We start from the raw sequence: 57,153 nt of genomic DNA, 5'->3' as shown, positions 1-57,153 counted from the left end.
CCTCTCCACACTGTGAAGCAGTGTATCAGAAGCCAAATCTTAGCTATTGTACAATGTTATTTTTCTTTTCTTTTTTTTAAGAGTAAATGGTATTTTTAAAAATATTTTTTATTTACTTATTTTTAGAGAGAGGGGAAGGGAAGGAGAAAGAGTGGGAAAGAAACATCAATGTGTGGTTGCCTCTCGTGTGTCCCCCACTAGGGACCTGGCCCGAAACCCAGGCATGTGCCCCGACTGGGAATCGAACTGATGACCCTTTGTTTCACAGGCCTGTGCTCAATCCACTGAGCTATACCAGCTAGGGCCAATGTTACTTTTCATAGGCTTTGAAACTTAACTTTCCCCCCTTGCCAGCAGGCTAACAAAATGTGTAATTCCTTTTACCTAGTAGCACCAGCCGTTTGGGCAAAGAGGCCAAATTTGTCCATAGCTTCTAGGTCATCTTGGGAAAGTTATTGATCAGAAGATTCAGCAGTTTAATAAGTGACCTTAGTTTCCCCTGGAGGTCAACCTGGGTGCTCCCATTTTTGAGACGAGAAAGAAATGAACGACCTGCTCCAATGCGTGGGCACCCAAAGACCTGGGTGCAGGAGTACGTCAAGGTCGCCCGGGGGAGCCTTAGAACCTGCCCAAATGGCTTGGTGGAATTTGAAAACAATTCCTGTAGCGTCCTTTATTGCAGTTTTGATTATTGCAGTCTGATGAAATCAGCTTATTGTGACAGGGAAGACACACAATGCCCCCAAAAAAGTCTTTATCTTTGCCTAAAGTAGAATAACTGTGACTTTTGTTAAAAGCCTGTGTGTGAATAAACATGGGGGGTTGTGTGAGTCATTACCTCCATGACTCCCCCTTTGTCCCCTATGACACTGCTCCTGCCCTAGCCCGCACAATTAGCCCCTCTGGTTTCCTTATGGTGCCTCTACCCAGCCTGTCACACAGGACAAAGGTCTTGGAACCACCAGGTGGCTTCTGTAGACCCTGTATCGGAGCACACGGGTCACAGGGGCCCCCGTCTTTATGAGGCCCTCGTGCAGGGTTCCCTCCTCTGCTCTCCCTCCCGCAGATGAGGTTTAACCCTCCAACTGTGCCCAGCAGGCAAGTCGGCGCCCTGGGCAAGTAGCCTCCTTCCTGAGACACTGTAAAGAGGGCGCGCGCTTGTAAGGGGAGAACGCAGAGCTGGAGAGCATGTTCAAACTTTGATAGTCGGGGGTGAGGGAGGAATGAAAATGTACGAACGTCTAGCATTTCCCCTGCTTCCCCTTGTTTATGCTCCTCTTAAACTACAAATATGATGTGACTTTGTGACCCCAGACTTGGGAGAATAAGAATCCACATTGAGCCCTGGCTGGTGTGGCTCAGTGGTTCAGTGCTGGCTTGAGAACCAAAAGGTCGCTGGTTCAATTCCCAGTTTGGGCACATGCCTGGATTGCGGGCCAGGTCCCCAGTGTGGGGCACATGAGAGGCAACCACACATTGATGTTTCTCACCCTCTCTTTCTCCCTCTCTCCCCCTCTCTAAAAATAAATAAAAATAAAATCTTAAAAAAAGAATCCACAGTGAAAGGGTATTCAACCCTGGGAAGAGAAATTGCTTCCTGTGTGTGTGTGTGTGTGTGTGTGTGTGTGTGCAGCTGTTTGTAGCATAAAACTAATTCCATTGCACACGAAAAAGAATACTGAGTGAATTAAAGTCCTGTGTTCAATTGTGTGTTTCCCTGCACCCCCTCCTTCCCTGAGTAAAACAGATGCCTGGGGCAGCACTGCCCGTCACTCACCTCACAGGACACAATTCAACACTTAGAACTTCCAAAATTTGTTTACCTGCGCCTCCAACAAAGGGGCCTGGGGAACGTGATAGGGAGCAAGCTTACTTAGAAAACCAGGAACATTTTAAGACAAAAGTAAAGTCATTTGCACTTTTCTCTGGCCTAGTCCCAGGAAATCACAACCAATAGAAAAACACTTTGTGCAGATAAATTTTTAAACTCTTTTAGGACCTAATATGCAATTTAACATCAAAAGTTGATCATAGACACAAAAACATTCGATAAAAGGAACTTAGATATGCAAAGGGAAAGTTTTTTGTCCATTTTAAACCACGAATGGCTGAATGGCCAACACCGCCTCCCGGAGGTAAGTGCTGGAGGCTCTTTTCCCCTGAGGGTCCTGTCAGTTGGAAGTGACAGTGAGGAGGAGCCCTGGGTTCACCTGCAGCCTCCGGTCTTTCAGCTTCAGCCTGGCCAGGCCAACAGAGGGTGTCGCTGACTGTGCGCTGCGTTTTTTAGATCCGATGCTCTTCGTGGTCAAGGCCAGGCGCAATTTGCATAATGCTATTTCCACCAAAAGGCTTACCCTCTTCACTTTTTCCAAAAGTGGTCCGTTTTAATTATTTCTGTAAGCCTATAAGGAATGGGCTCAAGAAATCTTTAAGATGCTGATGTTTATGAGCTCGTTTTATTGTTTGCTATCATACCCAAATATTCACCCTATTAGTGCAAAAGGACTGTTCCTAACTGGGCCACTGAACGAAGTACAAACTTGATTCCCAAGGAAAGCAGAGGGCTGTCCAAACTGCTGAGTCACCAACATGTCCTTTCACCTGTGTCTGCGCGCCCTCCGAAGCCTGGCACGGGACGGACACATAGTATTTCCCCGGAAACGCACACGCACACTGAGCCATACCGCAGACCAATGCTGTTGACTCCCTGGGTTTCTGTTTGCACACTGCCTGCACTGCGGGTGTTGCGACTTCACATTACTGTTTGCTCTTCTAACTGAGAAGGGTAAACGATTCAAAAACAGTTAAAACCAGTAGCAAAAGAAAGTGACACCTGATATACTCTTTAACTTAATTCCTTTTATTGAGACTCACACTTTTTTGATGACGGGTAGTAGAAAGAAGTGGTACACTTTTAGGTTGTATTTTAAAGCAGTTTTCCTCCTAAAAACTTGAGTAACAGACAGACGGTACATTTACATTTAACGCCAATCGGTTTCCCAGGCACTATACTAATTGCAAATTGAAGAAAGGCCTGGCTGGCCAGGGTTTCTCCGTGACGAGTCAGCAGTCTATAAGCACTGTGGGTCTGAACTGCGCGGCTTCACTTACATGCAGATTTCCCCCCCAGTAAGTACTATAAATGTATTTTCTCTTCTTTATGATTTCTGTAATATTTTCTTTCTCTAGCTTACTTTGCTATAAAAATACAGTATATAATATGTATACAAGATACACGCTCATTGACTGTTTTATCAGTGTGGCTTTCGGCCAGCAGGAGACTATTAGTCAAGTTTTGAGGGAGTCAAAAGTTATATGTGGATTTTCACCTGTGTGGGGGATTGGCGCCCCTCACCCCTGTGTTGTTCAGAGACCAGCTGTGTTTCTCTTTCCTTGGTCTCCTCTTCCATCCCTGCCTTCAACACACATACACCCCTTAGAAGGGAGAAAGTGGGTAATTTGCTCTATGGAAAGGTAGACAGGCAGGGACAGGGTCATCAGGTGTCTATGTACCTCACTCCTGCACTTCGGGTAAGGGTTGTCTGTAATCCCCCCCTGCCCTCACACAAATCAGGAGCTGTTACAGGCAAAGTACCTGTACTTACTTCTGGCAAGGGACCTGCCGTTGATGTTGCAGGGACAGTAGCATGACGTGTGACAGCATTTCCTGTGTGGAACTTTCAGAAACCACTACATAGCACCCAGGAAGAGTGTCTCCTCCTAATGACCAGAGCCTAGTCTTATTATAATTTTTTTTTACCATATTTAAAGGCAACCTGCTGTTTAAATGTCTTAGCCTGCATAAATAAGACATCATTTTGTTGGTTCAAAGTTGTTTAGAAAATTATAGTAATACAGTGTCTGCATTTTGCCCATGAGATATTGGATGCAAATTTGCATTCATAGTGATGGCAATGATTCTACTTATTTTGTTTATTCTACAGCTTCCACCCTTTGACCGAAACAAGGTCTAGCAAGTTCTCTTAGAAATGATTATTGCTGGAAGGGTTGGCGAGTCAAATCTGTTTAGCTATAAAGTTGGTAGTTTGTTTCTTCTGTGGTTTCCAATTTTAAGAGCCAAGACACAGCCTATAATCTAAATCTGAACAACTGGTCTCATCAAGTAAATTTTAAGAAGAATAAGGATTAAGTAAATCTCAATCCATATGAGTGGGGTGTCAAAAATCAGTTTGATGCTACACTCCTACTCCGGAGGGATCGTACCAGTGTGTCCACTGTGGATCCAAGAGGGCCACCAGAGCCAGCTCATATCCTAGACTTGTTCCTTAAGCAAATAAGCCTATTTTAGAACTGTAAGCCTGTTACCCTTTAGAGTGGATCCTGAAATTTGATTCATCTTTGTTTGAGTCTCTGCTCAGTGGTTCCTGATGACAAAATACTTGATGCAGGCAACTGAAAGCTCCTCGAGGCTGAAGAGGTGAAGCCCGAAGGAAGAAAATGAATTGGGCAAAGGAAAGGGAACGACGGTCTGGAAAAGACAGCTGGGAGAGGGAAAGGCAAGCTGCAAGTAGTGAATTCTTCTGCAGGCTTGGGGCTGGCACCTGCGGGGCCTGTTGCCTGGGCCACACGCAGCTGCTAACACAGTCCCTAAGAGGTTTGGCTGGTTTGCAAAAGTGTAAACCAGCCACACTGACCGCGGCTCAAGAGCCCCACAGTAGCAGCAGCAGCCACCTCCAAGCCACAGATTCCAGGGGCCGGGCTGAATTTGGGCACATGTGGCCTCAGACGTCTGTCTAGCCTTCCTCCCAGACAGAGCTAGCACGTTGCTGCAAACGGCTGATCTGAACTCCCAAGCACAAACTTGGGTGAATTGAGGGTGTGGTTAACAATCATCATACTAAGAGATAAAGAATAAATTGTCCTCGAGATTTGCAGCCTTAGATCAATTCATTGAGACACTAAGTCTATTTGAGAGGCGTGTTCTGCTCTACTCCAGCACTTCTTGGCCACCGAATAGGCACGACGTAGAAGATAAGGGGCAAAATATACACGACCTGCTGGTTGGGTGGGATGGGATGCTCCAGACTGTGGGAGATGCAGGGAGGGAGCTGCCTGAGAGACTGAGGAATGCCACTTTGTCCTGTGGGCACATGGATGAACCTACAGAAGGTTTTGAACAGGTAAGTAATGGGATGAAATCACATTTTTAAAGTTACTGAACCGACGACAACAGAATCAGAACGGAAGAAGAAAGGATGTTGAAGAGGTGAATGCAGGAGCTCAGTTTAGCTGCTCTAAGCTAGGATACAGAATGTAGGGTGTCTAGGCCTGTTGTGATGCCCTGACTCATGGCCAATAGCACGTAAATATCAGTTTCCCTTTCTTTTAATCGGGGCTAGTGTGGTGGTAGTGAATATAAAGCGCAGATGTGAGAGATAGTACTTGATCGAGGAAGGGCTCAACTTTAGCAAATACTTGGATACAAGGCATTTACAAGAGAGGACCAGAGGAAGGCTGGGTTTTCAAATTTTAAAAATCAGGTCTACGTAAGGGGTGCAGACAGGAAGAGTACTCATTTTGAGAGAAAAGACGAGTTGATTTTCGACACAGCCTTTGGATTTGAGATATTACAGGGACAATAGATTCAAGAGTCCCTGGCATAGTGGACTTGTCTCAGAGCTCAAATTTTCATGCTCCTGATTTTCCCTGGACACATACCTGCTGTTGTATTTGCAAGGTTTTTTAAAAAATTGTTTTTCTTTAAAAATCTCCCTCAAGAGGTTTACAAGCTTCAGGCCCCCCCAAACCTGGACCTGTTCAGGTTGAAGTCAGAAGGCACTCCCATAGGATAATGGGAGATGAAGAGTTGAAAGACTCCAGTGACTGTCCCCCTAGGACAAGATGGGTCAGCAGAGGAGGCCAGAGAGGCAGAGAGGAGGCCTGCAGACCAGGATGCTGCAGGGAGATCAAAGGAATGTGGGCTGAGGACGGGTCACTGGACTTGACCTCTCAAAAAAGTGACCGATTTTAGAGCACATATTCAGTATTCGGGGGAAGGGTTGAGTCCAGGTTGGAGGGGGACTTAAGGAGTGGGCAGTGTGCAGTGGACATAGATGCCTCATCTAGGAGGCTGACATGATGGAAAAGGAGAGGATGTCATTCCACTCCTTATGTTTGATATTCTGTCTCTTAACTGTTGCCCCCACAGTCACACTGACCACTTTCTGGGACTGCTATTAACTCCCTGAGCGTGGCGCTTTCTCTTCTATTACATTTCCCACCACTGGAGATTTTCTGAGGTCTGAGGAGGATGGATTTCTCTTCATGGTTAGTGTAAGCCTAGTTAACCGCTAGGAAATGGGCTATCGGTTGGGATGGATTTTGTTGTGGAGATTTGTTTTTTCTGTTTTTTACTCCACTAGCTTCTCTTTTTCTACCCACACAGAGGTCGGAATTCTGCCCTGGAAGTCCAGGGGCTGAGGATTAGGGTGGAGAGGGTGAAGTCACCAGGCTGGAGTAAAAGCCCCAGTCTGTTATCTGGGCTCTGGAGTCAAAGGTAGCAATGACTTCATCCCTGGGGAGGGCGTCTCCCCGCCCTGCAGCTGATTTCCGACCAGCTGGTTTGCCAGAGAGAGGTTTCCTTGGACTACTCCTTTCCCACTGGTTGGCGTCAGGAGTCACTTTGGAAAAAGATGCGATTAATCTGTTCTCCCCCTTCCTCCTGTGAAGAGCCTTTCCCAGACGTCGTCTGTTCGCGCGATCAGACTTGAATATAACCAAAAGGTTCCTGTTACAGTCGCCATTGAGAATAAAAGAAGCTCCGCCCGGCTGGGATTAGGCTACGTGGGCTGGGACAGTTCACCCAAGTGCTGCCTGGCGCTTCGGGGAGAAACAAGCCGGAGGCAGAGTATGGTCCGGCGCACTTTTGGGTGTGCGCGTGGAGTGTGTGCGTGCAGGGGTGTGCGCGCGCGTGTACACAGGGGAGAGTGCCTCGGAGGCCACCGCAGAGGCTCTTTTGTGGGAAAGCTCCAGCTGGTTCAGAAGCCAGCTTGGAGTTTCCCCTCTGCTGGTTCCACGAGGACACCTGGCTCTTCGGCAACTGTCCGTACATCTCTGTCCCCCACCGCCCCCACTTCCTTGGGTGGCCGACCACCGGGCCCTACGCGGAGCAGCGTGCTGGGCGTCTACTTCCAGGCCCCCAGGGCCCCGCGCAGGTGGAGGTGAGCGCAGCTACGCGCCCGCGCGGACGTCTGCGTTTGGAGGGTGGGAGGGGGATGGGGCCAAGCAGGAAGGGGCGTGCTGGCCTGGCGGGCTGGCAGCTCGCAGCATTGTTACCTGAGGCAGCGCGGAGCCCCGCCCCGCGCCGTCCTGCTCCCTCGCAGTCCTGGGCAGCCCAGGCTGAAGTGACAGGGGAAGAGGCCGCAGCGCCGGGAACTCGGAGCGGCGCGCGGGGAGCGCGGAGAGCGGGTGAGTGTCAGCCGCGCGGCCAAGGCAGAGGCGATTGCTGCTCCGGAGCCACAGGGACCCGGTGGGTCCGGAGGGCCGAGGGCGGAGATCACCCAGGACCCCGGGCTGGGGTGCTGAGTCTCGGCTGCCTCTGAGCCTCAGACGGAAGGCTCCGGACATTAGAGCTCCCTACACACCCAGCCAGGCGACTTTGGCTACCGCACTTCCCGGGCCGCTGAGTACAGCGATCGGTCCCATGAGGCTAAAAAGCGCGTCTCTGGACTCGAGTCCCGAGAAATACCTAGGTCGCGGGCCGCCTCCGGGTTGGACCTGGGAGGGCAGATTTTCCTTGAGTTGCTAAGTCTTTTGGATAAACTGCGCCCCCACTGGATTCCCACCTGCTCAAGAGAGCGCAATTGGGGGGCGCCGCGCCGGGTCCCTGGACTTGCCCCGCTGACAGTGGGTGCGGGGTTGGCGAAGACCGAGAACTTGACGGCTCTCGCTCTTGCACACTCGCTCTGGCCGTGCCAAGTTCAGGTTAGAAGGTGCGCCCTGCACTTGTAGAAGTTTGGCGGGGGGAAAGCGGGTGGGCTGGCGGGTCACCTCCAGCCGCTGCCGTGCCCCAGCCTGAGGACAGCGGGCTCCGGGGTTAATTCTCCGACCAAACACCAGGAGTCTCCCTCTACGGTTTTTCTAGCTGGTTGTTCCCGCTGCCTTTAGCTGAGCCGCAGTGCGGCGTTGAGGCTTTCTTCCTTGCAACCGGGACCCCAACCTCGGAGGTGAGGGGTATCGCCTCCGAGGTGTAAGGAGAGGACAAAGCCTATGTCTAGGAACATAATGACCTCCCCTTTAGATTCAAGCACAGACACCCTCCCCAGTTAGCCCCTTCCTCCCGGTTCTGGGAGCTTTTATGCGGTTGGGGGGGATGGGCAGGGGAAGGTGGCGGAGAGGACACTGAAGCCCAGGCACTCGGGGTGAAAGGGCGGGGTCTGGCGACCCCCGGTCCCTCCTCGACCCTCCAGTAGTACAGGCACCCGGAGGGGCTAAGTGGTGCGCTGGCTGCTCCAGTTGTTTCTGCCGGAGGTGAGGCGCATGCACTCGGCAGGCAGAGGATCAAGCCCTTCCTGGGCACCCGCCCTGTAGTCCGCGCTGGTCCCCACACAGCAGGCGGCGGCCCCTCCCCGGCGCGCGCCCTCCTGGGGCCGCCGCAGACGCTGCGCGGCGCGTGTGGGCGTCTGCCTGCGCCTCTCACCGGCCACCCCGCCCTCCTGCCGCGGGTCCAGATAAGGACACCGCCGAGGGCTCGCGTGCTGTCCGCGGGGACCTCCCACTCGCTTCGGTCCTGCTGCCGCCGGGGCTTTTTGGGGATTCCGGCGGACGCTGCTGTTTGAACGCCGCGGGCCAGGGGCTCGCCGCGCTATCGGAGGCTTTTGTGCGGCCGAGCGGGTGGCTCTTCGGTGAGTGGTCCGGGCGGGGTTGGGGGTCGTGGTGGACTGCTGGCCAACGCAGAGACTTAGGGAACTGCTACATGTCCAGACTTGAAAGAAATCTCGGCTCCGAAGTCCTCCACGTCGAATTTCTTCGGGAACTGTTCGGCGATCTGTGATCCCCCCTACTGACCCACAGTTGTCTGCCTGGAATGAGTGGCCTGCCTGCGCTTCCTTCCTTCTCTCTAGAGCATCCTTTGGTGCCGATTGTGTGTGTGAATGTGTGTGTGTGTGTCCTTGGTTTTGGGACACTGAGAGAAACTGAAAATGCACATTCAAAAACAGACCTTCTTTCTCAGCTCGCAGGGTGTTGCGCTCCCGGGCATCTGTGAAATGTTTATGTTCTGCTGCAGATTAAACACGCTGGCTGGAAACAGTCTTTGTTGCCAGCTCTGGTTCGACTGTATGGTTGACACTCTGTGTTTAATAAAGGAATTGAAAGATAGACGTTGGGGAGGAGCCTTTTCCCAGTGAATTAGTGGAGCGATAGCAAAAATTCCATATTTTAGAATTACCTGTACTCTCCTCAGCCTTTCCTTTCCCTCAAATAAAATAGGGCTGCAAGTTCCTCTGCCCCTTCTCTCCAAATCTGACATGTGCTGCCTCCGTTTGTCATCAGAAGGGTGTGGGGCAGCCTGTCCTGCCCCCACCTCATCTGTGACACATGTCAGGAATCAGGTAGAAGGGTTTTCTAGTGTGGCCTTTCCTTGGCCTTTGCTTTTGATGATTTTTGACCTAGGGGCAAGCAACCAGCTAGCAGCAAGGACCCACTAAACTGTCCTTCAGGAAAACTCTGAGCTCTCAGCTGACTTTCAGGAACATGTTTTCCTCCTGAATACTTGGAAATAAAGCACACACACTCTCTTTCTTCCCTCCCACCCTCTCTGTTCAAGAGAAGGGCACTTTGGCTATGTTTCTGACACCAAGAGCAAAGTAATGCGGTTGTCTAGGCAGGAGAGTTTAGGAAGGGGGCAGAGGGCTCCTTTGGAGACCCCAGGAACATTCTTATTTTAAGACCTTTTGCTTGCTGATGGGCCAGAGGCCAAGAACATGGTCCTACTGTCCCCTTATTAAAAATTCACAGTTAGAAGGTGCTCAGCTGAGCTCCAGCTTCCCCAGGAGTGTCCGTCAGTCAGACACACCTGGGCTGGGTCATGATTAGCACTCAGGGGACCTAAAGTTCTCATCTTCAGAGCCTTACCATGACCGAGTTCCATTTTACTCAGAGAGGGGCATTTGTCAGCCTGAGCAGCCACCCTTGCTGCCGCCAAGGCCCCCAGCCCGGAGGTGAGATGTTAAATACAAGCCTGTCTCTGTCCGTCTGCCCAGGGGAGATTGATGGATGCTTGACATTTTCCAGACAGAGCTGAGGCTAGTTCTGTTGTCCCTGCTGGCAGTCGCCGGCCACGAGAAACAGCCAGTGTCTTTAGATCACCTGTGTTCTCCTCTCATACGTGGGGCGTACATGTTTGCGTCTCCACCGGAGATAGTACCGAAGTAAATTAAATGTTCTTTGTGTGGCCTCTGTTTTCATGCCTGCGGAGACCGTGGAAAGGGTTAGAATGTCCATCCGCACTCTTTTTCCTACCTCTGTCTGATGTGAGAAATCCTGGCCAAGGAGGAAGCCCCGTTGAAGCCCTGTGGAGGCCAGAGATAAAAGAATTACGATCTCAGCTAATCACCACTGGACAACTCACTCATTGGAAACTGCCGGGGGCCTAGGAGTCTTGTATGTTACCCTGGTATGAAAATCAGCCAGACAACATACCAGAAATGATGTGGTACATTTTCTTTTGTTCCTTTAACTTTTTCAAACAACATTTTTGTAATCCTCACCAAAGGATATGTTTATTGACTTTGTTATTTATTTTTTAGAGAGAAAGTGGGGGGGCAGGGGGAAAGAAGGAAACATGGATGTGAGAAACATCAGTCAATTGCCTCCCATACGTGCCCCAACCTGGGAGTGAGCCCAAGGCCTAGGTATGTGCCCTGACCAGGAATCAAACCTGCAGTCCTTTGGTGTATAGGACCATGCTCCAACCAACTGAGCTACTTGGCCAGGGCTCAAATAATATTTTTTCTCAAGCTGGGGTGGGGTGAGAGGTAGAATCATGCCGGTGCACAGCTAATGCGTGTTACTTATTACTTCGACAAGCTTTTATTTGCTACTTACCCTGTGTAATGTGTAATTCTGAAAAGAAACTTGCATCTGTTCGAGGTTCGGTGTTGGAAGGCAGCGCTGCTACCTGCGTGGCTTGGGGGTGTGCGGTCTTTCCCACTCTTTATTAGGGTCTCTGCATTTGCTGGGAGAGGTTTAATGGCACATCTGTGCCTGTATTTACTCAGCACGGAGTGAGTTATTGCTTTCTAGGATGGAGACTTTTTTTTTTAGCTTATCACCATTCTTAACAGGGATAATCTATACACAAGACAACTTATTTGAAATTGAAGGATTAGCAACTCTTCTCTACATAATTAGTAAATTAGAGGACCAGAACTCCTGTGTACAAGAGATATTTCATGTACAGAAGTATTTTAGAATATGTAAGGATAAACTGCCAAGATTACCTGTGCTGTCTTGAAAAAAGAAGAGTTCAAATGTGACTATAAACTGTAATTGACAATGAGTCATTTGCCTTAGCGGTGCCAACTGTGAAAACAGCCTAGTCGTCCCCCTAATAATAATTATGAAAACTCCTTTTAAAAGCCAGGTAAGCTACAAGCTGGCTTGGACAAATATTTTCCGGTTTACCTTTAAAAATATTATCCAGTGGTGATGGCTACACCGCACTGTGTGTGAATGTATTTAATGTTGCTGATGTAACTGAAACATGATAAAAATGGTTAAAAAAATGTTTTTCAGTTAATAATTGGAAATGCGATTTTCTTACCATATATAATCTTCAGGACTTAAATATCCAAACATTTAATAAAAACATCTCTTCTTGATAGAGATAACTCAATATATAATCACTGAGTATTAAAAAAGGACAAGTCTCCAAAACCTAGTAGCTTAGAGAGCAGGGAGTAGAACTATTAAAGGTTTCTAGCTCTCTGAGCACTTTATCTATAAACCCAACACATATTCTGAAGCAAATGTAATGCCTGAGAGGAGAAAAAGAAATCGTATGTACCTATGACACCAGTTGTTAATAATAGCTAATTATCCAGGTAAGCCTGTACGTGTATTAGTTCATATATTCTTCTACAAGCCCGTGAAACGGAATGCCCTTCCGTGATAGAAGAGGGGGTTGAAACGTAGGGTTAATAACCTGCCTCACCTCAGGTTGCACATCCGAGGCAAAGCAGTCTGTTTCTGGAATCTCCACTCTCATTTCCAGGGCATTCTGGCCTTTTGTGTGTGGTTCTGTGTAAATCATTTCATAATATTTGAGTTGGTGAGAGCAGACGGTTTACTCCTGTGTAACCCAGTCTTGTCCGGCCACCGTGACTCTGTGTGTGTGTGTGTGTGTGTGTGAGTGAGCGAGCTCTGGCAGCAATGCTGTAAAAGGACAACCACATTCCACAGTCCCATCTAAAAAGCCCTTCCGTGTGACCCTTCACGACCTGGAGGAAACAGCCCCCCTTTCTCTTCACCCACGTGTTCCGGTGCTCACTCCGCGGCCTGCCCCGCGGCCTGCCCCGGGTCCCTTCTTCCACATTCCCACTTACCTGGGCTCACACCTGAAGAAATGGAGTTGTTTTAACCCTTCTCCCCACATCAGGTCCATGCCCACCCAACACCAGAAACAAACATTTAAAGGTCAGGAAAAATGCAGGCCACTGAAGTCCATCAGTGACTGTGCGTGTGGATCGGGGGGGAACGTGTGGCAGGTTCTACTAGTGTCACGGAAGAGGCAGATGGCTTCCCGAGAGCGGCTTAACTAGCATCCAGGGTGATAGCATCGAAGCGATGGTAGAGGTCAGGTAATGTATCCCAACCTCCTAATTTTACAAACGAGAAACTGAAGTCTAGTGAGGCGAAGAGACTGGTCTGAAACGGTAAGCGGTAAAGCTTGATTTAGAGTTGGAACCTTTAATCTTCGCGTCTAGTGTTCTTTCTTCTGTTTTCGGGGAAGCCGTGTCACGAAGTAGAGCAGGAGCGCAGTGACTCTGTCTCCAGGGAGATGAGTTCGCCCTTTATTTTATTATCTCCAAATCCCTGCCTATTATATGCAGGGTGGAAGATGCCAACTGATTGGGAGGGGACATGTCCACCCTGGAGGAAGGCAGGGTCACGGACAGACACCTAACACTTCAGTCATTTGTATAATTTCCCTAGGGCTTGTGTATCCATTGTCCAGGGACACCGAGCCAGGTCTCGAACAAGTAGTTTATTCACAAAGTGAGCAGTTCTTGCTGAACCTATGGTGGGTTCTCAGCAAGTATGTGTTTTATTGATTAACGGAAGGTTTCCACGTTGGATTTATTGCCGCTGCGTTGGCAACGTTTCCAGGCAGTACCTCTTGGTTCATGTTTAGAAAAGCATTAGTTCCTTTGAATGCTCTCTTGGATGTGTTGCCCTGCATTGATTTTAACAGCCAGTTACTGTGGGAAGACTGCACTCGCTTCTGACGGGAAGAGCTCGTACGAAGCCATTTTCCTAGGCTGGTGGTAAAGTTGTTTTTTATCTTTGCAGGCGTGGAAGATGGCACACGGCACAGGGGTCTTTTTCTCCGCCTGCAGACCAGCGGGTGAGCGCGTATGACACAAGTTTGAGGTTTGTGTCTGCTACCCCAACGTCAAGAAGTTACCTCCTTGGAAGGCAACAATACTATGCATGTTATGAATTGTGTCTCCTTGGTCAGTGATAAAGAAAATGGGACTACCGCCACAGCAGCTGGATTCATGATTGAGCAGACGCCACCTCCCCCTCCTCCTCCTCCTCCACCCCCTCCACCTCCACCATGCCCATCATATTCGGCAGAAGGGTTTTCTCCCTCTCCTCCTCCCCCTCCCCCACATCCACTCCCCGAGGGGCCTCTGGTCCCTCCTCCTCCTCCAGGACTGCCCCCGACCTCTCACGTGAATGGCTACAGCCACATGGGCAAGAAAAAGCGGATGAGAAGCTTTTTTTGGAAAACCATTCCAGAGGAGCAAGTGCGGGGCAAAACCAACATCTGGACCTTGGCCACCAAGCAGCAGCATCAGTACCAGATCGATGCGAAGACCGTGGAGGAGCTCTTTGGACAGCAGGAAGATGCCACCAAGCCTTCCGTTTTCCGGAGAGGAGGACCTGTGAATTCGTCCTTCCGGGAAGCGAGAGAGGAGGTAAGAATGGGACGTCGTTCAGAGTTTGGGAGGGTATGGGCCTTTCAAAACTTGCTAGAATCACTAAGGAATAACATAGTGCAAGGGAATGTGCTCTGGCAATGATTGAAATGGCCTTAGATGGTGAACTTGAGCCCAGTAGTAAAGGAGTGTGAGGAGCCCGCCTGCCGACCCTCCCAGACATCTCGGTGGATTGTGACCTCATGCAGAGAACATGCTCTCCGGGGCCATTGTCGTGGGCTCTCAGCTCTGCCCTGTCTCTGCTCCTCTGCGGTTTGCCCTGGTGAAACTCCTCTGCTGGAGTCCAGGGTTATGTGTCTCCAGAGAAACAAACAAACAAACAAAAAATCAACTAACTCAGTCATCTGTGATGAACTGGAGCTTTCGGAGACAAAATGCCTTTTGTTAAACAGCATCATTAACTAATACATTTCCTTTGGGTTTTAGCCTTAGTTTTTCTTTCAGTTTTCCCTGCACAAGTGTTTGGCGATGGCCTTTATTCCTCTAATATCTGAGTTGAATTATGGCCATTGTGGGAGAGATTTCCCTAGAGACAAAGCGTGAAGCGATTTTCAGATGGACGTCCTAGGAAGCATATTTCTAGTTAAGGCTCAGCATGTTACTTTGAGAAAAAAATAAAGGAACGAGTTATAAGAAGTAAACTGGAAGCTCAGCATCCGATCACTGTATATTAGATACACTGAGTCCAAAACTGTATTTGTGCAAACTCTCTGTATAGAAACATGAGAGTAACAATTGAAAAGCTTCCACTTGGTAGAAGAAATCGTTAGGAAGCCAGGGATTAAAAGGAAAGAATACTGCCTGCTAAAAAAAGAGGGGGTGGGGTGGGGTAAGCAGCAGAAATGCATCATTTTTTAATCTGTGTAAAGGAGCCGAGAAAATAGGTCAGAGATGGAGCTGCTGAGATAAGAGAGTAGGCAGGGCTCTGGAATGAAGAAGCAGCTCCCTGCATTATCGAATTCTCGAGCTGGCAATATTGACCTCTTTTCTGTCTGGCTCCGGAACGTGCTAATGTCTCTCCGCAAGTTCTCTTTGGGGGCGTCAAAGCCAGTGGTGTGGTGCCCTGTTGAAATAGCCAAGGCTCTATTTATTATAAAATGCGGAGAATGCTGGGATTAGAATTCACTGTAAACTGTGACATGAATTTGAGAGGAAGCCTTCAGGATAATCCTTAGTGCTGAACGTACTCCGTCTCTGTTAACTTTGCTTTATGCAAAGTCCTTTTACTTCTTAGCGGAGCCTTTCAGTATCGGAAGGGGCAAGAAGCCGTTTCCTAAGTACCCTGGCTTTCGTCCTGGCTTCCAGTGGAGGTGTCTTATTATACAGCAGGTGGTGTCTCACCATTGCTTCTGAGCTCTCTGCTGCATTTCAAGAATTTTCAAGGGAAGAGGGGGTGGGTGCACGTGGGGGAAAAGTGATGTCTCAGAAACGCACCATACTTCTGGGGAGTGACTGGCCTTTGTAAATTGGGGGTATTTACTTTGCCACATGGTAATTCAGGGGGCGAGGAGGTACTTGCTGCTCTATGTTGGTGAACTGAAGGGAGGAGGATCAGGACCCCTCAGGGAGGGAAGGACGAAGCAAGGGGTGTGGCCTCTTTCCCCACCGTGGCAGAAGCAGAAATGTCCATTTTGAGGCCAGATCTAAAATTCGGGGGGAAGACGTTTTTCCCCTCACCTCCCTCCACCCCTGTACTCTAGGTATAGCTTTACTTCCTTGTTTTCTGTAACTTAAAAAAATACTGAAAGCAAATAATTATGTGTTAAGTTGTGGTGAAATAGACCTGTACCATCTTAACCCTTCTCAAGTGTGCAGTTCAGGGCACTGAAACACTGACGCTGTTGCACGGCGAGCATCACCCTCCATCCGGAGAAGTCTCATGATGCAGCCTGCAGCCCTGGACCCACTAAATGCTAACTCCTCTGGGTCCACCTCCTCCCAGCCCCAGGCAACCACCCTTCCTTTCTCTCTCTCTGCGTTTGGCTCTCTGGGGGCTTTAAGTAAGTGTCATCACACTGCATTTGTCTCCTTGTGACTGGATTATTGCACTTCGAATACTGTCCTCAAGCTTCCTCCACTTTGTAGCGCCTCAGCGTCAGCACGTGGAGGCTGGATGCCAGTCCCTTGTCCGTGCGCCGCACTTGTCTGCCCACTCACCTGCCAGGGGAGGCTTGGGTTACTTCCACCTTTTGGCTGTTGCAAATACTGCCGTTCTGGACAGGGTTTGCAATATCTTTACTTTGAACACTTGTAGGTCCTAATCCGAGAGAGAACATTCTAGAGAGAAAAATGGAATCGCCATAACTGTGTCATTGAACAATTTAACTTTACAATTCTTCGGTACTCAGGTAGGGTAAGTAGTTTAGGTAGATGGATTTAAGTGTGTATTACGTAATGTTGTCATGTAACAGGGTTATCCAGACTAGTTCTCAATTTTGCATGCTATCTCCAACATGACTAGAAGTATTATATATACTTCTTTTTTCCAGTAAAGAATACAATACCTGCTGTGTTCCTCCCTTGTTAGACTTTCTTCTAAAGCAGTTATAACTTAGCAGGGCAGTGGTCGGACAAGGACCAGTAAGAAATCTTCCAGTTCACTCCATACAGTGAAGTTCAGGGTTGAAAGCAATAGTCCTCACCACCTGTCTGTGGACGGTAGACCTGTCCTGAGCCTGGAGGCCTGGCGTTCCCAGCGTCACCACACAGGCCATCATTTTGGAGGTTCACACGTGCCAAGGATCAGATTATGTCCCCTTGAAACATAATAACCTCCTGCAGAAATGGCCTGCTGTCATGTGGCCGGCTCATACTTTACAGGGCTTATAAAGCACTATGAATAAGCTCCATTATGCTCCAGGGAAGAAGGTGCTGGAAGACAGAGAGGAGCTGGGTTTGGGGATCCCTGACTTTAGGAAGAATAACACTTACAGCAGTAAATTGGAATAGTTGATAGGGGGGAAGAGGTTATGAAATATTACCATCCTTGTATCTTTGTTACCTAAAAAGTAACTATAGGTGTCACAATAATAAAGCTGCAGTAAAGCGATTAGAAATACATTTCTATAACTGGAAGTAATAATAAAAAGACGCAGCTCACACTGTCCACCCTTCCCCCCCAAAGTTGGCTGATCTCACCCCTGAGAAGCTCCCTGACCAGGTGCTGCAGGTGCCGCCCAGCCTCCTTGGAGCCCCACACTGGCTCGTTGGGTCTGTACTGGTTTCCTTCTAGAACCTGAAACACTCTTAAGGAAGGGACGCCCTCAGCCATTTGGTTGCCTTCGAAGAAATTGAAGGTAACCGAGCTGACAGAACTGAACCAAGGGAGCAAAGGGACCGTCTTACAAAGTGTCAGTCCGTAGGAAAGATCAAAATTGGGATCACAAAGAAACCGCAATATGATGTGTAAGGTCTGAGGGTCTAAATGTAAAACGTGGGGGCCACAGTTGCACTGGGGGCAACACTGTACAGTGTAATTGAAGTTTGTTAAGAGAGTAGAACTTAAATGTTCTTACCAAAAGAGAGAGAGAAAATGGGAGGATGGAAGGAATATTGACTTTTCTAAATTTATAAGAGGTAATGGTTTATTCGCCCACACTGTAATTCAGGTATCAGTCATTCTTTCTCAACCCTTGTTAAGATCCCTGTATTTTCTAAAATTCTGGGATGTGCTCAATGCAGAACTATAGAACCAGGCAGTGGTGTTTTAAATATATTTGAAAGGAGGCAAAAAACCCAAAACTTCAACTGGGTTTTCATTTCTCGCCCCTCATAGTTGGAGGAGGGACACTTCCCAACTGATAGCCAACCAGAAATAAAAAAGGAAATGAAGAACCATCAAAACCCAAAAGCTAATAAGCCCGTACCACGGGGATACAGGCTTTTTGGAATTTGACATAGGATTGAAATAACCACTGCTTATTGTTATTTCAGTGAGAACGCCCCCCCCCCCCGACACATTGAAACATGAGTGGTTTAAATTTTTCTCCATTTAGCCGAAGACTTTACCCTAAGTGAAATAAGCCAGTCACAAAAGGACAAATCGTGTGTGTGATTCCATTTATATGAGGCACCAGAGTAGTCAAATTCCTAGGGACAGGAAGTGAAAGGTGGTTGCCGGGGTGGGGGAGGGCGATGGGCAGTGGGGTTTAATGACCGGGGCTGGAGTTTCAGTATTGCACGGTGGAGGGTGCTGTGGGTGGATGGCGATGATGGCGGCACAGCACGCGGACCTCCCGCCTGCCACTGAACTGTCTTGTACACTTAAAAATGGTGACTTTGGTAAACACTGTTAGGCGTGTTTCACTGCAACAGAAGACAAATGTTCCCTCTGCCTTTAGAGAATTCGGAGGGCAGATTTGCCATGGATCGTGCCAGGTGAAAAGGTACACGCGTTGTGGTAGAAGGAACTAGGAGAGCTTCTAGGTTTTAACCAGAAAGGTGGGATAGCCATGCACCTCATTTATGGAGGGCATAGTGTATACTCTGGTCTCAGTGTCTCCAGGGGTGTTAGGACAGCCCTGGTGCCCCAGCCAACTGAGGGGAGACTGTGATTTTATAGCAAGTCCCCCTGCATCCCAGTGGGACATGCTCTGGATGGGATGAGTTGAGCACATACCTGTCACATTAGCGCGCCTGTTGGCCAGGGGCAGTGAACTCTTCCACGGGCCTTTCTGGAAAGCTCAGGAGCTCTGTAGCTCTCTGGCTGGACCCGCGGCTGCAGGCCGAGACTTCCATGGGGCCCTGTCTGTGCACTGTGGCTAGGGATTGACTGGAACAGATGAGGAGAGGGAGGGGCTGGGTCAATTCATTCCTCTTCTTGAGGCAATTTGTCTTAGCCCACGGAGCCCACGAGTCTTGCTGGGGCCCGCGGGTTGAGTCCATGGCTCTCAATGATTGCGGAGCCTCAGCAGTCCCACACACATTCATTTCTCAATTGCTGGGCTTATTGAGCTGGCCAGCATTTGGGAGCAAGATAAGCTAATTTACATGTGTAGTGATAACCCGCTTTGAAGGATTTCAACAAACACTTTATAACACTGCTTTAGAGGGATCGAGCGAGATAACCTACGAGAAAGAGGCTGCTCATACACTAGGCAAATCCGTGGGTGCCAGAGAGTGGGGCGGTCCCTGCAGTGTTATCAGCTGTCTGGTTTTGTGTTTGGAGGAGGCAGGCGCTAGGCTGTTTTCCCTGTGAGGTGCTTGGTCACGGCCAGCCCAGGCTTTTCCCTGCAAACATCGGCGAATTCTCTTAGTGACTGGTTTCTGAAGCTCTGCTTCAGGCTGTAGAGCCGACAGCTGTCCCAGCCTGTGGCTGCCCCTGGGTTGAGCATAAGGCAGCCTCTTGGTTCCTTAGGAGGCTCTCTTAGCTGGCGAGATTTCTAGCCATCATCCCACACATATAACTCTGGGGTTACCAGGGGACTGGACCAACCCTGTGGGCGGCTTTCTCCAGGTCTTCCCCCCATTTCTTGAGAAACATCCCAATGTGAATACCAGGCTGGTGGGGGAACGTTGGCCACTTCTCTGTATTCCTACATCTCAGCGATATTAACACTCACAGGAACTAGAGTGAAAAGGAGGCAGGTACACCCAGGTGCATTTCAGTTCTAGTAATGTTGCTTTGGGGAAATTATACAAATGGCATCTTGGAGGCTCAGTTTCCTTCTATGGCAAATAGGAATAGAGGAAAGTCTCCATCATCTTCCCACCAGCAACAGCTAGGGACCTTGGCCAGATGTATGGAGTCACAGAGGGCTGGAGGGTGAAGGTGATGAGGGTGGAGTTGGGGGTAGTGGAGACCGAGGAGGGGGCTTCTGTCGAGGGTTACATACAACAGGAGGGGGCGATTTAATCAGAGACATGTAAAAGAAGTTATTCCCCCATTCTGGGTAGAAGTGAGTGCAGAGAAGGTTCTTTGGGTGCGTATGTGGTTGTGTCAGTATGCATGTTCTTACTTGTTAACTTAGGAATTATAATCAACACATAGTTGTCTCAATAACTTTAGATTCCTCTTTTTGGTTTGAGCTTTCATTAAAGGGTGATAACTTTGACAGGTTTTTTTTTCCGTTCTTTCTTTCCCCCCTTCCCTCCCCTCCCTTCACACTGAACTTGAACTGCAACCCCAGGGTAAGGATTGCAATGAAGAGCTGGCCCTTTTAACTTGGGAGTTTACTTTATGGTTGGCAGGTGATGGTGTTAACATGAAATAAACCCCTAGGATAGTAAATAATCTGATTGTTTAAGATTAGTCTTCAAATGAAGGCAACCATACTCCTGTAAAAATTTAACCTTATAGCCAGGAAGTGCCATTAACTTTGGTTAACAGTCTTGCTAGTCTTGCTGTTTCCTATAAATTTAGAAGCAGGCCCACCACCAGGAAGTTAATCTGAAACCCGATTCCCTCTTGTTCACAATGGGACATACCCATTTGGAAAGGAAGAGCATTGTAACAACAACATTCCCCTTTTCGCTAGTCTCCCGTTACCAAAAAACCTCTGGAAAAACGTGCAGCAGTTTTAAGGTTATCTTTCTGCTACACATCTTGGATATTTATTTCCAGAGAAAGAAAGGGCTTTGTATTTAATTCTCCACCTCCCCCCAAAAAAGAGTTCTAATTTCCAGGCTGGTAAAACTCTTCCAAATTATTAATTTTGAACAGCTAAAAACCTGTTGGAGCCAAAATCTGGGATTCAGGAGTACATTGGAATAGCCACCATATTTCTTCAAATCAGAGATGTCATTCGTACATTGTAAGATGCATCCGGATTCCAGAGACGTGAAAATGTGGGAGAAATGGCTTCAGTTTGGTGTGATACAGCACAGGGTTTTTCTTTTTAATTCCGAGTCAACAGAATGTAGGGCACTTTCTCACCTTCTCTTAAAGGGCTGCTGTTGGACTTATATATTCTTTTCAAATGAAAGGAAATTTTTCTTTTAGAAAAAAATTAGGAATTCTATTAAATTTCTGAAAATAACAGTGTCGGTTCTTTCATATCTCTAAATCAGGGTTGGGACGCACTCTGAATTCACTTCAGAAATGATGTTTTACTTTCTCAGTTCACAGCTCATGTGTGTCTTGCTGTGTGGAGACAATATTCCAAATGCAGGCTCTTAAATGTGGACTACATTATTTTAAGAGGAAACTGCTAAGTTAAAAAAATAATAAATATATAAGTTATTAAAGATTATATAGTGTTAAAGTAGATAGTGTGTAATTATTACAGTAACAGAGATATATCATTGCAAAAAGCTTGGGGTAATATTTTCCTATTTGTAAGACTATATTAGGTATATCACTTAATCATCAGATTTACATATTTTTCTCTTATAAGTTGGTATTATATTTTGATAGGTCTTAATTTTCTTCTTTCCTCCATTTCTTCTTATTTGTACTTGAATAATCTTCTGTGTCTATTTTTTTCCAGATTACTGTCTTGGATGCAAAACGGAGCATGAACATTGGGATATTTCTTAAGCAATTTAAGAAGTAAGATTTTTGCACACAGTTGCGACTTCGGTCATCTCTGTGCTTATCAGCGTTGGGGTCCATGGGCGTGAGCTGCAATTCAGAGAGGAATAATGAGAGAAAGTCATCCCTTGTGCCTTCAAATTCTTCTTAACATGTGGCTTCGATGAACCCACAAGTGTCACTTTGTGCCTTCTTGAAAACCCAATCTGGTGGCTTGAAATACAGGGGAAATTGCCTTGGGCTGTCAATTCAAACCTGTCATGTCAGGGAATTTATAAATTCATCTGTAGTGTTGCCCCTTGAGTGGAGGTCGGACTGGTGATCAAACGGTGGTGAAGTTCAAGTGTTCCCAAGTGGAAAGGAAGGGGTCCAAAGAAGACTCCTGTGGTCGTTGCCACTGGGACCTTTCTGGGGTGCCCGGGGTGGTTTTCTGGGTGAAGGGGCCTCTGAGTGGGGTTTCAGGATCCCCACTGTCTCTGGCAGTGGCTCTGTTGTGATCACGTACACAAAAAACTACCCATTAGACTGGGTGGAAGGCGGATTGAAAGCGGGGCGGAGGTGATTTGTTTTAATTTCCACTGGCTTGTGTTTCTTTGGCTCTCCAGCGAGCGTGGAATGCAGTCTGACTAATTGTCTTTTCAAGGTCTCCTCAGTCCATTGTAGAAGATATCCATCAAGGAAAGAGTGAGCATTATGGATCAGAGACATTGCGAGAATTTCTTAAACTTTTGCCAGAGTCAGAGGAGGTAAGGAATTTGGCGTGGGAGTTTTAGATGTTACGGGTGGTGATAAAAGCTTCACATTTGTAGGAATGTCAAACATCACATGGGACGGGAACTCTCCTACCCAGAATCAGAGTTTTCTCACGTAAAATTAAGAAGGGACCCAGCCAAAAAGAGTATGTGTTCTGGAGTTGGAGAGTCTAGGGTTAAATTAGAGAGCTACCCTTAATTGTAGAACTGGGGCAAGTTTCTTAACTCCTGGGGACTTTAGTTTTCTCACCGATAGAGTGAGTGTCTGATGTTTATACCTCATTGGATAGTCAAGATAAGCAAACTGCAGTTACGTGTCTCACACAGTGCTTGGGTGTGTGGAAGCCCAGCGGACCTCACTCTACTCTGTCATCTGGTGGTCCTCCTTGCCCAGGGTATACCTGGGTTCTGTTGTAATACATGTGCTTTAGGAAGAAATAGAGACAAAGAAAACCACTTTGGGATAAAGATGCTCTAAAATGCGGAGAGGTAGGTGAGTTGTTCATGGATGCTGTCTGTGTGATTGAAAGGTGGAGATTGCTGGGGTCTCAGTCTAGTGCCGCCTAAAAGTTCCTTCAAGGGCTTGATAGGAAAAAACAGTACAATAATTTTGTCAAGCTTTACAAAATTGTAGTGTTGTCTTTTATTTGTGAAGTAAGGGCTTTGAAAAATTCTATAAGAAATTACATGAATGTCTGTGCTTATGAACATTCAAGTAATATAAAGTAAAAAAGCATATTGCCCTTTTACACATACTGCCCCTCCCTCCCTCCCTCCCTATCCTACCCTACTGTTCTTCCCACACACGACTGATGAACTTGACATTATTCCCTTTAATAACAATAAGAGAAATGCATTTATATTTTACATCCGTGATAAACTCACTACGTAGAATCGAGGGTCTTAGAGTGTAACTAGCTGTTCCAGGCCCTTCTAATAACTTTGGCCTCTCTCTACCTTGAATGTTCTGTTTGCAAACCAAATATAATTTATTTTAGCCAAAGTTAGAGAATATAATTTTTTAATGTTAATAAAAGGATCTTAAAGTACTGAGGGAATGGGACAGCAAATCATAATTTACCCAGATCTTATTCACTGAACACTCTTTACTTTTTCTTTTATTTAAAAAGAATGGGAGTTCCCCCACATTTTTAAAAAATATTTATTTATTTATCTTTAGAGGGGAAGGGAAGGAGAGAGGGAGAGAAATATCAATGTATGGTTGCCTCTCATGTGTCCCTTGCTGGGAACTGGCCTGCAACCCAGGCATGTGCCCTGACTGGGAATCGAACCGCAATCGTGTGGTTCGCAGGCCTGCGCTCAATCCACTGAGCTACACCAGCCGGGGCTCCCCCACATATTTAAATCAGGATGAACGTGGTAGAATTAATTGGGGTTTTAAAAAAAGATTGAGTTTTTCCGCAGAACCGTATTCCAGCTCGGTGGCTCCCATGACTCCCCTCAGGACTGCTCCGGGGCCCAGCCCTAACCAACCTGAGTGTTTTTTCTGAGGGAGGGTCGCACCTGCCGGCACAGGTGGGTGTTCTCCGGCAAGCCCTGAATGTCTCACGAAACAGAACTCAGGCGTGAGGGAGGCTGCCAGCGTCATGCCACAAAGAGGCGGGAGAGTGAATGTGGTTTTCTTAATACCTTCATTTTTAACCTAAAACTCAAAGGTGATTCCAGAATGCAAAGGCTGGAGAAGACTAAGGGATTTTTCAAAGAAGCAACTTCGCTGTCCATCCTGTCATGCTTGAAAGACCTCTGTTGTTTTTTGACTTGTGTGGGGGATGTAATTCGAAGGGAAGACAGTTAAGGGCAAGAGGATTAAAACCCACCCAAGGCTCCCCTGAGTCATGAGACGCTCCCACCCTCAGGCTGCCAGCTGAGCTCGGGATCCCGAAGCGCCTTCCCAGCCCAGCCGTCGCTCCATGACCCTCCCCTGCCGGGTCATCCTCGGTCCGAACATCCGACAAGCCTGGCCACCCTCCTCCTTGTTTACGTTACCGACTCTTGGCTCCAGCTCGCCACACCCTCCAAACTGAACTGGGAGCTTCCTTCAGCAGGAACACCCTGACAGTCCCCAGGGCCACTCGACAGCCCTCCCTAACACGCTCCCCAGGAAGGCCAGAGCCACCTCCTGGCCCAGGCTGGCTGTGAGGACACATGGGCTATGTTGTGGCTGCTGTGTGGCCTCTGACACCATGCAGGCCCAGGGCCAACCCTAGATCCTTTGGTAGAGGGTGGAGGGTGGTGATGAGGCCAGGAGGCAGGGCTGAGCGAGAGAGAGGTTTAGGAATGTGACAAAAATGCTAATAAATGCATAAGTGTACACGTAACCGCATGTTGCTGAGCCTGAGGCATAATGTTCTGCGCTCATTTTTAGCACAAGATGGGACTGAGTGTTAATGTTGAATGCCCCCATGTTCCAGGTACTGGACAGGGCGAAGGGGCAAAAATTCAACCAAGCAAGATCATGTATTTCAAGTGCTTAGCCCAGTGACTGGCACAAAGAAAGTCAGTAGGTCATTGCTATAATTATTTAGTCTATTTTCATTGAATCCTCACAGTGACGTAAGATAGTCCTCATGGTACAGGTGGGAAACTGAGCCTCCCACGGGTTAGATGGACCAGGTCTAGTGTCCCGCGATGGGCTGGCCATGGAGGAAGGTGGATGTGAACCCAGATTTGTCTGACCCCAGAGCAGTCCCTTATGCTGCACTTGGAGGGAGGAAGGAAGGAAGGGCAGAGGTTCTCAAAACTCTCAAAAGTTCTCAGGGGACCTCACAGCCTTTTCGCCACCTCTGCTATGACAGAGCGCTGTTGTGAGTGTCACCCAGGTCCCCCTGCGATCTTATCAGCAGGCGGAAAAATGTGGACGGAAAGAGGCCCTTTCTCCTCTGGGGTCTCAGCTGACAGGCCAGCCCAAGGTTAATTTGTGTTCAGGATCCCTCTGCCCTTCGCCACAAATCTTGTAGCTGCCACGTTTGTCCATCTTGCCTGAAACTTGTGGTTAAAACTGGCAGAGGAAAAGGATAGCCCCAGATATGAAAGAACTGGCATGCGCTCTGTCTAGCCTGGTATTCTTGGGCCCCGAGAGGAGACTGGAGCAGAAGCCTGGTGGGCAATGGAAGAGACCCCTGTGCAGGGCGTGGTAAGCCCTTCCTTCCCTTGGACGGGACAGCGGTAGCTGCCAGAAATGTTCTCCTCTCTCTGGGGGCAGATTGAATTGTTTCATCTGATGTCTTATCACCTCATTCCTTCCCTTTTTGTTTAGTTTGCCCCTGGGAGGGTCAGGGAGGACAGTAAAGGAGCCCCCAAATCTTCCCCTTTTGTCTATGGGTGGGAACTCCTGCTATTTCAAGGCCATGTGAGTGGAATTAGATGGAATGGAGGAGTCCTGCCCTGAAGAATGTGTGAGTCTGAAGGAGCGTGCTGTTTGCCATTGGGACAGAACCGGCCGCAGCCAGGTCATAATGAGAGTCGCTTGGCTCAGCCAACAGCACTGTGCCCAATGGTGTTTGAGAAATGCTTTCTGGTGATGATGAAAATGCATACTAATTACAGGGTTGGTTCGCCTCTCGTTTTGACCTCCCTGCCACAGTGAAGTTACAGTAATCCCACTTAATGAACATAAATCCCATTTGAAATGGAATTAAGAACTGTGTACTCGGCATTTAAATCAAATACTATCTTTTCATCACCATTCTCTTGAAATCTGAACATTTTTAGCTCTTTACCTAAGTGAAGGAGATTAATCCTTGCTCAGTTACAGTTTAGCACATGTCGAAGTAAAACATCTACAAGATTCCTTAGCATGACTTGCTCTAACGCTTCAGACAGAAAAATGCTGTTATTTCCAGCAGTTTTGCACATGCTGCGTGTATGGTCTTGTAAAAGGTATGGCCTCTCTCTGCCCCCATCCATATATAGTGAATTGTGAGGCTCGCTCAGGAGGGATCAGCATCCACCCTGTAGCTTTCTCAGTTCAGAAACCAGGCTCTGATTTGGGCTTAGCTAAGCCAGAGGTTCCATCTGCCCTTTAGTGAGACCCAAAATGGTAAAAATCACTTTGGGGGCCCAAAGGTAGGGGGAATAGTGCAGTTCTATCAATGGCTATTTTCTGTCCATCGGAAGAAGAAAATAGAGTCTTACGGAGCAGATCAAAACTGCGCTGTGCGTGTGCACTGTTACCTTTGTCACTTCAGGGGGTTGGTGTAGGTACTTCGGTTTGTGGATCTTCAGATCTTTGCAAATACTTCTCCCTCTGTGGTTTTGAATATCATTTCCCATTTTTCAAGAGGCTTAAAAATCTTATTATTTTTGTGGGCAGCCAACATCGTCTGGGGGTGGATGAGAGAGATTTATGAAGAATAATAGAAGCTGGTAAGCAGCAAAGATAGGCTGTCTACTTTACTAGACATCTTCGGCCCTGCTTAGCATAAATTGTTTTTGTTGGAAGACTCGGTGGACGGAGAGGTGTTTTGGCCATCAGGTTAGTCCACTTTTCTGCCCGTGTCGGGAAGTCATGCCTCGCTCTCTAATGTGGAAGAGAACTTTCTCTTCGCCTCCATCCCCACCGGCTTGGCCGTTTGGCTACATGCCTGTCTCAGAACTCTGAGCTCTTTCCTATACTCGGAAGAATCTTTGGGTATTCAATAACTTTTAGTTTAATGTTTTACAAGACTAATACATGTTCATTGTAGACATTTTAGACAATAAAAGCAAGCAGCAGAAGAAAATAATTATCATTGGGATCCTATCCCTAGTGTAGGCAGGCCTTTTAGGCCTTTTCCTGTGTATGATTGTGCGTAGAGGCTGGTGGGTGGTCGGCACTTCAAAAATAAAATGATAGGAATGGGATCCTATTGTATTTACTCTGGTATTGCCTGATTTCTTTCATAGGGGGGTCTCATGACAGTGACCTTTCTGTTAGGCCATGTCCCTTTTTATTTTTGTACTGGAGAGGCAGGGGGTACCCTCCTCAGAGTACAGTGGTCCCTTCCTGTAACGTTAATGAAGGGGACTTGACCACAGAAAGATCTACATTAGACCCTAGACAGTCTAAGCATTTTATAGCCCAAAATACTAAAAAATAATATATTTTTTTCACTTACAACTTAAGGGCCATATTATGACGACTGCTCAGTCTCTCTTTTCTTCTCCCAAGCAGTGGTCTCCCTTCCAGGTTCTAATGTGCAGAAAACTGTCCTTGTTAGAACAGCCTTTCTCAGTCTCCCTTTAGTAGCCTTGCTGAGGACCCCAGCTCTCTGGTTGGAGTGGGGCTGTTCACACCCACGCAAGTGACGCAGGCTCTTCTCTAATTTTTTTGTTTCTTTGATGTTTCTGCTTTTACAAAGCAGACTACTAGATGTGATGATTTATTTTCCTGTCTTTCTTAGGTCCCCACTTTTACCAGTTTGAATTTAGCCCTGAACTCCTATTTGCTTACAGGAATTCTAAGAGGAAATGTAAAATCGTGGTACATTGTAATCCTAAGTTTTATTTCCCTCTACCCCGTTTTCCCGTTTGTCTTTTTAGATACAGAAATTGAAAACATTTAGTGGCGATGTGTGCAAGCTGTCGCTGGCGGACTCCTTTCTGCACTGCTTAATTCAGGTGCCAAAGTAAGGACCCTGGGTCATTGTTCTTTACAGGCTGAGGTTTTTCGACCAGTGACATCAGATTTTATCCTTTGATTTTTACTTTTCAGCTATTCGCTTCGGATTGAAGCCATGGTGCTAAAAAAAGAGTTTTTGCCCTCTTGTTCTTCTCTGTACAAGGATATAACAGTTCTAAGAACTGCTATAAAAGGTAGGTAAATTCATGATGCTTCATGTAAGTGGTTTTTTATTCATTTGGGTAGCCGTTTATTTTTAAAAACTACTCAGTTGAAATTAGAAATGCAAAGTCCTATCTCTGGGGCACCCTAAAAAGGGAAATGAGATATTACTAAGGATGGCATTTAAGGTTTATTTACATTTACTCCTCCCCAATTAGTTAATTAATTGACTAATCAATTGATCAATTAATTAGCATATTATCCTCCCAAGAGAAGGTTTCTTTCAGGTTGGTATGAACCTTGCTGTGTGCAGCTCATTCTCATTCCTCTTGAAGGCTTCCTGTGTGTGTGTGTGGTCCGGGTGCCTGTGTGTAGACGCGCCCTTGGACCAGCCGTGTCTCTCCTCTGTTGGTGTTTAGGACCCTGCTTTTCCAGCAGACCCCCTTTCCTCCTGACGTCTCCTGGGCACCCAGTGTGACCCTCTTGTGTGGGTTCCTGGCGCCCCTCCCCCACCCCACCCGCCTCCCTCCAGATTCTGACAACCGGTGGGCTCACTACTTGTGGGAGGGGTGAGGTGGCCATTTCCATTTCTTTGAACAACTTGCCAAATGTTTTGTCTTACCCAGCTTGGGTAGGCTGCTCAGAGTTGCTCTAATGTCTCAGCCCACGGCGGCGTTGGGAGCTGGGCTTTCTGCCAGCTGGGACCCTGAGCACGCAGACTCGGCCCAGGTGCGGTTGCCTGCTTTTCTTCTCCAGGGCAGCCTCTGGCCCTCCCCGACCCTCACACTTCCCAGCATTCAGCAGTGCCACCCTCATTTCCTCTCAGTCACTTTCTGGATTTCTACTTATTGCACAGAACTGCCCACTCCTATTTGGGTTTCCCTTTTAGGTGCTCCGACCTGTCAGCCTATTACAGTTTTCTTCATTTTAGAAGGGAGACTGAGAATTTAGAATTTTTCTTCTTTCAGTCTAGAGGCCCTTTAAAACTTCTTTCCAGACCAGGCTTTTGCAGTGACTTCAGAGGGGTTGTTCCAATGGAGATAGAAGAACATGTTTTCACAGGGAGCGGGCAGACCTGTGTGCGCGGCGCAGACGTGTCTTATCTGCTTACCCTTCAGGAACTGGCCCCCCTAGATAGCACGGTGTAGGCAGTGATCCAAGTGCAATTTTTTTAAAGTAATACCAGGCTTCAGGGAGAATATTAACGTAAAAATATATAATAGGTGACCTTTTATATATTATCTAGATATACTGCATTTTAATCATCAAACTTTTTTAGCCTTCCAGATACATGGACAATTTTTGATAATTGCGTATTTAACAATGATTCGTGTAGGTGTGTATACAAAAGATTCTGTAATTAAAGAAGTAATTTACCAATATATTGCAATGACAAGTTTCTTTTTAAGCCTTTAAGCCAATCCAAATAAAATGCATAGTTTTAAATAAAATAGGAAGATTCTCTGGGTGCCTGGCCCCTAAGGGTTGGTGCTTTGCAACTTATTTACATGTCATACCAGCCTGTTTATTTTTTATCTCCTCATGGCTCATGGCCTACGCAAAATGTCGCTCACTATTAGTTTGCATATTCCATACATGTAGTCAAAGGCTAGTGGATATAAGGGGAAAAAAAGAAGTAACTGCTGAGAGAAAACTTATTCCCATAATACAGTGTACTGCTTTGTGTAAGGCTTTTTGCATTTTCCACTACTTGAACAATTTTAGAATTGAAGTATTTTATGATATTGAAGTGTTGCTCATACTTAATTCCCAGTTCAACACCAGGATGTGGACTGGTAGTAACCAGTCCTGCATTAAGAGACACCATAGATGTGCTGCTTTATTTGAATTTCTCAGTCTCTGAATGCAGTTCAGGGTCAGACCTTGCTTCAGACACCCTTGAACTTGGATGTGGTAGCTGGTTGCTGTCTTTTCTGCATTTAAGCTGAAGACTTCTCTAAGGCCCCGTGGTGTGTTCTTTTTGACAGAGCTCATGTCTTGTGAGGAGCTACATTCGATATTACACTTGGTGCTACAGGCGGGAAATATCATGAATGCAGTGAGTAAAACTAAAAAAAATGAAAATGTTGTGTTTTCAACTGTCTTGGTCTGCCTAAAGATAGATGTGTATTTTTTTCTTCTGGTTTGTCTTTTTTTAGGGAGGATATGCTGGCAACGCAGTAGGATTTAAACTGTCTTCTCTGCTCAAATTGGCAGACACGAAAGCCAACAAACCTGGGATGAACCTTCTGCACTTTGTTGCACAGGTACGGGAGTGATGAATGCGGAGAGAGAAGGTGTGTGAACCCCCGCGCAGGCCATGCAGCTTTTCCCAAGGCGTAAGGCGGTGTCAGAATTAGGAAAGGGCAAGGTGGGCTCCAGGAAGGTTCTTTGTGCAGAAGCACTGTTTGCAAATTTGGGAGCTGAGCCTAGGGCTAGAGGACTGGAGGGAGTGAAGTGGTGGGGTGAGTGAGGGGAGGGTTGATGAAGACAGATTATGAGGGATTCAGATCCTCAAGCTAGGGGAATTTGGATTTCAGGCTTCAGTGGTGCGGGGCCAACCAGAGTGTGTGTATAGCATGGTGTAAGTAGGGTTTTTGTTTTTATGAAAACAAGGCCATGTGGAGGGTGCGTTGGACTGGTGAGAGAACTAGGAACCTGGGTTCCTCTCCATGGCAGTTGACACTAATTCAGTGATGAGAGCTGAGAATTAGAGTGATGGCCACAGGGATGGAAAGTAGAGGCCTAGGTGTGGAAACATTTCTGATGTTGAATTGACGAGATATTTGACCAGTTCTCTGTAACGAGTGAGTGATTCAGGGCCATTAAAAAGATCACTTCTGCCCTGGCTGCTGTGGCTCAGTGGATTGAGCATGGGCCTGCAAACCAGAGGATCATGGTTCAATTCCCAGTCAGGGCACATGCCTGGGTTGCAGGCTAGTTCCCGGCAGGGGACACACGATATATTGTGTGTCCTTGACAGAGGCAACCATACATTGATATTTCTCTCCCTCTTTCCTTCCCTTCCCCTCTAAAGATAAATAAATAAAATATTTTTTTTAAAAAAGATCACTTCCCCTTTTCCCTTTGTGAAGCATGGGTGAGCGTGCCTCACAGCAACCTGGGGTTTGGACTTGCGAGCCCTTTCCATCACTTCCATTGTTGACTGGGTCTCTGTGATGCTGAAGGAGCTAGTTACAGAGTGAGAAATCGGCCACAGACAGTTATCTCTTTGTTGTGAAATTATCTCAAGTAATGAATTGTTCTGGTTTGTTTTCCCTTCATTGGCCTGCTGTGTTGTTTTGACAGCAAATACAAAGACTGGAGCTTTAGTCTGGGGAGGAAGCTACGCCATGCGCTGGTTTCCAGTGGGAGCTTCAGAACAGGGCAGAACTGAGGTTTCGACTTGGTTTATTAGCTGTAATTCCTCACCCAAGTTATTTAAACCTCAGATCCTGAAACTCTTTATCTAGTGATGGGGGAATGATACTGCAAAACCAGGTAACCGAGAGGGCTAACAGATAATCCCATCAAGTGCTTAGCTTGATGTTCCCCATGTATTACATTCTCCATAAACAATCCATTCAATTATTACTGTAGTCTTCAGAAGATGGAGGCCATGTTGACCTCAGGACTAATTGAAAAGTTAATTTTCAGGACGTTAAAATCAGAAAATAAGTTCTTCCTCCCACGCACCTTGCAGGAAGTCTTCTGGCAGCCCTTTTAGATTTGTGTATCCAGGTGTGCTCTGTGTGACTTGGTCCCTGCCCATGTGGGGAAGTCTCCAGGGTTGCTAATTGGTTCCCTTATACCTGCCTTCCTCATGCCCTGTGAACAGGTAGAGAATCCAGAATCTTCCTGGCTTGCGCACCGTCTCATTAAACTCAGCTTGCAAACTGGTTTAACAGCTGGAGGTATCTCAGTCATTTGAAGGCATGCTTGTAGGTATGGGCGGTATTTAAGCAGGATGTATTGGATTCTCTGGGAAACAATGGGCACTGCTCAGCCACCACCTCCTTCCACTGAGTTTCCAGGCACATTCATCGTATTCCATGTCAGAATCAGTTGCTCTTGGAAGTCAAATATATCTCGAGAGTCGTGGCTTTCTGGTAAATCTTACTAAGAATATCAGAGCTCCTAGTTCAGGGAGTTGCTTTGAAAGTGTCAAGCATAAAAACAGGAACGCTGATTTTACGCTTCCTTTAAGCCCTGAGAAAATTATTTCCTTCCAGTTCTATCTGTATAATAAGAAAATTCTGGTTTCGTTCCAGGAAGCCCAAAAGAATGATGATGGTCTTCTCCACTTTTCTGAAAAATTGCATCATGTTCAGGAGGCTGCTAGGTAAGCTAGGAAGACTGAAAGTGAATTGTGAAGATTTAAGGAATTTCTTTTTAACTACCTTCTTATGAAAACTGATGACTATTTTATAGCATCTGGATTCAAGTGTGAACCTTAAAAAGTTTGTCTTGTTGAAGTTTCACACCTTTCTTTCATTTAGTTACAGAGGTGTGTATGTACACCTTTGGAATTTGGAGGGTGTTGAAAAATTAATCCTTATTTTAACCTAAAAAAGACCTATTGCCATCTCTTCCAATGAATATCATCAGTGTAAAAAAAATATGGATTAAGAACTCCAAATCCTTCCACACCCAACAGACAGAGCTCAAACAACACAGCCTGTTACCTCGGGAGCCGGTGCATCACCAGTCCCACCTGCAGGACTGTGCCTCCGTGTTTGTTTCCTTGTAGAATCTAACATGGTCCATTTATTTTCTATCACATTAGAAGTTGGAAGGGTACCAAGGGCCGTGAAAGGATTTTGTTTTAAATTAGTCACTCAGCTTTACAGAGAAAGTGTCCACCGAGCATAAAGCTCTACTTGTAACACTGATTTGCTTGGATCCTGCTGCAGGTGTGCATTTTAGTGTAGCTGTAATCTGTGTCTGCGTGCCATCTCCGGTTCTGTTTTTAAATTTGCAGTGCACATCCCTGCATCAAAGCGGTAAATGTGCAAAAAAAAAACCACCCAGCTTTTCAGGGGGGAACAGAGTTCTGAGTTGTATTGTTTGCCGATTTCCGAGGTGTAAACACTGCTGCTGTGGCTGATTTCAAGCTGGCGTGGTGTTACTGAAGTGGAGTTGGGAAGGGATGCCTGTGCTTGCGGTTGCCTCTTGTGATCTGGCTTCCGCACACCACCAGCCTCGTTCATAGGCTTATGTGCAGTACAGTTTATTGCGTATACTTAATTATCCAAGTGACTGTGTCCAGTTAGGACACAGACCACATGCATGAGCACGTGAAACGTTGATTCTCAGGCCCAGCCCTGTCATTGGCTGGTGCCTCAGAGTTATGGCTATGAACACAGGTCACATGTCTTTCCCAGAGTGAGGTTATCAGTCCAAATGTGTGAACAGCTCATAGTTCATGTTTACGAATCACCAGATTATCCCCCCAAGAGAATGAGCACCTTTCTTATAAGATACAGGCTGTTTGGGTTTTGAATTACTATAAGAAATTTGTGTAGGAATATTTTTTTCCTCCGACTAGTATAGAAATGTTACCAAGAGACAGAAACAGAGAAATAGCCATTACATTTTTGAACTGACAGTTCTGGACAGAGTTAGATGGGGAAGTTTAGCAAGCTATTTATTGTCTTAGAAAAAATTCTGTTCGGTAATGTCAGTTTATTTGAAGTGGAAGGCAAAGTTCCAACAGATTGTAGGCGGGTGTCAACGACCATTAAAGGTGGAAGATTTACTGCATAAAGAAAAGTTAAAATTGACGATGGCATCCTGAAAGCATCCTAATATATGAATTTGCTAATTGACTTCCCCCTGGATTTGGGGGGCTCATCTCCTCACTTTCCTGGGTGACAGAAACATCATGTATGGTCTCCTGATGTGGATTTGGTATATGTAACAAAAGCCTTTGCAGAATTGCTAGTTTTCTCGTAAATACAGTGCTTACTCTGGCTGTCAGTGTCAAGTGACATGATGTCAGCTCAGTGTCTCTATGGCAGCCTTAACGACAGGAGTATCAGCAACATGGGCTGCCTTGCTTTTCGTAGTGTTTCTGTGTTTTTGTTTATTGGCCACAGGAAACTGTGTCTGAGCCCCGCGGGTGTTTGGCTTGTAATGCTTATTGCATGAGGACGTTCAGACAAGGCCCACGGTTTGGGCCACCAGCAAGGACACAGTGACATGCAGCCCATTCTCTGACCGGTGTGTGTCTCTAGGAAGGCCTCTGACCTTAAAAAAACAGCCCAGGAGGAAGCTCTGAGCACAGGGGTAGGCCAGTGCAACTGTGGTGGCTCCCTCCCCTTGCGTTTGGTTTTGTTTCTGTCCCACTCCAATTTCTTTAATGTCTTACTTAGAACAACGCAGCGGGACCCTGGTAACCGCTTTTGCATCCACACCGGTATGTGACAGCCAGTTTGTGTGTGGATTTTTTTTTTTACATTCGATATTACTTTGTATTACTTTCAGGCATCCCTCCCCCTCTCTTTTTAAGGTTGACCAGCTCTTTGACGGACCCATGGGACACATGGCTTCTCTGAGGCCAACGGCCCACTGTCCTTTTTCTTCTTCCAGATTATCCCTGGAGAACACGGAGGCAGAATTGCACTCGCTCTTTGTCAGGACGAGATCACTGAAGGAGAACATCCGGCGGGATGATGAGCTCTGTCAGCAGATGCAAGATTTCCTTCAGGTCTGTGGGTGACTCAAGTCCCTTCATTTCATCTCGCAGTGGCTCTTCCGAGGCTGGTTAGGTTTGCACGAGTGTATTTGGGGAAGCAGCAGGTTCCCATTCATATCTTTCCCCCCAGTCAGTAAAGGAACTTCGTATTTCAGTGCCTGTTCTCTGCTGGGTTGTTTTTGAGGAAAAGGCAGTGACTGTGGCCTAAACGTGCTAAGGTACTTGTTGGGGTGGGCCGCAGTTTGTCACTGTTGGATATTCACGGTCGCGTTGCACTGCCGTGGACTGGTATCCGTTTATGGTGCCTCCTTAACCCTGGCAACGCAAGTTGTGGTTCTGAATTGTGGTTTAGGGGTTCCGGTCTCCCCGTCGATCTTGGACAACAGAACGAAGTTCCACAGGAATCGTAAAGACACCTGAGAACCTGGGCTGTTGTTCCTTCGCTTGTGTTTACTGAAGACACAAGCCGCGTTTTGGCATGTTTTCTAATGAGAGCAGCAGAACGTGGTAGCCGTGCCTATCACCACCCGAAATGCATCAGCCTAGCAGGGTGAGGCAGGAGCTGCCCCGAATAACAACAAAAAGCCACTGAGTGGACGTGTTTATGGCAGCTCCCTGTGACTCACTGATCACACAGTCTGACATACTTTTATCTGCCTCATTAAAAAAAAGAAGTGGCACCTTTTTCTGCTTTCAGTCCTCGGGGAGGTGGCATGCCACCTTAAATGTCAGTGCTGGGGGTGGAGGGAGGGCGAGTGCGGTGGTGGGGCTGCCCTCGGCCCCAGGAAGGGGCCCGGTGCTCCCCAGGCCCTTCCAACCAAAGTCTTTACTCGTTGACTCGTAATTAAGCTGCAGTAATTATGAGCTTCAGCTTCCATCAGTGAACACTGGATTTTGTTTGGCCCTGTTGGGATTTTATGTCTATTATTAAACGTGTCCTATGTTTTCTTTTACATATAAGCAGCCTCTGATTTTCCCCTTAAAGGGCACAGATTTTTCTCAAAGAGTAACCACACCAGCACACAGGCACCCCACAGCAGGTGGGAAAACGCTGAGCGGTGAGCACGTGCCCACAGTTGAAGCACATCCAGAAAGTCGGGGGTTCCGGATGCCTCACTCCCCTGCTCTCACGTCAAATCAAATGTTAGTATCGGGTGCTAAGCAGCCGAGCAGAAAGGTTTACGATGAGGAGCAGCTCTGTCTTGGCTGCACCCCTGGGCTGCTCTTCAAAGGCAACCTCGTTTTAACGCTCAGCACTTCTCTCTGGTAGTCGTTTTTGTCTCTCTAAGTAAAAATGTCCACCTGGCCATTTAGTTTTCTTTCTTAAGTTCTGTTTCTTGAAATGGGGGAGATACAATTTAAAAAATTGTTTTTAATCCTCATCCGAGGATGTTTTCATTGATTTTTAGCAAGAGCAAGTGGGGCAGAGAGAGAGAGAGAGAGAGAGACATCCATGTGAGAGAAAAATATCTGTTGCTTGCCTCCCTCATGTGCCCGGTGGGGGATCAAAGTCACAACCTTCCTGTATGCGGGACTGAGAGATGAGGCTTCAGTTAACTGAGCCGCCTGGCCAGGGCAAGACACAATTTCTTAAGGTAGATTAGGGTCAGGCCAGCAAGGGCTCTGAATGCCAGTCTGCAAACTTTGTGCTTTGTGCCCTAAGCTGCGGGGAACTGCTAGAGGTTTTTGAGCAGAAAAACGACAGATCTCTTTCCATCTTTTGACCAAGTGGGCAAGAAATACCAAGGAAACTGGTTTGGAACTTCAGTCCACGGCAGACAACTTAGAGGTGGAAAGCCGAATTTGCTACCACACCTGCTAACTGGTTGTCGTTCCTGTGTCACCGGTGTTCCTGGCCCTGTCGTGAAATTGCTCAGAAAGCAACTTCTGACGATTAACTCCGAGCGAGGTGACTTGTCAAGTCCACGCTCAGGGTATTCCACGTTCCCGAGTCCTGCGGGTAACTGCCGTGCATATAAGTCATTCCTTGCCCTTGTCCCCGCAGTCCCCTCGCACTCGAACGGTGAGATACATGAGATGGAGTAAACGCCTATGTACATTCTTGTCGAGAGTCCTATTTTTCTGCAATTGAGCTGTTCTTGGCCAGAATCCATCTTTCCTTCTGTGGAAGAATGACAGGCAGAGATCTGGCCTTTCATTAATACCCTTCTCTCTGTAAAGAAAAACACGATGTGAATGCATGCACTGCCTTGGGCTACTGACTCAGATGGTTACTTTCTCTGGTATTTGGTTTCCTAAATAGTTTTGGTTCCTGCAACCTCTTGAGTATGTTTGGTGTAAGAAGAGGCTTTTAAGGGAGAGAGCAGGAGGCAATGTGTCTTCTCGGTGCTCTCTTCAGGCTCTGTAGCTCTCCAGGCGTGTCAAGCAGCGATTTGACTCCTTGAGAGTGGGCAACCTGTGACTTCACCATTTCCTAGGCCTGTCCCCCCACTCAAAAGGCAGCTTCTCAAATATAAGCCTTCTTTAACACATGATACATGTGATTTCATAAAGTGATACACTCCATGCCTTCCTCTGTCGGATAAGCACAGTGAGCGGCATGAGACTTCAGCAGGGGGCCCGTATTCAGTGCCCATGGGGCTCTGGCCCCCGGACCACGCTGCTTCCTCATTTCGGCTCAGCATCAGCTGTCCCTGAAGCGCCGGCAGGGAAGTGTGTCCGTGCCCCTTGGCCCTGGTAGATCCCATCCTGAGAGGGTTGGCGAGCGTTGGAGGAAAGCATGCTGCTCTCACCTCATTGCTGAGGCCGTACCTGAACCTGTAGGGGCCTTGGAGGCTTTGTCCTAGAAGAATCAGGAGACAGTGGAGAAGTCAAGAGGACAGATTTGGGTAGGGCACTAATTCCTAACCATGGGTACCTCTCAGAATTTCCTGGGGAGTTTTAATAAGATATTGATGATGAGTCCATCTCAAATTGAGCTACTAAAAGTCATGAACTGTAGACAGAGCTCCCCTGCTGACTTAGATAAGCAGCTGGATGAGAAGCCCTGGTTGGGGCCTTCGGGCATGAGGGCTTCGGTCCTGCTCATTTGGGGTTAAATCTAACCTCCCTGTCAACCGAACAGCTCATCAAGTGACTTCTGGAACCCTAAAGTTAGCTGTTGGCCAGAATAGGACCCAGTTTCACCTATGTCACTTTTCAGTGACATTGGAAGTGAACAGGCTGTGAGTGGCGTTCTGCAGGCTAAGGCCCCACACAGGTGTTCACCTTGCTTCCCGCAGGTTGTATTTGGTTTGAACTATTTTATTTTCCTTTTGGTTCTGAGCGCACTGGACTTGCCATAAACCTTCCCTTTTCGGAGACCTGAAACTGAGCCCAGGAGCACGCCTTCTCGGGCACCAGCCCGTCCGCTGACTGCTCACCTCCGCGTGTGCTTGTTTGCTCTCCTGCAGTTTGCTCTGGAAAAGCTGACCGAACTGGAGCGCTGCAAACAAGAGCTCCAGGAGGAGGCCCACACCCTTATAGATTTTTTCTGCGAAGACAAAGAAACCATGAAACTGGATGAATGCCTTCAGATATTTCGAGACTTTTGCATCAAATTCAGCAAAGCGGTCAAGGTACGGCAGGTGGCATCTCTGTGTTCTCTGAGTTGTTGGATTTTTTTTTACTTCTTTTTTTTTCTTTCTAGACCCAGCCCTCTGCCCATGGCAGAAAGATGGTGGAGCGTTTCTGGGGTTTGGGGTGCGTCAGGCCCAGGCAGGGTCGCCGGGCTCTGGGCTGGGGGAAGTGGCTCTGCCACCCCTGCCCTCCGAGACTCTGAGGCTCATCCCAACCCTCACTTCAGTGCCCTAAAAGCATTTGTCAGTCAGGTTTATTTATGGTGGTAGTCACACTATTAAAAGTCTCTGTGAAGGCCCTGAAGGTCTTTCTCGCCTCCTCCCCAGGAGAAAATCCCCCTCCCAGGAGACCTTTGCTGCAGGGGGAGGACCAGAAGGCCCCTCTCAGTGGTTGGAGCATCATAGCCATCACCAGGGGTTGCCACCATGGGAACCCTGTTGTGCTCGGCCACAGCAGACTTGGAAATTCTCAGATATCTGGGGCGGGTGTGCTGTTGCTGGTCTGAGTACAACCATAAGTTCCGATAATCTGAGTTCGTTGCAGAAGCCAGAAAACTCTTTGGGTTGCTTGGCTTTGCAAATAAGGTCTTCATTTCAATTAGAAACAAAACAACTTCCCTCCCTTCATTTCCGATGCCCCTCATACGTGGGCATCATCTCTGACTCTGTGTTTCAGGAGCAGATGTGTCCGCAGCCAAATTTCTTTGAGGGATTGGTCAAGTTTCTCTCTGCCCCTAAGTGGGTAGGCCAGAGTCCCTCTATTTCTTGATTCTTCCTTCCTCTGTGCAGCTAAGAGATGGAGGTTCAGCCTCTGGCCACGTTCACTCTCCCTTGTCCAAGCAGTGAGCTCCGCAGGGAAGGCGGTGGTGGGTGGGAGATGCCAAATTGGCTCCCGTCAGAATTCTGTAGGCTCTCGAGGCCACCTGTGTGACACTCAGCCCAGCTGCCCCGAGAGCCAAGGGCCGCCCTACCCTCCCGAACAGGCAGCCAGAGCGAGGGCCTCCCAGAAACTCGGACAGGAACGGCCACCGCTTGAGGATATTGATTTTCAAGTACAAAGCATTTCACGACCTAGTGACAGATTTGGGTTGTGCTTCCATGACACACATTTACTTAAAGTGCATGGCCAGGCGGTAACGTGTACTTTGTTGAGTGCGCTTGTTCTGGTTCCATTTTCTTGGTGGAGGGCTGGCTGTGTGGAGCAGGTAGAAGGATATGCCTTGCAAATCCTCTTCTCTGATGGTGGGAAGGGCATGGGGCACGAGGGCTGGAGCCGCCCTGGCCTTTCTGGTGGTTTGTTGTTGTTGTTGTTGTTGTTCGTTGTTTTTTTACCAGGGAGCAATCAGAACAGAGATTTGAAAGGCCTGTCTTAATATCTTGGGTGTATGTTTATACATCCACATCCTTGTTAGGTAGAAGGTGCTGCACGGGGGCACACGTGTGTGCATGTGTGTATTGCACAAACCAAATCGGGTTTCCTCAGAGTTGAGGTCACAGGCACATGTGGAGTCATAGCCCACACTGAGGGGACAGTGCCTTGACTGCAAAGCTGGGAGTGGGGCCCCAGGGTCTGATGACACCCTTAGACAGACTTTTGGGTTCAGGTGTAGTGGGCTCCTCTGGTCACCCCCACATAGCTCCAGGAAGACCTAGCCTTCCCCCTGCCCCCCACACACATGTAAACACACATGGTCTCTCTCAGTGACACCCATGGCTCAGCCCTCTCCTCTACACATGTATGTGTCTCTCGTTGAGGTCTTGGGATAGGTGGCTCTGCAGTTGCACACAGTCCCATGTGTCTGATGCATCTTTGTGCTTTTCTCCACTCCTTGTTCAGGACAACCACAACCGGCAGGTGCAGGAGCTAAGGCAGCTGCGGCGGAAGGAGCAGGAGCAGAAGCGGCGTTCCTGGGCTGCTGGGGAGCTCATGGGATTCGGCCGGAGCAGCAGTGAGAATGACGTGGAGATGCTGATCAAGAAGGGTGCAGAGGACCTGCCCTCCTTCCTGCACCGCAGGCCCGTCAGCCCCTCCTACCGGCCCCCCAACACCCGCCGCTCCCGCCTCTCCCTGGGCACCACCGCTGACCGGGAGCTGCTGACCTTTCTGGAGAGCTCTGTGGGCACTCCAGAGGACCCCAACAAGTTCAATAGCTTGCCCTGGAACAGCGCCCGGCAGGCCCAGCCCACAGTGGCCTGGATGGAGTCTAGGGAGCCAAGGGACCAGGACTCCAACCGCACACACAGGCCTCCAGCCTCAGAGGGTGAGGTGGGAGCCCCCGACCCACCCTCAGCCGTGTGTGGCCAGCTCCTCGTCCCCCAGATCGAAGAGCCTGCTCCGGTTTTGCTTCGACCCCGGCGTGGCAGACTCAGCGTGCCCCAAAAAAGGAACAGCGAGCCCGTGGGCCTGACATCTCTCTGGTCCCCTCCACTCTCGCCACTGACTCTTGGAATTAAGGAGCATGAGCTGGTGACTGGGCTGGCCCAGTTCGAGGTCCAGGTTCCCAAGGACCCAGAGGAGACACCCCAGCAGAACCTGTCCGACTTCAGCCCAGTGGAACTGGTATCTTCAGAGGATGGGGCCCCGCAGCCCCTCAGCACCAGCGCTGGTGACAGCAGCCTGACGTCTGTGGGCGTGGGGGCCCAGGGTGGTCTCATTCCAGCCCTGGACGGTGATGGGCTTGGCCCTGATGAGCCCAGCATCAACCCTGAGAACAAAGACCCTGGGCCTCCGTCGTGCATCTCTGATATCACCGATTGCTCGCTGACCTTGGACTGCTCTGAGGAAACTGACTCCAGGCCAGGTGGTGGGGAGGCAGGGGAGAGGCGTGAGGAGGATGGCTGTGTGTCCTCTGGGGTAGGGGAGAGTGGTAGCCAAGTGTCCTCCAACCCTGTCTCCAACCCCCCTGAAGAGACCTCTGCTCCAACATCTGCAAAGAGTGGGCCTGGAGGCAAGGGTGGTCTTTCCAGGGATAGACTCTCTAAAGGGAAGGATGGGGTGGCACTAAAGAGAAACTCCCTCAAAGAGGCGTCCCAGGGAGCCCCCAAGCCTGGGGCCGCCCCACGAGGCCAGGGGGCGGTGGCCAAGCCCGTGCGGACCCTGACGTCCTCTGAGAGTGAGAGCATGCGCAAAGTCGTGCACATCTCCAAGGCCAGCAGGGGCTCTGCGGGCTGGAAGCAGCCCCCTCGGGAGCCGCCCAGCAGCAGCGGCTCCGACGCGCCATGGTCCCGCCGGAACTCTGTAAAGGGTACATCGGACACATCGCCCAGGAGGTCCTCAAAGGGACCCGGGGAGGTGACCGAGGAGCAGAAGCCACCTCGAGCGAGGCTCGGGTCTGGCAGCACCCGGCCTGGGAAGGAGCCCGCTCTGCAGCCCAGGGGCTCCCTCAAGAAGCCCAGCGCCAAGCCCCTCCGGAACGTCCCCCGACAGAAATCCGAGGAAAACAAGATCTGCCGCTCCAGCTCCCCGGGCCCCGAGAGCCCAGAGGAAGAGCCCAAGCCCCCTCCACCCACCCCCGGCGCCTCCCGCGGCGCCCCCCACGTCCCGAGCTTTGCCCGGAACACAGTGGCCTCCTCGTCTCGGTGCATAAAAACAGATTCTCTCCCTGTGAACAAGGCCCCCGGCCTCACTCGGGCAGTCTCCCACCGGCAGCTGAGGGTGAAGAGCGGCTCCGACGACGCGGGCCCCAGGGAGGGTGGCACCTTGCGGCGGGCCAGCAGCACCCGGGCCTCCAGAAAGTGCCCGGAGTCTCCTGAGGGTCCCAGTGCCAACACGGAGCTCTCTCTGAAGGGCAGGGGCACCGGGGAGAGGGCCTCCTTCAGACAGAAAGACTCCAGTCGGACCACACTGGGGAAGATCCTCAATCCCTTGTGGAAGTGACCAGTGCCTGTGCCCTCTTCTCCTGGGGTTTCCACCGGGACTGACTGCGGTGAAGGGCCAGCACCCCATGTCTCTGTTCCACAGCACGTGAATCACTGGTGCCACTGGCCAGTGCTCATGTCGCTGACTGCACCACCTGCCCCATGGACTGCTGCCCGCTGTCAAGTCCCCGGTCGCCCCGGTCTCCACCTTGCACGCACATGCGGGACGGCTGTGCACGTGCACCCTCTCCCCCAGACAAAGGCCCGGTGAAAGACTCGGGCGTGTAAGGTGGCATTCTTACATAATGAGCAAAAAAAGGAATTTTGGCCAGTTTTTATACATCATGGGCTTATTTTTTAATATAAAAATTCAGTGTTTTAGTTGGTTCCTTTTGCAGAGCGCACGCTTCCTGGAGGGGAGAAGGCAGAAGAGAGTCCGCTTTGTATGAAGATGTTTTTATCTTCCTGCGTTCCCCGGCCTCAGGGTTCCACCTGCCCACCCACCGTCCATTGCTGGCAACTGGACTTCTTCACAAGCCCTTGGTGTTCTGGGGTTGGCACTGTGTCCTGGAAGACTCTGTGCCTTGCTCACCTCTACCTGCGTAATTTTGGGTGAGGGTTTGAGTGTGAGCAGGAGGGAAAGACACCTGTGGACGGAGACTGGTGCTCCTGCGAGTTCCAGGGTCGGTGGCCCTGTGGACAGTGGGATGTACACTCGGGGATGTGCACTGCAAGGATGCAGGCGAGTGGCAGCCCCTGGGAGAATGCTGGGTCTTAAGACATTGGGGGCTGTTCAGCTGATCACACCTTTCCCCTTCCTTGTTTTCCTATTCGTGTATTGTCTGTTGTACAACTGACGAAAGCTGCTGTGACTTGGGTTCACCTGCAGGTACAGGTGAGGGTGAACCTGCCTGTTCCCCGTCCTCTTCGCCTGCTCCCAGCTGGTCCTTTGATGTGACCTTGATTCTGGAGTCTGTCTGAACAGGGATACTTTTCAATGTTGATGTCTGTTCTTTGGGACAGTGGTTTTGAAATCTGGAGAAAAACCATATCAAGTTTGTAAAAACAGACTAAAAAATGAGACTACTTTTGGAAGAATTTATATCATCAGGAAAAATGAGGCTTTGGGGGAAAGGCCTCATTCGAAAGAAAGGGGAAAACGTAGTTTTTCTACCCAGACCCCAGTTCACAACTTCTCTCTGAGACTAGTAGGAAAACAGGGAAACTAAAGCTTTTTTGGTTTCTACTCTTGGTCACTTGTTAGTGAAAACCCCATTTCAGATCCAACAGTGGTAGATGGGGTTTAGGCAAATAAGATGTACTCCAGTCTCTTTCCTGTACGATGTTGCCTTCCAACCAAATTAATTGGAAACTCACCTTGGATGAATCAGCTAAATCAAAAGGGTAAAGTTGATGGTTGAAGACCAAGGCACCTGACCACACCAACCTCTTGTAAAAATAGCTCCGAGTGGGTGTTTCCAGGGCTCCGCAGAGTCAGGTAATGGGAACCCTGAGCTGTGTTTCACCACACAGACAACAGCATTCAAAACATAGGGCCCATGGGGGGACAGGAGATGGGTGGAAGAGAGAAAAAGTTTGTGGATCTATGGATAATGACAGAGTCAGGACTCCTATGTGAGACTCAGAGGACCAGGGTTCAAGTCCCTGTTCCACCGCTGACACTGTGTCTTGGGCAGGCCACTCCCTCTCCCTAAGCCTGTTTCCCAGTCTGCAGAGGTTGGGCATGGCCTCCAGATGGGTCTCCAGGGGTCCTAGCTCCAACAGCCCTGAGTCGTCATCGAAAACAACCAAGCGCCCCTCCCTGCCCTCAGAGGCAACCCCCAGCACCTGCACAGCAGGGGCCTCACTAAAGGCCTGGTCAGAAGAAAGCACCTCCAGAACAAGTTGTTGCTTTGAAATTTAATAACTTGGGAAGTGGTGTTTTATTTTACTCAGCCCCCTGGACAGCTTCTGCATTTGCATCTGTGCGAGCAGGTGATCATTCTATTACCTTTTATTGGTAGTAAGCTTGGAAAGATAATTTAAGTATATAATGGAGAAATGTAAATAAGTTTCTATATAAAATTGTCTTAAGATGAACTGAATGTATTTAAAGGTCCATTTATATGTTCTTTTACGTAACACATAGTTGAATAAAGCTCCTGTTTATGGGATTGTGTTTAATCCTGGACTTTTGTGGGTGACATCCTGGCAGGAGAAGAAGATGGCGGGTACGAGAGGGTTGGCCTACAACAGTCTTGTCCTCAAAAGGTTCAAGAGGCAGAATTAGGCCGTTGGTGTGTCTTGGTAGCACAGAACCTGCACTTAACTGAGGGCCTTGCGCCAGGCCTGTGGGAACGCAGGCAGGCACGCATCTGACTTGCAGGCCCTCAGTGGAATGTTCAGCAGCTCATACACACTCACAAGGCTCCGCGTTTGGGGCCGAGCTTTGTGTAATCTCCACGGGGCCGGCAAGTCTGGATCTGCCGCTGTGTGTCCTCATGTGTTTTGGCTCAGGACACTGTTGAGAAATCACAGCACACCTCAGAGCTGCCTGAGGAATGAGCAGAGAGGGAGGGAGGTGGGGTTTTGTTTCAAATGCAGGGTTGATGCTTCTTTGAAAAGGAAGGTGGGGTTGTGAGTAAGACCCACCTCATACCTTGGGGTTTCATATCAGGTTTTAGTCCTGGCTACTCTCCTGCTTTATCTGGCAACGGGTTAGACTAAGAGGAATTAGCCCTGGGTCAGGCACCGGTGGACAAGAGTGCAGATGACAACGCCCTTGTGAGTCGCTGCTTGCCTCGTGGCCCTGAGAGCCTGGTTTTGCCTGCTAAGACCTTCTGTGCTCGAAGTGGGTCGCAAGTAGCTCTCTTCTCTTGTGCTAAAGGCTTTCACAAGGACCCTGTTTGCCAGTACTCCACCCGAAGATACGTGTTGAGTTTAAAGGGACCGTTTTTTGATTGTGGGTTCCAGATTCTGAATATTTGTGTGTGATGGTGAGAGGGTCTGGAATCCTTCTGTCTCCCCTCTGGCAATGATGCTATTTTGCAGTTTCAGAGTTTTCTATGGAAACTTAAACTTTATTCTTAATTCTTCATGATTGCCTTGCTTCATGCTTCAGCCCTACCCAAAAGATTTTTGTTGTTTGGTATGTATGCCCAAACACATACAAGCATGAGGCATGAGTAATGGACATTGCATCGGGTTCATAAGTACTTCCTTACACTGTGCCCTGAGCACAAACGAGGCGGGAGACAGTGGGTCTGCAGAGTCACGCTGCTGGGCTGCAGTGGGGTGACGGTGCCCTGCTGGGGCTGAGTCTGCAGCAGGGTTCAACACCCAGCGCAACCTCTCACTGCGGGGCTTTTCATCTGCAAACATCATCCGGTACAATGTCCCAGGGCTCCCGGGGTCACCTGAGTGAGGACAAAAGCTACATCCCTGTGGCTGAAGATAATGGCTTTTCTGTCCTCCAGGCCAGAGCTCTGCAAGCGGGCGCTTGGCTTCCTGGTGTGTAGGTAGGGAAATTGGACCCCACTGAGAGATGGGTCAGGGCCCCAAGCAGCCCTCGCAGTCTCCTCATTCGTGGGTGCTTGGCTGGGGGCCCACCTGGAGCCCCATCCGGAACCTGGCACAACCACCCGATTGCCTGTGGGGTGAAGATGGCTGAGCCTTTCAGTGAGGCCTCTGCTTGAGGTACGCTCATGCCTTTGGAATCAGGGCCTGGGCTTTGCCCCAGCCTCCTCAAAGACGTTCAAGGGCTGAGTCATGAAAAGCAGTCCCCAACTCAACAGGCAGATGGTGTTTGCCTGGTTTGCCAGCAGTGAGATTTGAGGAGTTCGGAATACACGTTCCCAGAGCAGCGATGTCACACACCAGAGGCAGGTTTCCAGAACAGCCTGCTGGGGACCCACTCACCCATCCACGGGCAGACTGTGGCACCCACGTCTCCTCACGTGCAGCAGTGTTTCTAGAGGAAAATGCCAGGGTGCCAGGAGCGTGCCTCCCCTGCTTTGGGACATCACGTAGAGGCTACAGCTGTGCCACCTGAGCACCAGTAATGTTCACTGTCCTCTGCTGGGTGAACAGAGTCCTGGCCACCCTTGAGGTCAGACACGGGGGCTCCCCTCTGCTTGGCCAAGCCCAGTGGGCGTAGGCCATTTCTCTGTTAGAAACGACCTGTTGTCTGTTCCCTCTAGTAGAGAGCACACTGGCCCTACAGAAGGGTGGCAGCCCTCTGCTTTCAACTTCCCAGGGGGAGGGCTGGATCAACCCCACTGCCTTAGCCTCCCAAGAACCAGTGAGAAGATGGCAGGGCGGTGGGGTGGCTGCCCGGGTAGCCAGGGCCATGGCCTCCTGAGCCAAGGACAGCGAGGGCCTGGGTCAGTGGGCAGCTTCAGGGGCAGCTGGATAGTCGCAGCAGGGGGTGAGCTCTGTGGGGTGCCCCTGGCCTCGGACAGTATGGAGCACCCAATAGCCCCCTTTCTCACAAAGGGGTGTGCTCCAGTGAGCAGCAGAGTCCCCCGCAGCTGTGGGTGATTCCTGGCCCCAGCCCAGACCCTTATCAAGTCAGAATCTTTCTGGTAGGGCCCCCAAATTTGCATTGTAAGGAACTGCCCCGTGGTTCATTTTTCACCCTGCTGTTGAGAACCGGTGGGCTGGAGAGAGGCCAGAGGCTGGGGCTCTGGTGTGGAGCACAGGTGTGTTTTCTCCTGGGGAAGCGGCGCAGAGACCATGTGTCTGCCCTCGGCATCCGGTGAGAGGGAGGGCTACCTCAGTGGAACCTGAGCAGGTGGTCTGACTTGCATCTTAAAACAGAAGCGCCTGCGACCCTATGCCTGGCCACTCCCATGAGTCTGCAGCTCTCCATGAGGTGACGCAGCATCAGAGCTTTCAGAACCACGGCGCCCGTGGAAGAGAGGAAGTGACGCTTCATGAGTCTTGCAATGGCTGCCCTAATTCAGTGTCTATGAAGCAACTTGCTAATAAGTGCTGAACAATGTCACAGCCATCTGAATATCCACCATGAGATTTTGTCAGCAAAGCTGTGCTTTGGAGCCCAGTTCCCTGGGCCCCTTAGGTTCTGGGGCTTTCTACAGCCTTCCAGAGTACGACCTCAACTCAGTTCTTGGGAGCTTTGGCTGGTGGCTGCGGTTCCTTCTCCCGCTGTGCACTGGGGCCAGGCAGGCCAGCATCTGTGCTGACCTCACCACTCAGGAAGGAGGTGGGGCGCAGCTCTCCAGGGTGCTGACTCAGTGCAGGCTGGGAGCAGTGCGCATGCTCACTTGCAGCAGTCAGAATGCAGGCAGAAGAAGGGACGCTGGAAGGAGCCCCCGCCTCCACTCCCACCCCTTTTAGAGTGTGGAGGTGTTCTCGGGAAGGAGCACTGGGCCCCGGTGCTTTCCAAAGCTGTCAGCATAGATTAATTTACCTTTCACCGCTTCAGGCCATAAACTGTCAAATCAGACTGGGAAAATGGCTGAGAGAATCTGGACAAGTCTTACCACTTTTGGGGACAACCATCTTGAGGGTTTGGGCAGGTGCAGTGCAGGGGGTTTGAGCTATATTTGGATTCAAATGATGGTTTGGCCTTGGAAGTGGCCCCGGCAGAAAGAACAGTGCCTCCATTCAGCTGTGGCTGAACAGCAAGGTCAGCCTCCGTGGTCAGCTGCATTTTCCTCTTTCCCAGGACACCAGTGATTCCCACCAGCTGACTCACCACCAGGGAGGAGAGAGAAGAGGAGGGCTGCCTGCAGGAGAGGCTTCTGGCCTCGAATGAGAGACAGACAGCAGAACGGCCTCCCCACCCCCACAAAGTCTCCTACTCCCAAGTTCAGGTTTGACTCCCACACAGTAGAAGTAAGAGTCACTAGATAAGAACCCAGACAAGATGCTCAATGCTGTCAGCTCTTTCCCAAGTCCCTGCTTTTCTCAACTGGCTCATAATGGGTTGAACTCCAGCTCGTTATTCTCTCCCAAGAAGCTCACAGCTTTGCAGACAGTTACTCAGTACACACCGCCTGTCCCAGTGACCCAGAACTTGTCATTCCCACTTCTCAGTGGAGGAATTCATCCGGGGAGAGGGGAAAGGGAAGGGTGGGGGCTGGTGGTCTCCCGTGGCTGACAAAGCACAGCTTTGGCCACATTTGTGGAGCGATACCACCCAGTGTGAGGGCCAGAGGGTCAGTCCACTTCTGTTCCGTCCTGAGCCCTGGGACAGCTTGCAGAATGAACTTCAGTGAGCTGGAGCGGGCAGGAGAAGAACGGCTGGGACAGCCAAGCTCTGGGCACCGTGCGCGAGGATGAGCAGCTTGAAGGCGAGGCCACCAAGGTGGTTTAACTGAAAAAGGGCAATAAAAGCCTGGTGGTGGGACTAATCTCATTCTGTGTTGTTCCAAAGCAGGGTAGGAACAAAGCAGGGTAGGAACAAGTCACTGGGACAGGAGGCCTTCACTCCAAAGCGGCTTATCCACCACCCTGGGAGCCCAGCCACCCTCCAAGTCCAGGTGGAGTGCCTCCTTCCCTCCATCCACTCCCCTTGACTTGTGCTATGGGAATTGAACTCCCCCCGCCGTCCCACTGCCGAACTCTCAGAGCACACAGGGCTATACACACTGATCCCCGCCTGCCTTGTAGAGCAGGCGGTCCTGTTCCCTTGACTCCTAGACTGGGCTGTGAACTTGGGGGTGGGGTGGGGGGTGGGTGTCTTTTCACCGATGGAGCCCCCCAGGATCCAGCGAGGGCCAGTGCTGAGGTTATGCTGAGCACATGTGGGCTGGTGGCCATCGGGTGGGTGAGGGGAAGACTCAGGGCCCTGTGTCCCAGAGGAACGGGTGATTGAGAACCACTGCCCACAGCCCCTCCCTCACTGAGGGTCTCTGCCTCTGCCTGGGCGTGGCCTCAGTAGGGAGAGGGGACGACACCCAGGGCTCCCCACTGAAGGCAGTGAGCCTATGCTTTATATCGGGAGAAATGGGAACCTCATGGCCACCCGGCAAAGCCTCAGACCCATTGAAAGGCAGCTCCTTCTGGGGTGGCCAAAGCCCCGTTGCAGGGCTGCTGTCTTCGGTCCTGGGCACCCTAAGCCACCCGCTTGGGTACTGAGGGCAGGGAGAAGCGGCCACTGGCGTTTCAGACATGAGCCCACATCCTGGATTTGCAAAGGACCCCAACACGTCCTGGGAAACTTGGAGAGATGGATGGGCTGGGTGCCTGACCGCCACTGGCAGCTAGGCTACTTCCTGCTCCACCCTTTATCAGCTGTGTGACCTTGGCAAAGTACTTAACACCTCCGGTTGGGGACCCTGTGTGACTTCTGAGGAGTTTTGAGGGGTAAATGAGACATATGTTAAGATAGTGTAAATATTTGCCATTGTCACTTGTCTAAGTCAGAGCTGCACCTGGCAACTTCTCAGGGGGCCGAGTGAGGGGCACAGGCTCACCAAGAAGTTGTAGAGACCACTGTGCGTCAGGCAGGTGGACAGCAGGCTCCACTGTGGCCTGCTGACTCGGCGCAGTGGGTCCTTACCCAGAGCCCGTCCCTATCTGGCTGTGTGACCTTGGACAGGTCACTGAACCCGGCTCTGCCTCCATTTCCGCTTCTAGCAGAGTAAGCAAGGTCGGGCTCCTTGGCACCTGACAGCACGTCAAAGAGCCAGGCTGTGTCGAATTTATTGGATCTATAAAATGCATTTGCTTCTGAGGGCCCATGATGTCACCCCCAAGGCCAAAGTCTGCAGGGGGTTCCCTCCTCCCCAACTCCTGACTCCCCTCCTCCTGGAGAATGTTTGTCCAACACCTGTGTGAGGGGAAGGTGCTCTCCTCACGGCAGCAGGCTATGGGTTCAGAGAAAGCCCATGGGAACACAGTGCGCCCCAAGTTCCCTTTGAGGTCAACAGAACCCCACACAAGAGAGGGGAGCTGGAGGATCTGTCTCCACAGAACAGCGTACCCCTTCCTGACTTCCCCATGGCACCCCTTACTTCCCTGTGGTCACCTGGAGCATGTCTTCTGCCCACATAAAACCTACCCCCACGGCTGCAAGGAAGGCAAGACAGAAAAAGGAGGCCACCAGATGTTGAGGACAGAGTGGAGACCCTCCTTATCCTGCCCTGGGTGACACTGGGCCAGTCACACATCCTTTCTAAATGTCCATTTCCTCATTCCTCCAGGGGAGGTGGGGTGTCAGGCCCTCCAAGTTGCCATTGGGGCTGAGGTTCTTTGACTGTGACAGTGCGGCCCTTGGCGAGAGTGTTGGGGCTGCTGGGCTGCCTGGTAGTCCACCCTTCCTCCCTTCCCTCACGTCTCACGCTGGTGGCCTCTCCCATCTCCTCAGAAGGGGCTCACAGAGCCTACCCTTCTCAGGTTTGGGGGGTTGCCCTGCAAGGGCCTTCTGCGACCCACAAAGACAGGCAGGGGAGAGCGTGGGCTTTGGAGACGCCGACTGTTCCAGACCCCAGCTCTGCCACCTGGGCTCCCTGGGAACGTCACTTCCCATCTGAGTCTCTGTCTCTCATCTGTAAGGTGGGGGGTCATGCCTGCTTTGGGGGGTTGTCATTGAAATGGGAGACATGTCCCGATGCCTAGACAGTGCTCAGTAAGCGGTCAGTGGGATTGTGGGGGAAGCTGTTCTGTGGATATTTCCTGTGTGCTCAGGGACAGTCGGCTGGGGCTGTCTTCCGATGCACACGCAGTGAGCAGGATGGGGGGTTGGCAAACAGGTTCACGCCTGTCGGTCCTCACAGCTCGATCCTCACAATGTGATCATCACAGCACGATAAGCCGTGAGATGAAAGAGCTGTGGCCTGTCAGATGACTCCAAAGGAATTTCTAACAGAGAAATTCTGGACTGCTGTGAGCATACCAGATCACTGCGTCTCACAGGTGTCTATGATGTTCAGCTGTTGCTCACAGGCCCCCCAAACATCTTCAAGGCTCTGGGATTTGTCACCACTGAGGCCTCTTCAGGTACGAGGAGCTTGTCCCCGGCACGTACATCGAGTCTCAAGCCCACGCCCTCCCAGCAGGACCCAGGGGTCCAAGCAGAGAGCTGCAGCCTGTTGCATAAGGCCCTAGATATCACGTGGCTCCAGGCGAGCTGGCTGAGTGGCCAGGTGCCTGTTGCCCTGTTGGGCCCCGAGGCCACCTGAGTCATTTGGTTTCCTCATGACTCAGCGGCCCCAGGGTAGGAATACTGCCTGTCGCCTGCTTGTCTCGCTAGACAACCAGGGGGTCAAGGGAGCTAAGATTTTTGAAAGGGCTTTTAAAAAAAAACCACCGATGGCCTCTGTTCTTAGGGAGTTAAAACAGGGAACACAATTCATCTCTGCTGTCGGAAGTCAGCATGGTGGAGACCCCTGGGAGGAGGCCGGTGACTGGAGAGGCTCTGTCCTTCTCTCAGGATATTGGTTCTGCGGGTGTGTGGAACCCTTACGGTACAAGCAGTTTTCCCTGTGGAAGTGCGTGGTCCTGTAACACTGCAAGCTGGGCCACTCAGGATGGAGGGGGCATTAGTGGAAGGAGCCCCCCTCAAAGGCTGCTCCTCCAAGAGGCTCTCTCACACTCGGTGGTCACTCTGTCTCTCAGGCACGTTACCGTCAAGAACCTGCACCGACTGCCCGCGTAAATACCCCGGTCAGCGTTCTGGTCAGCAGTGTTGTAGGCCCGTGGGTTCCAGCAGAACTGTTGGCGTCCACACGTGGTGCCCACCCTGTGCAGGGCTGTGGACATGCCACGTCCAGAGCACGTGCTGAACAGGCTGTGGGGAAGATGGGCCCTTTAAAAGCCAGCTCTGGTTTGCGGCCATTCTGGCCCTGTCCAGGTTCTGTACTTACCTGCCCAGGTGAATCGATGAGATCATCTGAGCTTTGAGGCCGTTGTCCTGGACAGAGAAAAAACACTAGGCAACAAAGATAAAGTAGTCCCTGAGCCTCCCGGCTCGGCTCATACTCAGGTTTTCACCTTGAACTCTACGAAGGAAGGCCAGCTAGTGCCAGCGTGTCATTTTTAGACCGGGCGCCCATGTGCTAATGTAAACATGGCCAAGCCCTTCATACAAACATGGAGGGGAGGCTCAGCTGAGCAGTCAGAAAAGAGAACCAGATAGAGGGAGGGACACAGAGCGCCAGCTCAGGGCTGGAACCGGCACCTCGCCACCCAGAAGCTGTGCAGTTGGAGCAACCCACATGGCCTCTCTGGGCCTTGGGCTTCTCAGCCTTAAAGCAGGGAGTTGGGTTGGAATAGGGCCCCCAAAACTGGCCCCCAAAACTGTGGGGGCGACTTTCCTCGCAAGTCCCCCCCAGACACTGAAGATGAGAGTAATCATGACTGAGACATGATGTGATCTGCTGGGGGAGGAGAAGTGGCCATTTTCCCAGAGGAAAAAGGCTGTGAGCAGTGGCCAGTTTCTCAGGGGAAAAAGGCCTTGAGCTCCCTCCTCTAGGGGCTTTTATCGGGTTGTAATACACAGGAATACAGGGCTGCAAGGATCTAATAGTAGATAACATTTCAAAGAAATCTGAGGGCTTAGTATGAGTCAGAGTCTGTCAGGAACAGAGTTTTAGAGTTTCCGGCTTGAACCCTTAACATATGAATGAAAGCACTCTTAGCAGAGCAGATTTCACAGGTTTATCAGGAAGTCTTTGTGGTGCCAGACTGTTCCCCAGAACACGCTTTAGCAAGGCAAGGAGCTGCACCCCTCCCCATCAGGTATTCAGGCTTCAGGGGATTAGAGCCAGGAAGCGCTTCTCCCAGAAAACAAGGGGACTCGGGCTTTGTCAAAGCCGGGGTGCAAGAGTCCATTGCTCCCTTTGTTGCAGGCCCCCTGCCCCGACCCAGTCCTTCCATGAAGGCCTCCCAAGTGGTCGAGTCTGGCTTAGGTTGCCCCGTGCTGTGAGGGGTCTTACCCGTCATTGACTTCCAACCAAGATTTGGGGGCAGGGAGGAAACTGAGGCAGCACTTGCTACCAGAGACAAGCTTTGTCTCCTGCAGCTTGCATTCCAAAGGTCGTCCCTTGCCCTTAGCCACAAGGGGTTGAGATACAATTCCTAGAACCAGGCAGAGTGGTCCACAACATGAAACAATGGAATGTATCACCGTGCCCCCATGATGCATCCTCAGCCAGGATTTTTCTTGGTCAGTTGGTTGGTTTTGTGCTGTTTTGTTCTGCGTTGGACCCCAGGGGCCGACAATAAGGCTGGCCGTACCCAGTTCTTGGCACACAGTTCTCATTAGTCTGCATAAAGCCTTTCATGGTGGGTATTATTTTACCCCTCCCCCCACCTCTAATCTCCATTTCCCTTCCCTCTCTCCTAAGTAGGCACCCACTCTGGTGTATTTGATAACTGCTCGAGATCTGTGTGTCTGTATAGAAATATATCCTTTTAAAATATGTAGCATTGTTTTAAAGCAGATTTTTTGGGGGGGAGTGTGTTTTTAATTTACATAAGTGATAGCGGTCCGTGAATCCCATTCTGTCTCTTCGCTCTACACTATTTTACGACCCTTTCACGTTGCTACATGTGCATCTAGCTTGTCAATTCTTACTGATGCACCACAATTCCTGAGCGTGTATGTGGCCACCACAGTGCTTGTATGCATTCGCCTACTGATGGACACCTAGGTTATGCACACACATTACCATGCAGGGCACCACCGTGGACACTTGCACACACATCCCCTTGAGAACCACAGGGAGTTTCTCAGGAACAGCCACCACCTGCAGTCTACGTATAGCCACTGTCACTAGGTGCTGTGGGGGTGGGGACAGATGAGACAGCTACACAGCGCTGGGGAGGCCAGGCCTGGAGGAGGGCCTGTGAGCAGGAATGCTGCTTGGCAGGGCTGCCTGGCGCTGGCGGTAGATAGCTCCCTCCGGGGGAAACACATCTTTCATCCATTAGCACTGATTCTGAGAGCCACATCTCCCCTTCCTTCAGGCCATGCAGTGGTTTCTAATTCAATGTGATTTGATTTACTGGTTGGGGTCTCCTCCCCTCCTAGCCTGCAAGTCCTGCAAGGGCCAGCATGGCGTATTTCTCACTCGTGGTGGTATTATGCCCGGTGCCTGAGACAGAACTAAGTCAGTGGACACCCAGCAAACAGCCATTGGATTTGTCAGCCTGTGAGTGTGTGAGCTCGGGCTGGGAGGAAACGAATGAAGCTCGGCAGGGCCAGGAGCTGGGTGAGGGAGGAAAGGGGCAGTGGGTGCACGATTCTAGGAGACTTCACCCTCAGGTGCTGCCCTGCAGGGCACAACCTGAGTTTCGGGGGGTCTCCCTTGCCTTATCCTAGACCCCGCCCTGATCTTAGAAATGTTCGCCTTAGAAAAGCTTTTGACCTCAAATTCAGCATCTAACCTGATACCTTCCTCTCCTTTCTCACCTCCATTCCTTTCCTTCTCGTTGAACATCTCTGTGTGCCGAGCCCGTGTTAGGGCCTGGCCTGGAGGAACTCTCAGCGTCGCTCTCCAGTAGGGGGAGGGCATGAAAAGTTCATCATAATGCAGAGAGATGAGTTTAAAAATAAAAAAGGAAGAAGTTACCACCCAGGGCACGGGGGGCTGAGGAGTGGGTGGGTAACTCTAGCAGCATGGACGAGGCTATGGCGGGGGTCAAATTTGCCGAGAAAGCAGTAGGGAGAGGGCGCCTGAGCAGGCACCCTGTGCAAAGGCCCAAGTTGGAACAACACGGTGTGTGCGGTCGGTGAGTGTGTTTCTGGAGCATGAGGTTCAAGGCTGGGAGAAGGGTAAGATGTGTCTGCGGAGCAAGGCAGATAAGCTGCAGTGGGGAGGGAATGTGGGGGAGACCAGAGGGGTTGGAGGGGCCACGGGGACTGTTGGCAGGGCAGGCAGCAGGAGCAGCTCGCCTGGGGAATGCCGCACATTTTTGTGAATGTGTGTAAAGCCATGGCCCCGCCACCCAAAGCCCAGCTGAGGCATCTGGAAGCCCATGGGCGCGGTGTCCCTGGGGTCATGCAAAGAGAGCCCTTGAGCCAGGGAGACGCCCCTCCTCCAAAACAGGGGCCCAGCCTCCGAAAGCAAACAACCATTGACACAGTTGTTTTCCAGAGCAGGGAGGTCCCTGGGAGAACCCTCAGCCTTGCCCAGGAGGGGCAGGACCTGTCCCTGTCCCACTCGGACCCTAGGAAAGCCTGTCCTCTTCTCAGGGGGGACAAAACATGGGCACAGCCCCGGGCAGGGCACCTTCTCTTCGTCACCTCTGCTCATAGGCCACAGTGGGGGGAATCTTTCCTTTCCTTTCTCCTGAAACTAAAACCTAACACGCAGGCTTGAAGTCCGTGGGACCATGTTGACCATGCCATCCCAAGGACGCCTTGTGACCTGAGGGAGAAGTGATTATCTTTCTGCTTACTTCAACGTTGGCTGTTGGCTCTGCTGAGGAGAAATTTTGGTCTCCCCTCCACCCACTTACCCAACTGGAAACCGGACTTGCAGGCTCAGCTGCTCTCTGGGGAAGTGTTTGGGGGTTACTCGTGCCTTCAGGTCTTTATTGTCCTCCTCCCATTGCCCACCCCCCTGCCCTGCAGACCAGTTGGTTTGTTTTCTTTGACTTCCCTTTGTCCCTGCCCTCAGACCCCATGCTAGGTGGTCGCAGCAGAAAGCTCTGCTGTCCCGAACACCCGCAGTCCTCCAGCCTCCAGCAGCTTCTGCAGCAGAGGGTGATGCCCTGAAACCTGTTGTCAGCACGGCCCTGTCCCACCGGGGAGACCCAGGGCTGGATCCAGCTTCCTGGCAGGAATGAGCTCCCTGTGCTTAGAATTGGTGCCCAGAGTTGGCCTCTAACGTCATTTCTGTGCCTGCAACACCCGCTTTCCTTCCTCAGTCCTCCTGCATCTTTATGGCCACCTTGAAGGAGGTCCGAGCTTCTTCACTCTCTGTGGAAACAAGACTTGGGGACAAGTTTCAGCCCAGCTTAATTAGAGTGACACGTAGCATCGGATCTCCTCCTAGGGAGGTGTCCAAATCACCAGGGAGCTTTTTCTTTAATAATTTTTTAAAATAATAAATTCAGCCAATTTTAAAAAAGATTTTATTTATTTATCTTTAGAGGGGAAAGGAAGGAGAGGAGAGAAATATCAATGTATGGCTGCCTCTCTGCGTCCCCTGCTGGGAACTGGCCTTCAACCCAGGCATGTGCCCTGACTGGGAATCAAACCGTGATTGTATGGTTCACAGGCCCGCACTCAATCCACGGAGCTACACCAGCCAGGGCAAAATAATAAATTCAGCCGATTTTTTTGAAGAGAGAATTTCAGCCTGTGACAGCTGTGCTGGCCCACTCCTGTCCTCCCTCCGACATCTCTTCTCTCACTTCCTACCCTGCCTGGGAAGTGGGGAGGCCTCAGGGAGTGTCAGGAGGGGGCCATTCCCTGGGGACTCGGTGCAACCCACGTTGTGGGAGGTGCTGCCATTGCACATGTTGTCGGTGCCATGTTTGCACTAGGAGAGGACCAGGTCATTTAGAAATGTGTTCATTGTCAGCCCGGTTTCCCAGGAGTGAAGACCTGGGAAAGTGGCTGTAAAAAAAGGAGGCATTTTTTTTCTTGGCGTTGGAGGGGCAATTTGTGTCCATGGAACCCAGGGAGTTATTTGACCCTATTGGTCCATGAAACTTTTGACCTCATTCCTCAGGGGTCTAAGCATTTAGAGCCCAGACCTTCTTCAGCGTCTTTGAGCCCACCTATTTCGCTATGGCTTGGCCAGATGTTGCTCATTCTGCCTGTAGCCCAGGCAGAATAGGGTGACTTCCCCCCTGATTACCAGCCCCCAAGCCACTCCCCGCATCAGTAATGCCCACTGTTCGCAGCGT

The 57,153-nt window shown here is 49.9% G+C and overlaps 1 protein-coding gene across 3 annotated transcripts; it reads left to right on the top strand.

Annotated features, from left to right (window-relative positions):
- The first annotated feature begins 6,748 nt into the window (after positions 1-6,748).
- Positions 6,749-44,486, top strand: FHDC1 (FH2 domain containing 1). 3 transcript variants are annotated; one of them, XM_037058375.1, is made up of 12 exons: positions 6,749-7,181; positions 13,534-14,165; positions 21,614-21,675; positions 22,301-22,403; positions 27,951-28,036; positions 28,123-28,223; positions 30,180-30,250; positions 30,351-30,458; positions 32,463-32,533; positions 34,783-34,900; positions 38,302-38,466; positions 40,304-44,486. In XM_037058375.1, exons 2-12 carry the CDS (start codon positions 13,671-13,673, stop codon positions 42,341-42,343), a joined length of 3,420 nt encoding a protein of 1,139 aa, XP_036914270.1. In that variant the 5' UTR covers positions 6,749-7,181; positions 13,534-13,670; the 3' UTR covers positions 42,344-44,486. The 3 variants fall into 3 exon arrangements, with proteins under 3 accessions (XP_036914270.1, XP_036914269.1, XP_036914268.1); XM_037058374.1 differs by lacking the exon at positions 6,749-7,181 and adding an exon at positions 7,343-7,428; XM_037058373.1 differs by lacking the exon at positions 6,749-7,181 and adding an exon at positions 8,692-8,864.
- The last annotated feature ends 12,667 nt before the right edge of the window (positions 44,487-57,153 follow it).

Source organism: Sturnira hondurensis, unplaced genomic scaffold (assembly GCF_014824575.4).
Source record: "Sturnira hondurensis isolate 20B ecotype Veracruz unplaced genomic scaffold, ASM1482457v3 Scaffold0010128, whole genome shotgun sequence".
NCBI classification, from domain to species: domain Eukaryota; kingdom Metazoa; phylum Chordata; class Mammalia; order Chiroptera; family Phyllostomidae; genus Sturnira; species Sturnira hondurensis.
The sequence above is the reverse complement of the archived record's forward strand: the minus strand, read 5'-3'. Positions and strand labels throughout refer to the sequence as shown.

What these genes read in the sequence shown, in the direction of transcription:
- FHDC1 (XM_037058375.1), top strand. Translation starts at nt 13,671, where the DNA reads ATGCATGTTATGAATTGTGTCTCCTTGGTCAGTGATAAAGAAAATGGG. An exon ending in TTTTGCCAGAGTCAGAGGAG is followed by an intron (nt 22,404 to 27,950) that starts GTAAGGAATTTG and finishes TTGTCTTTTTAG; the next exon opens with ATACAGAAATTGAAAACATT. An exon ending in TCTAAGAACTGCTATAAAAG is followed by an intron (nt 28,224 to 30,179) that starts GTAGGTAAATTC and finishes TCTTTTTGACAG; the next exon opens with AGCTCATGTCTTGTGAGGAG.